The 72,089-nt window shown below is 36.1% G+C and overlaps 1 protein-coding gene across 3 annotated transcripts; it reads right to left on the bottom strand.

Annotated features, from left to right (window-relative positions):
• Window positions 1-3,563: 3,563 nt before the first annotated feature.
• On the bottom strand, window positions 3,564-46,296 carry LOC109109602 (cGMP-inhibited 3',5'-cyclic phosphodiesterase A-like). Of its 3 annotated transcripts, none has more exons than XM_042738130.1 (16): window positions 46,153-46,281; window positions 29,401-29,418; window positions 28,681-28,944; window positions 21,991-22,148; window positions 20,460-20,581; window positions 19,951-20,110; window positions 17,363-17,436; window positions 16,982-17,145; window positions 15,677-15,814; window positions 15,330-15,441; window positions 15,023-15,124; window positions 14,096-14,295; window positions 12,500-12,703; window positions 12,255-12,416; window positions 8,828-9,089; window positions 3,564-7,995 (listed from the first exon to the last, which is right to left on the bottom strand). In XM_042738130.1, exons 1-16 carry the CDS (start codon window positions 46,270-46,272, stop codon window positions 7,595-7,597), a joined length of 2,661 nt encoding a protein of 886 aa, XP_042594064.1. In that variant the 5' UTR covers window positions 46,273-46,281; the 3' UTR covers window positions 3,564-7,594. The 3 variants fall into 3 exon arrangements, with proteins under 3 accessions (XP_042594064.1, XP_042594053.1, XP_042594060.1); XM_042738119.1 differs by having other exon boundaries at window positions 19,951-20,164; XM_042738126.1 differs by lacking the exon at window positions 29,401-29,418 and having other exon boundaries at window positions 19,951-20,164; window positions 46,153-46,296.
• Between the last annotated feature and the right edge of the window lie 25,793 nt (window positions 46,297-72,089).

Here is a 72,089-nt window from a genome sequence, read left to right on the forward strand (position 1 = left end):
ATTAGCATGCTCAGGTGTGTTTGATCAGGGTTGGAGCTAAACTCTGCAGTGCACTGGCCTTCGAGGGTAAGATTTGAATAACCCTGATCTGGAGTCTGGATCCGGAAGTGGATTGAGCAGGTGCTCCACTTATTAGTGAAAGTGCTCTAGTGTTTAATAAACAGAACTGCACGCATCCCGCGGAAGAACATTCTAACCGGAGCTACTTCTCCAAGTTTATGTCTATGGCGATTCACGCAGGTATGTGTTACTCCGCAGCGGCGACGACCCGAACAGGCTACAATAGTCCAAAAATAATCACTTATTAAAAATATACCGTAGTGATTTGGGATAACACAAAAATGCGGTTTGGTAGATGAATTTATGACGTACTCGCTCATTATATACATTTTGCAAATTTTGAACAGAGAAAAAGTTACATAGTGTTGCTTTAAGACTTCTTCCACCGGTCAGAGGATGTGAGAGACGCTCCTGACCAGCTCAGTTCCCACCAGACAATCAGGTTAGGATCAGAGGATGAGAACTGCTTAAAACAGAAGTTAGAGGAATAACACACAACCCAGACCTCTGCACTGTCCTCCCGTCATGCGGGCAAGACGCTTTTTCATCTTGTTATTCTGGACTTCAACTCACAATCAGATATAAAGTTATAAAATAAAGAATTGGCCAGATTTCCTCGCAGATGTCTGTGCCGCCAGTAAAGCTGCAGTACGGAACTTTTGGCCCTCTAGCGGTCGAGCCGTAAAACTGCAAGTTACTCGCGGAGGAACATTATTTTGGGCTTCGGCTCAGTTCTTCAGCGCGGATGAATATGGCTTCATGATCGTTACAATCTAGAATTTTTAATTAGGGCTAATGCCACTAACAAATAGGCCGAATGTACTTTGAGCAGGTAACTTTTGTTTGGACTCATTGAAAATACGTGTTACAAAATAAAAATTACAAAAGTTAAATATCTTACCTGTTGAGCAAACAAAGGCCATCTCTGCGTTCGTTTGAACTCTTTTGAAGTTACCGTCATCTCGAAAGGCAGTCTGATATCGCTTTTTGCTTGTACTATACGCTATTCTCTCAACGTGGTTTCTTTGTTTTAACAGATGGTTGCCCTCTTGAAAGAACATTTGTGTTAGTGTTGCGTATTTCTGATGCCTACAAACTGTCGGAACTACGAGCAAAGAGCTCACGCTATAATAGCCGGACCTCCTTCTTTTTGTTTAGGGGTGTGACGGAAAAATGGTATTTCCCGCGATATTCGACCGACAACTCAAATTATAATCATTCCCTGCTGAAAAAACAGCATATGCTGGTTAGGTATGTTTTGACACTGGGATGCTGGTTTATGCTGGTCATGTGCTAGTTTATGCTGGTCATTTGGTGTTATATGGTGTTAGTGTGTTGGTCCTTTTGGTGTTTTGTGATGTTTGTGTGCTGGTCCTTTTGCTGGTTTATGCTGGTCATGTGCTGGTCCTTTTGCTGGTTTATTCTGGTCCTTTGCTGGTTTATGCTGGTCATGTGCTGGCAAAGGACCAGTATAAACCAGCAAAGGATCAACATAACAGCAAAGGACCAGCATATACCAGAATAGGACCAGCACAAAACATACTTAACCAGCATATGCTGGGTTTTTTTTTTCAGCAGGGTTTATGAATCTATGTAAGGCAAGGTTTTTTTTTTTTTTTACCTACTTGGTCAATAGATAACTGTTATGCTTAATGAAATGTGTAATGAAAAAACCCTTTTTGGACTTATGCATAAAGCAGATGCTTTTATCCAAAACAACTTCTATTGCATTCAAGATCTACATTTATCAGTTCCTGCATCCCCTGGGAATCAAACCCTTGGCTTTGTGAACTTCGAAAGGATACAATTACCACAACAATCGCCCACATTACAGTAGCCTTTCTGTACACATTGCAAACTGTTTAAAGGTTCCAGAGAATAAAGCAGTGACCATTAGGTGAAAACCCTTGATTCCTGAAGACATATGGGTTGAGCTGCATTTAAAGGTTGCCATGTCCTTTCCTTCTGTACAATACAGTGAGATGTGCAAGTATGAATCATGCATACCTCAAGCTTTAGGAAACACATGGATCTCATTGTACATCTAAAAAGCTGATGTTTAGAGGGTTGATTCAGAACATTGTGGCTGTCAGCATAAAAAGAAGTCTATGGTTTTAGACAAATCTGCTAATAATGAGTTCAAAGCAATCCCTCAAGGCCTGTTCATAATCCACTTGTATAAGTGTCCTTTCTCTACGCTCTTTGAGAACACAAGCAAACAATGTGCCAACAGCCATAACAGTTGCTGAACACCAACTAATTCATCGAACTCTGTTCTTCATTGAAATGCTTCAACATCAAGTTGGCAAGCAAGCACCCTAAACATAGATCAACACTTAAGCTAAGCGCTGAACTTTTAGTGAATTAAATGAGCTTGGTGAAGTTGTTGAGTGCATATTTTTTGAAGAGCAGATTTGGGGAAATTGAACATTACATCACCTGTCCAGCAATGGATCCTCTGCAGTGAATGGGTGCCGTCAGAATGCGAGTCCAAACAGCTGATAAAAACATTACAATAATCCACAAGTAACCCACACCACTCCAGTCCATCAGTTAACGTCTTGTGAAGTTTTTTTTAAAGACATTAGGGGCAGTTGTGGCCTAATGGTTAGAGAGTCAGATTTGTAACACAAAAGGTCACAGGTTCAATACCACAACTGAGGTGAGACCCTTGATAAACTTCAATACAGAGCACAAATTCTGAGAATGGGGCTTTTTCACTTTCACTTAAACTTCAAACCATTTCTTCCAGCCAAAATAGGAGTCTTCTATTGATAACATTGCTTTCTGCAGTGAAAAAGTAATCTCATCTGAATCAGGAGAGAAATCTGCACCACTGTTTACAAGTGAAAACAGTCCAAAACAGTTCTAAACAAATATTTGGATGGATTTTGATGCAAGAGACAACAGGGGATCAAGTTTTTCACTGGAGGAAGCATTATTATGGATTATGGACTTGCATTTTGACAAGAAGTAACGTTTGAAGTGAAAATGTCTCGATCGATTATTATTATTTTTTTTTACAAACGCACAGCTTTTCTCTTCACAAGACATTAACTGATGGACTGGAGTGGTGTGGATTATTGTGATGTTTTTATCAGCTGTTTGAACCTCATTCTGACGGCACCCATTCACTGCAGAGATCCATTGGTGAACAAGTGATGGAATGCTAGATTTCTCCAAATCTGTTCTGATGAAGAAACAAACTTGTCTTGGATGGCCTGAGGATGAGTAAATTGTCAGCAAATTTTCATTTTCGAGTGCACTATTCCTTTAATATAAGAGAAGTTTGACCTGGCATAACGTGTGTGGGATCTTACCTTGACTCCGATTGAGACAGGAGCCATTTTCAAGACAAAAACACCTACATAATTGTAAGCATATTTGACATTTTACCCATTGTATTGAGCTTTAGTTGAAAACCTTCAGATTATTTAGTCTTGAATGAGGGGTGAAAATCAATGACGCAAGAAAGAAACAATTAAGAACACAGAGACATTCAATACCACAGGTATTTCACTCGTATTATTAAACTGTATTCACATTACAACATCCACAATGTTCAGCTTGTGACAGGTTCTAATAATCTCAATATATATTTTCTGTATGTTACATTATACCAAGAGGCACTTCCAGTAAGTCTGGCAATAGAGGAGCTACAGTATAGTGTCTAAATTACAAAACAGTAAAAATAAATAATGTTTATCTAAAAGACTTCGGTTGTCGTCTTCATCTTTTTGTCCCTTTTTTTGGCTTTGTTTTTGTTTTGTTTCATTTTTAACCTGTACACAATATCATTTTGTACAAAATGGAACAACAATCAGCGATAAAATGAATATTTCACTTTACGAATACTGGTGATTTACACAGTTCCCCTTTCTATAGGTATTGCTACATGTGTTAAGTGCAAGATACAAGTGAGAAGAAAAATAATTATTTTGTCAGTGAAGTGCAGACTATATAAAAAAACGTACAAGTCTCATTTCTCTTTCTCAGAGAGGTGTAAAGCTTGTTTGGTTCTCGAGGTGAACGAAACGAGTGGACATGGTTATCAGACGTGTACAGCTGAAGATGAAGGAACGAGCGTTGACCAGGAAATGCAAAGGAAAAATATCAAAAGATCGGCCTCTTATGTGACGTGTAACCTTTTTTTTGTCTCTCGTGTCGACATCCGGTGAACCTGACATGCCAGTCAAACCGTCTATACTGACAATCAAAAAGATTTGGAATGAGGAGACTACACTTTACACACAAACTAGCAAGTTATCGTGCATTTCTGAAATACCTGCACAGGATTTTGAGCCTAACTGTACAGACTGTAATTTATTTCACTCCTAAGGGCATCTGCTACGTGTAAAAAAAGATGAAATTAGTGAAAATGCCATTATGAACCCATCCAAACCGGTACTTTACGACGTTAAAAAATTTGTGCTGCCCACTCTGACTTGAGAATCTTGAATCAGAGCTACCGAACGCAGATCAGAGCTGAAAACCCACTGATGGGAGGCACGGTGGAGGACAGAGACGCATGTTGCCATGCCAAAACACGCAATCATGCAGTGCACGCACGCGCGAGCGCATCAAACGTGTAGGATTCGCTGGCTAATTCCACAGTTTTTGTTGAGTCTCTCTGAATACTCTCTCGGTGGAAGCAAATCTGGGCATCTTTGATGATTCTGGGTTTGAAACACTTTGATCAGTATCAATGACCTTTAAACGTCAAAGACTCGCAGTCAGGTAATTCCCAGTCCTCTTCACCACGTCCTCACTGCTCTTATGCTAATCACTAATGACAGAAATTTCTCAAACGGAGTAAAAGTAAGATGAAAGGGGCGGAGCTATATTGCATAATAGATTCTTCCATAATGTCACATATTTCTTAGTGAAATTGGGAAATAATGTATTTTATTCCTCAGGATTTGATTGTAGGTTATGATATTATTTTGGGAAATATACAGTAGTTTTCACTGTATAATTTAACACTTTGATGCATGATGTCCACTACAGTGGACAGATCTTTAAAAGCATTTTTTAAGGCGATAACTCTTATCCATAATTCATTGTGACAATCCTTTTTTTATGTTTTATTATGGCAACATAAATTCAAAATTGCAAACAAAAATGATAGACCACATAGCAATCCCTATCTTTTAATGCAATGCTCAGTAACACTCTCAAATGCATTATTTAAACAAAAAAGAAAAAAAAATAGAGGCTAGGAATTAATATATTTTTGTTTTAAAAAAGTAATAAAAACATTATAGTTTTATTTGTGATGTAATAATTCATGCACCAAAGGGTTAATATCTCTGATTTGGGGTATGATGGCTTATTTAGGGGGATTTTATTATTACGATAAGTTCATTTTATTTTGGGAAATACACAGCGTAGACACCTGTATAATTTAACACTTTGATGCATGATGTCCACTACACTAGTCAGTCATTTTTAAGGTGTTGACTTTTAACCCTTATCCATAATTCATTGTGGCAATTCTTTTTATATTTTCTGCTTTATAGCAACCTAAATTCAAAATGGCAAACAAAAGTAATGCACCACATAACAACTACTATCTCTTATTGGAGTGGACTGTAGTGCTCTCAAAATGCGTTATTAGACTGGGAATTAATATATTTTTGTTTTAAAAAAGGAAATAAAAACATTAAGACTTTTAATTAGTGATTTAATAACTCATGCACCAAAGGGTTAATATTTCTGGCCTGGGATTACAAATCTACGGCCTAATGCACAAATATTATATACCCTCTAAAATTAGGGCCATGTACAAATAAAAAGCACTCATACTGCATCGCCACACATACTCACAAGCATACATGGCCTTTACATGCTCCTGATGGTGTTTCATACTTTGGGGAGAATGGATTTGAAGTCATATTTGGCACACACACACTTGAGCTGTGTGAGATTTACACAGCAACCAAAAGAAAGTGCAACTAGAAATGCTACCAATCTGCTGTACACATAGGGTCGGTATTGCTTAAATAATTCGCCGGACGGACTTCATTGCACCACATTGCCTGATAATATTAAGGCTTACACTGCATTGCGATCGAAGGGGACGTTTCAAAGATGAGCACATGACCGCCGTGTCCTACCTAGGTGTTTTTAATTGGCTCTCCTTCAAAGTGACTGAAGGCATCCGATTAGACATCGGACTCGAGGTGATTAAGCCCGCAGAAGTGTTTCATCTCGCCGCCGCGAGCAATCTGCCTCTTTCGGCACATCAAAGGCGAGCGCGGACAGCCGTGTCGACCGGTGCGCGTATCTCATGTGCGGCACATGCTCTCATGTGAGAGGGTTGGCGTTCGTCGTTTCATTCCTTGGGCTGAGGAGCTCGCAGTCGCTCACACGCCTGCCTGCACGACCGCGGCTGCAGCGTGAGATGAATGTAAAGCGTAACCACAGTCTTGTTCAGAGGGAAAACATGCGACTGTGGGAGCCTGAGGCCTTTCCGTCATCCCAGTTTGCACCTTTGATCAGCCAAACTTGCTACAGCAGTTTTCTTGGCTCTCAAAACTCAATTAAATGCAAGAACAGAAGGGGGAGAATAAGAGTGTCTGTAGTTTCGGACGGTACACCAATGACTAGGGATGACGTGATGTACTATTGCACGTCCTATGCATGTGTATATATATCAAATCACCTGGTAAAACAACGATTGGGCTAAAAGGCCATTGGCGTCTTAAAGAAGTTACAGTTTACAAAACAACTAAAGATACCCTTTGTCCACAATTCAAGATCCAAAAGATTAGAAAGTTGCAAGAAAGTCTGTAAAAACCAATGACTCCTTGTATAGTTATCAGAAAACAGTCTGATCCTGAGAAACGTAAAATCTCAGTTCATGGAATGGCGAGGGAAAACGGTCAGGGAAGAGAAGGACAAGCATTCGGCTCGACGCCTTCAGAAATGAGACAATGGCGCAAGCGTTTGCTATAGTGATGCTCTGGAAAGGAAAAAGAAAGAGCAATGGCGGGACAGACACGCAAACACAAAGTGTATCTCTTCGTAGCATTTTCGCAACCGCATGCAGTTTCTGGAGCGTTTGCTTTCGTCCGCTGCCGATGATGGGATACGCGAACCGGCGAGAGTCACGGTGGATTGGTTTCTCGTTCCCGACTTTCACGCTAAGCTCCTTGGAAATGCTTGTTGAGCCTGCAAAACGTGTCGCCGCAGATCATTGGGACCCCTGTCGTAGTTTTGGGGGTTAAGGTGCAGCTGGAGAGGGCTTCGCCAGAAGGATTTGAAAACTGACCAACGTAAGTCTAGAAAATATAGGAACCCCCCTGGAGAACTCTATGTCCTGGCCAATTTTAGAATCAAACCTCAATAGTTCACCGCCTGCTCATTGTTACTCAAACCCTTCATCCCGAACCACCCCACCCCACCCTGTTTCCTTTAGGCACATGTTCCCCAAGCATCTACAGTGTTGTGTCTAAGTGATGTGCTGGCAACCATTTCTTAGAAGTCTCGCCGATAAAAAGCTTTTAGACAACGTCTAAAACGGGCAAGTCTTTCATTCCGGATCCTCTTTCTCGTCTTCCTCTCGTTTTCCCATTAGCTCCGCATCGTTTTCTACAGTCACCGTGTCTCTCTTCGCAGTCTCGGCCGCTTCCTCTACAGTCTCACCATCTGTTTCCTCTGTTTCATGTGTCTCGTCAGGTACAGGACTCTCCTCCTCCTCAGTTGTCTCCTCCTCCTGGTCGTCTGCAGGCTCCTCCTTGCTCCCTGGCTCCTCCTCCTCCTCATCGATGGCTAGGATTGGCTCAGGGGTGTTTGTGAGGCGTGTGGACTCCTCCCCTTCTGTCTGGCTCTGGGACTCTTCTGCAATGACCTTCTTCCACATCTCATGGTTCTCCAGCAGGTGCTGGGTGATCTGGCAGAACACTTTCCGTCGTTTCTTGGGTGCTGGTTTCTCTACAATAAACCCAGTAAATAAAGAGAGTGTTAATGGGTTCTTCAGACCAAGAACTTTGAACTATGATTTTTGTTTTTGTAGAGAAAGGTTGCATATAAAAGTAAAACAAAAAACAAAAAAACAAATCAGGCATGCAATTTGTCTTCATTTCTTACATGCACATTGATCCACATATATAATTCAATTAAATTCAAGTTTATTTGTATAGCGCTTTTCATGATGCAAAGCATCTTTACAGAAAATTAAAGTTTCTACATTATATTTAGTAATAGCTTATCGGTGCTTATCTCAGGTTGATGTTCAATGAATCCCAAGACATTTTATCCTATTTATTATCTCATAACTTGTTTTTACTGCTTAAATACACAATGATCCACATAAAAAGTAATTTCACATTCATACAATAAAGTAAATAAATGCAAAGAAGTATTTAATTTTTTACATATATGTACACACACACACACACACACACACACACACACACACACACACACACACACACACAAGCAGCGTTAAATGATGACTTTATTATTTTTGTATATTAAATGTTGCTTAAGAAAGTGAAAAATTATATTTAAAAAAATCAGATATACAATGTCGTTACTGCTTAAATCCATACTGATCCATACTGATAAATAATATTTAATATTAAAAAAGATATTAAAAACTAATTGGCTAAACATCTTGTATCTTACAGTATATACGTATTCTAAGTTCAGTTCAGTTTGAATGAGGGACGAATCTAAAATTGAGTCCGTGCTCTTACATTAATGCAATTTGGATCAGATATTGTCCTTGATCTGCAAAGTTTGAGGCAAAACGTGAACTCACGGGAAAGTTCTGAGCTGGTGGAGGCATCTTCCTCTGGTGTGTCTTCCTCCTCCTCCTCTTCATCCGTCTCTTCCTCAGCATTTTCGCCCTCTTTGGGCAGAGGGTCGACCCAGTGGCCAGGCATGAGGGCGGCTGAATCATAAGAGCTGCAGAGAGGCCCGACGATGTGTGTGATGAAGGACTCCTGCAGTTTGGCCAACTGCGGTGCTGTGCGGTCCATGAAGGGGCTGATGGGAAGGCCCAAACTGGACTCTTCATCACCCTGAAACACCAGAATGAAGAGACAATGCATATTAACATATAAAAGAAAGAAAGAATTATGTGTAAAGGCCCGTTCACACCAAGAACAGTAACTATAAAGATAACTATATTAGCATCCAGACTAATGCACAATATTGTTCTGCTTATTATAAACGCATGCTGCAGTTTTTTCGCCTGCTGCTTTAAATGCTCAAGCTCTTTAAAGCAGGATGGTCTCTGATTGGCTGTCAGTGTTCATTACATGGAAGAAATCCGTCTGAAAGTGATTTGATATTTATAACTGATAATGATATCGTTCCTCTTTGTCATTATGGTTATGGTGTGGACTCACCTATTCTGCAAGAATTATAACAATTTTTAAAACTTTATAGTTATCATTATCATTATAGATATTGCCCTTGATTTGAACAGACTTTTAGGCTTCAAGCCCTGGAATGGAACGCCCATTTCTATTATCCAATCAATTCCCAATGACAGTTTCTAATAGTTTCATATTGACTCTAAGTGGAATAATATTTGAAATCCTTTTTTGTTGCTGTAACATGGAAGTCCATTTCCGCCACAGGATAAAAAAATGTCATTGTGACTTTTTATCTTACAATTCTGACTTTTTTCAAACGCAGAATGCAGAACTGAAATATAAATGAAGAGTTGTGAGATATAAATCCAGAATTGTGAGATATAAACTTGCAATTCTGAGAGGAAAAGTCTGAATTATGAGACATAAACTCTCAAAGTCGCAATTGCGAAAAAAAAAAGAGTCAGAATTGTGAGATAAAAGTTGCAATTACTTTTTTACTTTTTATTAAGTGGCAGAAAAAAAATTAAGAATTGCATAATTATTTTCTCAGAACTGCAAGAAACAAAGTCCAAATTGTGAAATGAAAAAAGTTGCAATTACATCTACATTAATGCATTTAGCAGATGCTTTTTATTCAAAGCGACATGCAAAATTATTTCTAATTTACCTTTTTTTAATTATTATTATTTTTTAATCCTGTGGTGTAAACAAGCTTCCAATCTTCTGAAACCAAATTAAATCATCTGAAACTAACATTGTCCTTCATCTGCACTCCTTTCTCCAGTTTTATTTGGATGAAGAGCATCGTGGAAACTGATGTCACCAGACAGCATTCCTCATATTAACAAGCATATGAAAGCAGCATCACATCTAGAATATATCCTGACAAAAGAAATGCATTCAGTGATGTTGCAATTTCAATTCAGAAATGTTCTATATAATGCAGATTAATCTGATCCGATTAATGCCTGATTTGAAGCATTTTTGTTAATATTTTAAAATAAAACTCTATTTATGCAGCAGCTATTTTATACTCATCTATTACATTAAACAAATTACGATATTACCAGGCAGGGAACAGTATGCTCAGTATATTCAAGCACAGCTGAAGAGTCACACACTTGATTGGATTTTTCCAGTTCAGGAGCGAAACACACTTCACAGACATTCGACTGCTATAAAACTAGGTCAACCTTCCCATGGACGGGGGAAATACACCCAACCACGCAAGGTCTGGGCTTTTTAATTATTTATTTCATATTACAGTATCGAAATAAGTAAGTAATCAGAGATTGGAAGGAGATCATATAGTCCACATGAAAACTTATGCTTCGCAGTACCTGGAAATAAACAATGAGAGCTGCATAACAACAGGCAAGGTCTCAAGTTGCCATGGCAACCGCGCGGTGATGTCATCAGAGGGCAGTAATGTATGTGCGCTGTGTTCTGTCAGGTGCTACTCAGAAGTGCTGGAGAAATGAATCATTCAAGAAACGAAACAGGGAGGGGAAAACAAGCTCCTTTGAAGCATTTAATTTCTGGTCCCTTTTTGAAATGCTCTGAATATGGCCAGGGGTGGTCATATGATGCTTTGTAGCTCAGTGACGGGGTCCTGACACAACTGGGTCATCCTCACTCTGTGTTCCTCACAATAATAGACGAGGTGTTTTATTACTCATCGCTGGCATCCAGACAAGCCCTTGACTCTTTGAGAAACGCTAAAACATTTAGCATTTTGACGAGAGCAGATGTCTTTCATATACTGGGAGAAATTACTTTCTTTCTTAGCATTTTTGTATTGCTCTCCATTACAAATATCTGAAAATTCTTAAATCAAGATACATTTCCTTGAGAAGAAAATTTAATTAAGAAAAGTCTTGTTTTCTAAAAATTTTATCAGAGTGAAGTGAAAAAAAAAATCTGTCACAGAATTGTGAGATATAAAACAGAACTGTGAGAATCTTAACTTATCTGAAAAATGAAGAGAGTTAATATTAAAAATAATAATTATAATAATAAAAAACAAATCCATCAGTGTGGTCAGAAAAATAATTTTTTTCTATTGATTTTTTCTCATTTTAAGTATAATCTCACTACATTTTTTTCAGAAAACAACACTTGAAATTTCTTCTGTCATCTAGGTGCTCAAGTAAATCTTTTATATATTAAAAATGTTGAGATATTTGTACTGGAAAACAAAAATACTAGATTTTATTTATTTATTTATTTAAAAAAAGAAGTATTAATAAAGCAGATGCGTTTGTTTTTTATTCATCTAATGTGACATATTTCTGAGTGATAAAGGATTTTAAATGGACAAGATGAGAGTTTGAAAAGGAAAAAGATAACATGAAAAGAATGTTTTGATGAATGATAATGAACATTTTATTCTTTAGAATAATGTGCGCCAACAAAGTAAACAGAGCCAATTGATTTCATGACAACTTTAACTGGCCAAATATCACCTGATTTAATTGTTTATCATCACTGAATGGCTTGTTTTGCTTGTTAATGTTCTCCACTGAAAACATCATTTCCAGCAGACCGGACCGATGTAAAACTTTGCTTACTTTCTGCCCTGCTTTCTCAATACAGCTGTGAATGTGTTCCTTCAGCACCACTTGAGGAGGATGTGGATGGTTGCTAGGCAACAGTGTATCCTTGCCATCCTCTCCATCCACTTGATGTGAATGATACCGAGAAGTTGCGTAGTTAGTGTGAGGTTACGTGTATGCATGATCACAGTCTCTTACTATCAGTGTGAGGCACTTAGTCATCGTAAGAGCTTCCTGTTTGTCTCTGCTGTGACTGAACAGCTCGAAAATGACTTCAGACGTAAACATGCATCAAAGAGTAGACACTGACCTGTTCATAAAACTCATTGACGATGCCTTCCGTCCACTGCAAATGAAGCTCCTTGCTTTTCAACGGACCGTTTATATCCGCTAACTTAATACACATCTGACAGACCAGCAGACGATCATTCTCATTAGTCCAATCGATGCTCGAGCATCCATCATCTCCCACCTACAAACACAAAATACATAAATGAATAAAATGCACAGCATTAATTGCTCTGTATAAGTATATCTAATATCAGAGGTGCTCACTTTGGCGTTGAATTCAGCCAGAAAGTCGAAGTGTTTCTTGAGGTCGGTGGCCAGTATGGCCTCGATGACCAGGAAGCGAAAGCGTTTGAAGTCCATGTTGTCCAGACTGGCCAAAAAATTGTACTCAGGCCGCGACATGAAGAGATTCCAGGCAGACGCTGCGTGATGGTTCTCCAGCACCGAACGGTCATTATAAAGCACAGCTTCAAACACACACAAAAGACTTTTATGGTGATTCGGATGTTTCAAGGCCCCAGAACAATGTGATCATTTACTGATTCTTGAAAACAACTGCTGTGAATAATAATATCATATATATAATATATATATGTATATATATATATGTGTATATATATATATATATATATATATATATATATATATATATATACACACACAAACTCCACTGGTCAAATGTTTGTAATAATGAAGATTTTTTAATGTTTTTTAAAGACCACTCTACTGCTCACAAAGGCTTAATTTATTTGATCAATAATACAGCAAAAACAGTAATATTGTGAAATATTATTACATTTAAAATAGCTGTTTTCTATGTGAATATATTGTAAAATGTAATTTATTCCTGTGATGCAAAGCTCTATTTTCAGCATCATTACTCCAGTCTTCAGTGTCACATGACCCTTCAGGAATCATTCTAATATACTGATTTGCTGCTCAAAAAGCATGATTATTATTATACATTTTTAAAACATTTATGCTACTTAGTTTTTATGCAGAAATCATGATATAATTTCCATTAAAATGTATGGGGTATGTGTATGTTTTTAAAATAGAAATTAAAGCTTTTATTCATCAAATATGCAATAATCAAAAGTGACAGTAAAACATTTATAATATTACAAAATATTCTATTTCAAATAAATGCGGTTCTTTTGAACTTTCTATTCATCAACGAATCCTGAAAAAATGTTTTCTGAAAAATATGAAGCAGCAACAACTGTTTTTAACATTATTAATAATAATAATAAGAACCATTATTAAAAACTGAGCACCAATAATAACTGAGCAGCAAATCAGCATATTAGAATGATTTCTGAAGGATCATGTGACACTGAAGACTGGAGTAAAATTCCACTTTGATCACAGAAATAAATTACATTTTAACAATATATTCACATAGAAAACTGTTAGTTTAAATTGTAATAATATTTCACAATTTTACTGTTGTACTATATATATATATACAGTATATATATATATATATATATATATATATATATATATATATATATATATATATATATATATATATATATATATATATACACACACATACAATATTCCACACATATATGTATAGGTGAATGAATTATTATGTATATGTATATTGATTTGATTAAGTCACATATTTGAAACCCTTATTATTAATTATTATGGAAGGTACTTTAGTCATTAATTCTACCTCTGTATTAGTATAAGTACCTCTATGATTCCTAAGAAAGCACGACGTGTGCTTAATATTACAATACGAGGAAATAAGCGCTCCCTTGTAAACACTTGAAGAAAAACCATGCCTTGCAATGAAAGCTGAACAGCTGTTTCCAGGTGTTGTGTGATGATGGAGTGGTGTGTCACCTGAGGAGCGCTGGTGGCCACCAGGAATGCGTTGGTCCTGCCGGGATGGTCGTAATCATGCATGGCGGCTGCTACGTAGAGCGCCATCAGCTCCAGAGCGGGGATGAGGCCGGACAGACAGCCGTAACCCTCCTCCTCTACAGGATACGTCTTGGACATCAGGTACTTTGAGTGGCTGTGAGCGAGTCCACCGTCAGAGTCTAAAGACAGAGACAGTGATTAACAATCTTTATATGTCTTCAAACATATTCAGCATTTTATTTTGTTTCCATGAAGTTCACTTATAATGTTAGTCAAGGTCTCATGCACCTGTAAGAAATGATTTGAAATTCTAATTAAAAGAGTATGTTTTACATGAAAATACTATTTCAGTTCACATTTAATTTAGCAGCACTTCACAGCTTGTAAAAAAAAAAAAAAATCAAATGAAAATCAATACATACCCACACAAATATATATATATATATAAACTACTAAAAATGTCAAAATAGCTGCAATTAAATTTGAAATAAAAAAATGGAAAATATAAAAAAGCTCAAAATAAAATAAAATATAAAAAGCTTTTACTTCAGCTAGTTGAATAATATATATATATCTAAAAAAAGACAACTGCTAAAACTACTAAAACATTAAAACACTAAAATTGAAATGAAAACATTTCAATGTATTAATTCAAATATTAATAAAAACTATAATAGTATCTCAATGATACTAAAATAGCACTGATGCCTCACAGGACCATGGTGTCACATTTATAAACATAGAAAACATGAGCATATAAATATAAACATGTGAAAGTACACATATTTAGTCTATATAAAAAGAAGTAATCAAACTAAATATGTACTTATGAATTTCAGGCATGTTTTAATTTCCATTGTATGTCCTTATTAACCCGTCCAAACTGTAATGAAGTGTGATTCTTACCCGAGTCACTCAGTGATGCCAGTGTAGGTAAACCAGGCACAGGCTGGGTAGTGAGGTACCAAACCGCATGGAGGACGTCTGTTGCATGAATCCTATTGTGATCTGTGGAGGAAGACGAGGTTTAATACGGTAAACTACCACTAGAGGGGAGAAATACAACACACCACAAAGCAGCAGAACTGATGATTTAGGGCAATTTATTCCTCTAGAGGTGAAGCTGCCTGCGCACAGCATCTGTTGTACATCATCAGTTATTTCATTGTTAACATATTTCTATACACATGTCTCCTGCAGCACAAGGACTCACATGGGATGTCCCTGTATCCGTTCTCCAGAGCGTGGAAATAGTTCATGAACTCCCTCACTGGAATCTTGAACGTCTCAAAGAGTCCCGTATCAACAAACAACCGGTAAGACACCTAAACCAAAAAAAAAAAAAAAAAAAAAGCTTAAATTCCCTCAATCACATCTGAAATTAAACAAAAGGATCCAAACAATAATGCTATGGGTTCTCAAATGGACATTGGATTTTAATATACACAAATAGTTTTAATTATTCGTATTTGTTCATATATTCACTGTGTTTGTCATGTTTGCATTTTTTAATGTCAGTGTGTCTGCACTCCTGATCTCCACTAGATGTCAGTGTCTCACCTGGCTGAGGATGCAGCCACATCTGCCGTTGGTTTTCTCCACCAGACTGAAGATGGGGAAGTTCCAGTTGTTGATCTGACTCATGAGGGGCTCCAGGCCCACCATCACGAGCGGCTCCGGGGCCAAGATGGGCTTATCCTGCAGAGGAAATGATTTCAGATCATGAACTGTGCCATCTTACAACAAAAAACCCACTAGACATAACTGGAATTACTACGAAAATCAAGTGGCACATACTGTATGAAACTACTACAGAGAGTAGTTAAAATGGCATAGAACACAAAAAGAGTCTGTCAACAAACCACAGCGAAAACAAATCAAATACTCAGTGATTAGTTTTGATGACAATTTGATGACGGTTTAGATCTACAGGAACAAACAAACCCTGAGAATTGCACGTAACGCTTGTTTATTTTCTAAGCTATTGCTGGATTTTTGTGCATTATACAATTTCTGCAGACTGCATGCATACTGCATATTTTATGTACTGTACAGTATGTAATTCCTATAACACTGACCAGAAAAAAAGAGATGAAAAATACTATACAAGAAAAAGTAAATATGCACTATACACTAACATTCATTTTTATTTTTTTTAACTAAATTTATTTTTTTAATCATAATGGTCCAATTTCAGTCATTTAATTATCCTGGCCTAAACCTTTACACATATAAAGTACAAAAAAACAAACATAATAATACAAAACATAATATGATATCTAATAATATCTAATATTGTGGTTGATGTAATAAAACATTAGCAAATAAAATATACACAAAGCTGATGAATTTTAATAAACAATAATTTTATACTTTTTTTTAATAATATATGCAATAATATTATATTGCATAATATTATTATATTATTAATATATGCAATAATATTTACTAATTATATAATATAAGGTAAAATATTAAAAAAATATATAATTAAAAAAAGAGAAAATGTGATCTATGCATTGACATTTATTGTTTAATAAAATACAGTATTGAATAATTAACATTTAATCATCCTGGCCCTTTAGACGTAAAAACAAGGCATAAAAAGTATTTATGTATGATGTATTTTTAGTTTCACTGGATCAAAAAAAAAAAAAAAAAAACAAACAAACAAAAAAAAAAACACTAGTGCACGTAAAATACTTATTTATTATGCAATTGATGTATTTTTGTACATTATAGATAACTTTTTTATACTGTGTAATTTTACTGCTTCTAGGCTTGTAACACTGAAAAACATCTTCCTGCCTAAACTAAATTGCAGTGATAAAAAAAATCAATTTGTCCTGCAAAAGCGGTGTTTACCTCTGCTGGGATGAGAGCGGCCAGTGCGAGCGCTGGAGACGGGAACGTCCCGCAGGCTTTCATGTGACCCTCTCCGTCTTCCTCGTTCTGTGCAAAGTCGCTGCTGTCACTGTGGTTGGTCTCATAGGTGCTGTCATAGCCTGACGACATTATCAGCGGCTCGTCTGTAAGGTTATTAAAAAACCTGATTACGCCTCTCGTCATATTTCACGTTTGAGCAGACTGACAGCTCTGAAAGACTCGTAAAGACACCAATTACATATTAATTCACAGATTCAATCCAGGATCGAGCTGTAATATCACAGATCACAACAGCAAAATGGATAATAAGTGAAATGCATCTAAATGCTAATTCAGAAACGCACATGACGGTGGCGATACCTGACTGTTGGGTTCGATCTCCTGCGTCTATGGATCCGTCCACGTGTCTCAGTTTACCGTACGGTCTTCCACAGCTACAACACACACAATAATCCATTCACATCAAATCAATTAATAATACATAAACGGAGTAAATCAAATTCCAAAATCATTTTCATCAATGGATAAAATCAAATCACATTCTCTCTTTCTCTTTCTTTCCTTCTTTCTGTCTTATTCATTCCAAGTTTAATTAAAGGTTTTTGCATTTATTTGCGTTTGTGGTGCAGTTTTTTTCTTTTTTTCTTTTGCAGTTTAACGAAACTACAACATCAATAATAAAAACACCAGTTTACTTTCTTAGTACATTATCCTGGTTTTACTGTGCATGATTTATCAGTTAATGTTATTACAAATAAATTAATAATGAATAAAAAAAACCCCAGCAAATTCCATGAATTTCACGTATATATATATATATATAAGTTATAAGTATATATATATATATAATATATATATATTATATATATATATATATATATATATATATATATATTTATATATATATATATATATATAATATATATATATATATATATATATATAAATATATATATATATAAAATTTTTACTGTTATTTTCTTTTGTGCTGTATTTTAACAACAACAACAACAACTAATAATAATAATACACTTTTTCACTTTTTACACTTTTTCAGTAAATCTGGTCTTATAGTGCATGATTTATTTATTTCATGTTTTATTAAAGGTTTGCTTTGACTTTATTAGTTTTTGGGTTGCAACTACAACTATTAATAATAATAACAATAATAATAAAAACAGCTATTTGCTTTCACCAAATTTCATCATTTTCACAATCAATTAAATTTGAATCACAGGGAACTGAATCAATTCCCGATCTCCTTTTTTCCCCTCACAGAATATCCTGTTTCACTCAGAAATAAGCCACTTTATGAAACAAAAATGCGTTGCGAATGCCATTTCATGTTGACTTCGGAAACATTCCTTTAAGAACAAGAAAAAGAGACTATCTGTCATCGCAGGCACTGGAATCTGTTCATTACGCTTCATGTTTTTATGCTTTATGAGTTAGGAGAGCTAGGAAACGGCTGAAGCGTGCATACTGTATGCATTTCATGATTGCATATTTTAATATTTTGTATTGAAATTAAGAGGCGTCCTCTCCGGGTGACTAACCCCTGATGATGTGTGCTGTACACGTGTGTGTGTGTGTGTGCAGGACCAGCCGTTGTCACTGTTGTTTAGTTGAGCTCTCTGAATTAACGGGCCAGACACAACCTAATCAAGCTGTTCCTCTGTGCCCAGCATTCATTACGGGCCAAGGGGAAGGTGACCTTGTCCCATCGCCAGGACATTAGTGATCACTGTGAGTAAAACCGATAGATAGAGAGAGAGACAGAGAGAGGGAGAGCAGATCTGACTGTCTTCGTCCATCTGTTAATATTTAAACACAATGTTGGGTATTTTTCACAGTTAATGATCAGTGGTTGTTCAGTAACCACATAATGGCCTGAAGCTGCAGTCCGCTCTTGTACAACATCCAGGGCCACAGGATACACTCAGATCTTTGGAAACAGCGCGCGGAGTGATGAATTGGGCTCGAAATGAATATTAACTAGCAAATCCAAACAAGCAAAATTCCTCAAAAAGAAAAAAATCTACACATTTCCCAGTACACTTAAAATGACTTGCGCAACTGCGGTCGATCCTATTGTTTGGGTAACTCTTTAATAAAAGGCTGGGCTTTTTACAACTCATATCGTGTATTCTTTCAGCAATATCACTGAAACACTACCTCTAAAACAACATTTGCTCATATTCAAAGCTAAATGAAGTGAATATAATAACTAGACTTTAGTATAATACCATTTTCAAATTAAATAACAACAAGAGTTGTTGTTAAAAACAGATAGGATATCAAAATTAAGTATGAGAAAGATATTAATATGCAAATATGAAATTATAGTTTTGTGGCTGCTATACCTGCATTTGTTTATTAAATGTTTTGGGTAATGTAATAAAAAATTATGTTTAAAAAACTGCAGCAAGCTTTTTTTTGAACAAACACAGATATGAAAGTAAATATTTCACGTATGAGAATTAACATATACAAATATGAAATTATATATTTAAGATCTGTGGACACATGTTTATTAAATATTTTGAAAATTATAATAATTCATTTGAAAAAAATAGCAATGAGTGTTTTAAACAAACATAGAAATTAAAATTTATATTTCAAGAATGAGAATTAAATTATTTATATATAAAAAAACAAAATCATAGTTTTGAGTTTTGAGGACAGTCTAGCTGAATATTTGTTTATTAAATATTTTGGAAAATATAATAAAATAGAATGTAATACATTACAGCAAGAATGAATATGAAATTAATATTTAAACTATAAGAATGAGATGACGCGACACCTGCATGTTTATTTATTAAATATTTTTGGATAATTTTACAATGCTTTTGGATCCCAAAGCTCTGCTTTAAACATTAAATGAATTTCCCTCAAAAACATCAGTGCACAAATGTGTGAGGCTCAACAGAATGGAGGGGTTTTACCTGCTACAAAGTGGCGGCACCCATTGTGAGGTGCTGGAGCTGGGGGCGCTCTGACTGTGGGTTAAGGCTTTGTGGGGGCTCTGTGGTGGCGGAAGCTCTGCGTCCGGCAGCTCCACTGAAGGGCTTTTGTTGGTGGGGCTGGTGAGCGGAGTGCCCTGGACTGGAGGGGAGTTGCAGGGTGAAGCCAGAGGTGAGATGTTGGAAGAAGGGTAACCTGTCAGAGAGCAGAGGAATCACACTGGCACTGCCAGAGCCCATTTATCTCCTTTCACTCAACACACACACACACACACACACACACACACACACACACACACTCACACGCATGCACACACACTCACACATACGCACACACGCATGCACACACACACACACACACACGCATGCTCACACACATACACACACACACACACACACACACACACACACACACACACACACACACACACACACACACACACACACACACACACACACACACACACACACACACACACAGAATGCTCTACCTCTTCGGCTCTTGCTATAGATGTGGTTGGTGGCGGAGGAGGCAGTGTATGAAGCAGACATGGACCTGCTCTTGGAAAGGCCGAGCATAGCCGAGTTGTTGCATGAATCACTGCTCACCAAACTGCAGGAGAGGAGAAAACACATGATTGATATTTCATGGTTTCACGTGGTAATGTTGATTTATTGCAAAAGAGATGCTGTTTTTGCTGTTAAGACTCCAGTGCAGTGGTATTTTAGTGTGTATAGTGTGTTCTCCTCTTAAAAGGAGAACTTGTAAATGAGAAAGTTCACAATGCACTTTTTCTGGGGTTAAAACAGTCCAAATGGCTTATTTTGGGAGAAGGACTTAAACTTGAATTTTCCTGCCAACTTTTAAAAACTGGGAGCAAACAGGCCTCCTGCTGTGGGAACACTCTACAGATATCCGTTAAGAAGCTGCGCAGGAGACCCGCCACTTTAAAACCAGCCTCAACACGGTCATGCAGGCAACCGTGTGACCCTCTATTTTTCACCGGGGCTTTTATTTCAAAAGAGCCCGAAACTAAACACGACCCCGGCTCTCGGGTCTCCAGGAACCCTCTTTAAACTCTCTGTCTACACAGTGCAGATGGCTATCTGGATATCAGTATTAATGGGCTGAACTTTATCTGGTCTGTATAACTCGAGCTGAAATAAGAGGTAGAAAGGTGGAGAAATGCCCAAAGAAGGACATTATAAAATTTGAATCAAACATTCAGACGGAGTGAGTAAGGCAGCGTGGAGGAGCTCTGGAAAGTTCAAGCGCTTGACAGCGATCCGCAACAGCTGTGCGAAACACTAACGTACGAGACAATGATGACAAACAAAACAAAACGAGGGCAAACGGATAAAAGTGCTTTCAGATAAATCCTGAGAAACTCTGTGTGGACTCATATTTTCACAAAGTATGTATTATTGCTTCAAAACACTTCACGAGTCACATACAGCGGCCCGGGAAGTATTTGGACAAATTGCATTAAATTATAAAATATCACATCAGTTTAGTCTGCACATGCGTACTTCTCAAACAAAACGTTTCATGAATAAGGTGTTTGTTAGGTTTGAAATAATAAACCAACACATGAAATGCTTCAAAATGAATGTTTGTGAAGCGTTTCTCTGCTTAGACTACTATAGATCTTCAGACATCCACTAAGAATCACTGCAGCATTTTAGATACAAACACGTTTTGCAGTCCATTCAGTGATCTGGGCTGGTCACCAAAAGCATGAAGAAATGCTTAAAGCTCGATGCTATCACCACATCAAACCACTGCAGTGAATCAGCTGTTTATGGAGTAATATGTTAGGAGTAAATGCATCCAAATCTGATGAAGACACTCATCTACATCTTGGATGGCCTGAGAGTACAGCAAATTTGAGTACATGAGTACATTTCAACAAATTTTCATTTTGGGTGTGCTATAAGTTGTGTTCATTTGTGAAGTTAGTCTACAGGTAAACACAGATTGCCGTGTTTATTGCATCTGGATAAGAAATAAGTGTTTTTTACCTGCTGGAAGGGCCATCATGAGGTGCTTTGATGCTGGCACTGCGGTCCCATCTGACCGGCCCGGGTTCGAGGGTGGGCAGGCCGGTGGCTGAGGTGGTGGTGGTCCACGGGGAAGAAATCCGTCTCAAAAGCCCCGGATGCAAACTCCGCTTCAAACGCTGTTATTTAAAGAGAACATACATCAAGTTTAGACTAAAACAATGTTGACAGCGCAGCAAAACACTCAGAGTCACAAATTCTCCACTAAGGTCAGTTTTGACGCTTGTCAAAAGTCACATCACCAATTATAATCAATTAACACTGACCCAGATAGAATAAAGCCACATGTGTTTGACAACCCAGAGCCAAATTAACACTTTTTGGCATTGCGGTCGCTAAACAAAGTGCTTGTTTAGATTGAAGTTGGATTGCATTTTACGTAAATGATGTAATTCTTAGCGAGTGTGTGTATTTCAAGAGCGAGTCTGTGCGTTAAGCCAAACATCTGAGGGCGGCAGATGACAGCAGGCCGTCAGGGAATACTGAGACCTTCCCCCAACTGGGAAAAGGGGAACAGAACAGATGGAAGACCCTGGAGAAATGCATAATCGCATTTCTTCTTTACATCACAAGCTGTGATCCAATCAAAAGGCTTGGCTGATACGGCACGTTTGTAGGGTATAAAATAGACTAGGTAACTTAAAGGGACAGAACACTCAAAAAATCAACATCCTGGCATCATTTACTCACCCTCAGACGAAGGAAATGCATACAGGTTTGAAACGTACAAAAAAATGAATAAAAACTATATAGGCATTTAAAAAAAATAACAACACACTAAAACAACTAAAATGTTAACTAAAATTAAAAGTAAATATAAAATATAAATAAATATTAAAAAGTAAAATATGGAAAATTTAAATAAAAATGAATATAATTAAAATATAGAAATAAAACTAATTCAAAATATTAATAAAAACTACATACACATATTTAAAAAAATTACAAAACACACATCACTATAACTTAAACTTTAACTAACATTAAAATTAAAATTATTTAAAAAATATAAAACAATTAAACCCAATTAAAATATTCATAAAACTATAACATTATCTCAATTATACTAAAATAGCACTGGAGTTAAGTAAATGACAACAATTTTAATTTCATTATCCCTTTCAATGCAATGTAAAATAAACTAAAAAAAAAACATTTAGTTTAACTTGATGCACTAAAATAATTAAAACGTACATAAAAACTAATAAAAACTATTAAAAACATAAAAAAGATAAAACACATCGACATATCTAATTAAAATTCGAAATAAATATTAAATTTACTAAATTAAAATCTATATTAATATATTTAAACTATAAAAATAGTATCAGTAATATTAATAATAATAGCATCCCAATTACAATAAAATAACAGTAAATGATGACTACGTTTAATTTTGTGTTATCCCTTTAAATTCAGATTAATGCAATGCAAATTACAGTATAGCGAAAATTAAAGTAACTGTTTTCTCTAGCAGGCCAACTAGAAAAAATAGTTTAGAGAGAATTTTGCTGAGGAAGTTTCAGCCTGTTTGGCATCTGGTTTAATGGCACATTTAATATATTTCAAAGAAACTCCAGAACGGTAACACATCACTTGCGCTGCATTGGTTAATTCTTTTATCTGTATTTGCGTATCAAAGTTAAGTATGTTTGCAATGGTGCACAAAAAGTTTGAGAACAGTCAGAGCAGGGAAGAAACTCTCCTGAGAGCAGCATGAATATTTCAGATGCAGTGCAGGGCTCCGGCCCACGTAGAGAAGCAGAGGGCACATGCACACGCCCCAAACCTAATCTCCCAACCGCCCCGAGTGCATGCCCTAGGCAATCTGGGAGACCAGCACTGTCCTATTATAGACAGATGGGGTGAGCGCCGGGGTCAGAAGTCACAAATCGCATGTGTATTTTTAGCTCAGGAAAATTCTCATGCAACAATCTGTAGCCACAAACATGAAAACATGTGCGCAATACGAGCGCCTGATATTAATTCGGCCGGAGCGGCTGTCAGCTGGAGTTGGGAGGAACATGCTTGAGTGGATGTATCAGGCCTCGTGTCTTGAGAAGGTGCTCGGGACGTGCATCTCCTCTCCTGCCGTGGAGTCTCTCTCCCAGACAGACTGTCAGTGTTGCAGGCGTCTGTGAGCCGAGTCTCGTCCGATCAGGGTTCTGCAGCGTCCGACTGAACCATCTTCTCCAGCCGGTGTGACAGCTTAGAGATTTGTTTCCTATCATAGTCTAAACTAATCTATACAAGGGAATCTCACCAAACCCGTCAACAACAGGTCTGGATATTCAATTAAATAAAAATTAAGCTATTTTAGGATTATTAAGGTGCATTATGCTATAATTTTCTTAAAGATTAAGAATATCTAACCCCCATAATTCTTAACCACAGTATATTGCAGAATTATCACAATTTAAAAACTGTATGGTCTCAATTGGTATGCAGATAACATAATAAGATGTATTATTTAAATGATAAAGCAATCATACATCATGGTAGTATTTTTTTATTGTTTATTGTTATTATTATTATTATTAAAAATAAAATGACGACTTCTGCATTTATGTGCTTAATTATCAACCAACATGTGACATTTACACTTCAAATTGTTTTGTTTTATTTACTGGAATGCAAAACAAAAAATGATACATAAAAAAAAACAAAAAAAAACAATTATACATCATGGCAGTATTTTTGTGTTGCATTTAAACTGGTTTAAATGATTATTAAGCTATTATTATTATTATTAAAATTATTTTTTTTCATTTTATTCATTAAAAAATACTATTACTTATGTGCTTAATTATCAGTCAATATTCTAAATAAATATAATTATTACATCTATTAAAAATAAAATATAAAGTAAAATAAAAATAAATAATTGCTCCTAAAAGAGGCATCATTTTCTTTATGCAAAACATAATTCCTAACTTTTTTGACCTTTAATATTGGGATGTAACACGACCCTTGACAGGTTTCTCATGATTTGCCAAATATCTTCATCCACACTTTTTACATTTACATGCATGTCACAAACCTATATGGTTTAAAATAAATTATCTAATAGCAGTTCATGCTACCAACACACAAAAAAGCAAAGCAATACACACATCACCCACAGAGCCCCACAACCCTTCATTAAAATGGTATGTGCAAATTTTCCAGCAACCACAAACTAGCCTCCTACAGGGAACTCAAATTACACCCTCAACACCAGCTCACAGCATCAGTCTTCTCAATTGTAATCATTTTGTCATTTTGCAGCAAAACACCAGTGATTACATGTAGAAAACAACCCTCAAAAGATGTGAAATTGCAATTTTCTTGAATACATATATATAAAAAAAAGAAAAATGTACTCTTCCATGCTTTACTTTTATGTATTGTAGGTAAAATATTTTATATTGGTGCACATAATGTATTATTTTAACAGCTTGTTATTATTTATTCATTATTATTATTATTATTTTAACTATTTATTTATTTATTTATTTAACAAATTGTAAAAAGCATGCTTTGTCCTTGTGTTTATTTAGCTTTGATCAGATTTATACTTGCACTAAACATTTTCAATTAGTTTATATATATATTAAATTATTTATATATATTAAAAAGGCTGAAAAACATCAACATACACAACTATTTTTAGCTATAATACCTTAGTAAAAACTAACAAAACCTGCAGGGAATAGTCCAGGCCCTGAGAGTGCAGTGAACCGGTGAGTTTCTTTCAGTTTCGCCTCAACTTTCCTTTCCTATTAGTTCTCGAATAGATTAGCATTTTAAACATCTGCTACAAAGGTATGCGCTTGCTCAAAATCATGAAGTAGGAAAATACCAGAGGAATCGGCCTTTAAATCTTAATAGTCCTTTGTAAGGCGGGGAGCTCATGCATGTATAATGCGTTAAAGGTTTCTGATCTACGGTAACTGTGTTGCATGTTTACTGGCTCTAGTAATGGACGTCCGATCAGCAGCGCTGCAGAAATGTAACACCTTAGAAAAAGTGTTTTTCTTTGTCGAGTTAAAATATACAGGAAAAGTGATTTGGGATTTATGTGAAAAAGCCCCGTTTCCTGCCAAGGCCGAAACTAAATGCGCCACTGCCAAACTGGACACCCAGACAGGCCACAACTATTTGACCTTCTAGGAAAATCGTGTCACCATCAGTTGCATTTCATGCCGTTTTTATTCTGCGCGATATTGACACAGCTGCAGCTCTGACAGATAAAACGCTGCTTAAAGAACCAGACTCACTCGTGTTTTTCTTCACACTGCCAAAATATCACATTATATACGCTGTGGAAAAATAAGAAGGCCGGCGCTCTGAATTCTGTTCAATATCAGAGCGTAGTGCGGTGTGACCTACATATGGACCAGGTGTAATGAATGAGCTTTAATAAACATCTCTTAATGTTGTTCGCTGAGCACTGCAGCATGGGAAAAGCACTGGAGAGACGGATAGTGACTTTTGCCTCACCTACTCTTTAAGTGCCGGCATGCATTTTTTACTGCAGTGCTGGTGAAACATTAAAAGGCTTCTGTGAGAATGTGCGTCATTGCCTGCTACATTAGAGACCTGCCATGCTGGCGTGAATGAGGAAGGAGTGTGTGTATGTGTGTGTGTGTGTGTGTGTGTGATGAAAAACACAGAGTATTGGCCATGGCAGTAAACCATTAAATACAATGGAGTCTTTTTCTTTTGTCTCAAAATCTTCACTGGTTCCACCAAGATTACGCGAGCCATTCATGAATTGCTGCAGCAATGCTAAAAAATAATGTAAACACCAAAGCCGGTGAAAAACCATCCATTTTCACAAACGAAAGCCTAATTGACCCGTCGCTAAGCTCTGTCCCTCGCAGGACAAACTTTACAGAACGTCCCATGAATGGCATGATTTTTGTGACTACTTTAAAAATTTCAACGAAAAAATATAAATGGAAAAAGTGGGTGGAGCCACAACAGCTGCAAAGGCCAGATTAGTAAAACATATTTTTAAGGTGGGGCTTAGCAAAGGGCCAATAACCAATCAAATTCCAGCACCTGAAAGGGTGTGGCCTTACCTACAGGATGTCCAGCCTCTCTCCTTTCTCTGGCACCTCCTCTCACATCTCAACATCCAATCAACAACTAACCGGAACCAATTCCCGCCCACAGATTTCTATGTTGTTAATTCATTAAACTCAAATATATTTCACAATACGGAAAAAAAAAATCTTTCGCTTCTTAAAGAATAGAAATGGAAAAAAGTGGCTGATGCCACAACAGCTGCAAAGATTAGATTGGTCAATCCTATTTTTAAGTAGGGCTTAGGAACATCCAATCAATGACTGAAGAATAGAATCAAGTCACACCCATTTCATTTTCTTTCACGATAATTTGTTAAAATCGAATGTATGTCACAATACAGATTTCTTACTATTAAAATAAAAACTAAACAAAATGTATTGAAATAGACTTGTTCGGCATTGCTGGGAATGCTCACAAACACATCATAAACGTTTATGCCTCGGGGGAAAACAAATCATTCGAATTAACGCACGGAGACCTTGTTAGGCGCTTGATCTTTATTTTTTGTGATGATTAACTGAACTGAAGATGTATATGACTGATAAACAGACGGACTACCGGAGGTAGCACTGAGCGGGTAGCACAGATAGGCTACACTACTTACCCTGCAATGATGATCTGTCATGACAGGACGTCCCCCTGCATGGCTTACAGTAACCCTCCTTCGCACCACAATCAAATAAATCTCACTCCCTGATATTTTGTGATGTCATAATCTATTAAAACATTTATTTCATATTATTATACACAATCCCTTACGAAAATTAGCAATGGTATTACTATAGTAAAAGTATAGTAGGCTAACCATGTTTTTTTTTTGGTGTTCTTATTACCAATTGTAGCCTATAACCACAGTTTTACTACAAATACCATGGTTAAACTATGGTTAGTGTAGCAATTTTTTTTTTACCATGGTTTAACTATAGTAACCAATAACCATGTTTTTTGGTATTTTATATAAAAATGTTCATGTTATCTTTTTATTTTACGGCATGTATTTGGCAGCCGCAGCATTTCAAGTCACTTCAGTGGACCTTAATGTTACCTGTTTTGTCAATGTCAAAAATGTTTTTAATATAGCAATAAGAAAGTATGACAGGCTTTTACTCAAGTCTTTATCACTATATTAAAATTAAGCAAAACAAAACGACAAATGTTTACTTTCACAAAACGTCTCGTTCTCATATAGGCTTGTAGTAAGCAGTCTCTTGCTCAATTAGGTAATAAAAATGTCGGGAAACAACACCTATGGCCATTCCGTTGGGTTGTTTGTCCAGTCACAGATATTGTATGGACAGTCTGACCCAATACGGCTCAGTTTTTATACGTATGTTGCGCTGTCGAGCGACAGAAATTATTTTATGTAGGCCATTCTGAGTCAACACCATGCTTTTCCAATGAAACGTTTTCCCCCACGCCGACTCCGCCCACACAGCTATGACGCGACACCGAACAAGTCTATGGAAAAAAGTGGGCAGGACCACAACAGCTACAAAGGTAAGTCGTATTTTTAAGGCGGAGCTTAGCAAAGGGCCATTTACCAATCAAATCCTGCTACCTGAGAGGGTGTGGCTTTACCTTTGAGATGGCCAGCCTCTCTCCTTTCTCCGGCACCTCCTCTGAGTCGGAGCAGGCGTGTCCATCGCTGAAGGCCAGCAGGGGGCTCAGGCGCGGCCGGTGGTGCAGCGGCTGGAAGGTGACCTGGGTGCTGAGCAGGTTGCTGACGGCCCGCAGGGTGCTGCAGGTGTTCGGCGGGAGGGAGGGATCAGCCAGCAGATCTGAGATCAGTCCATGGGCCTCGCCCATCACCGCGATGTCCACCGTCACACTGGTGCCCGAAGACTGGACGAGAGAGATAGGAAGTTGGCGTAAGGGAGAGATAGAGTTAAACACACAGGTAGCGCGAGAGAAAGAGACAAAGGGGGTTGAGAGAAAAAGCAACGTTAGTTCATCTGCACCTCAGCGGTGACGCGATGCAGGGCTGACGTAATGGCACACTGACGCAGAGAGTGACGCTGCACTGCTACACACAGGGGAACGAGAGACACACAGAGAACAAGAGAGGGAGAGATTTCGAGGGCAAGAGATAAGGAGGTCACAAGAAGTACAGGAGAAACCAGAAAGAGGACAGAGTTACAACAAATATCACACTCTGTCTTTCCTCACTAGGCCTCAAAAACGGCCACGGGATACAGTATTCACTCACACGCACGATGGAGAAAGAGAGAGAGAAACATCAAAAGCAGATGAAGGACTGACACATACAGAGAATAACTAATGGAGGAAGGAGAAACTGACTTGCATTAGACCGGATGGCTGCTCGTATTGGGCCGCATGGACGTTCATTGTTCGAGAAAGAGAGAGAGAGAGAGAGAGAGAGAGAGAAAGAGAGAGAGTGAGATCTTAAAAACTCAGAAGATTTCACGACAGGCAGCATCTGCTGGGGCGTATGTTCAGATGCCAAAAGAACATGCTTCATTTCAAATATCCCCAAAAGCTCTCAACAACAAAGTGTGTCATTTATGGAACCCTAAAGTCATCAAACAAAACTGCAAAATTTTTATTTATATTTAAGAGTTTAAGGGTCATTTGTCTTTGCCGAAGTAGATAGACACACACACACACACACACACACACACACACACACACACAAACACACACACACACACACACAAAACCGAACCTCTGCATTTAAGCCAATCAGCCAGGACTACCGGGGGAATGTCACATAATTAATATTCATGAGCAAAGTCGCTACGGTTTGTTCCTATGCCTCTTGTTTGATATGCTATGTACATATACACAAACAATTGCTTGAAACTAAGCTGCAAAAATGGCTCATTCAGAAATATCTATGTATATAATCAAATATATTTTAATCAGTGTATTGCAAGCAAATGCAACTAACAAGATGACAGGATGTACACCAGTATTGGCTTTTCATTTTTTTATTGCTTTTTATTATTTTATTTTAAATTCAGTCTGAATCGGGATCTGCTCTGTCATCATCAGCATCTTCTGTGAAATCTCATAAACCTTGTACAAGACATGCATGAACAAAACTTACAGGAAACAGAGATGCAAGATATTGACAGTGTTTGTTTACATTTTTTCCCTTCATCAAAAACTCCTTGATTCATTCTGCCAGCTCATGTGCCGTTGACAGTCCTTGGTTGGGTTTATACTCGCTCTCTGTTTGTGTATAAAACACACATGTATTAAGTGCTCGGTCTGATCTTACTGTATGGGATTTTCTCGGCCATAGACCCTTGGTGAATAATGCAAAATCTCTCACTTTTATTACATAACAGCAATATTAGATAGAGCTGCTTTAAAACAGATCACGGAGGCTAGATGGGACAAACCTCAGAACACGATAAAATAGGGAAATTGCTGGTGTCACGTCAGAGAAAAAAAAAATACAAATAAGTACTCTGATAGAATGCTGAATGATTTAAATTTTTAAACTCATGTGATAATTTTGGGCTTGTAGCTACAGCAAAATTACACAGTTTATGAGATTCTCTGTAAGAAATTAAGATTTTGTTCTGATTGCGGTCTATCAAGACCAAATTGTTGTGTTTGACACATTACCTGTACAGTAACCATATCTAAAGGCTCGAAACATCTAGTTATTATGCACATCATAACATGATATCAGATTAACATTGCAGTGGAACACAATTATGCTCAAACCCATAATGACTCATACTCATGTTCAAAATGCGATTAAAGCAGTACTGAGATTAATTTGAAGCTTGTGTTAACAGAATTTTGTGATTATGTTATTATGTTTATGCTGCAACCATAATCATGCTAAAATATGTTGCGTATTGAAGTTTTCTGTATACATTTTTATGTCCATGCTGATGAAAATGCACATGTTTGTGCCATAGACAGATGATGCATTATGCAAATGCATGGGTTTGAAAACACTGCATGAACAGAAAACATTTCTTGTAAGCTCAGGAATTATTTTGCAATGAAAACAGTAGAAAACATGCCTATTGAATTTTATATTATAAATAATTAGTTAGTTTTTTGGATGGAATTTTTTTTGTTTAGTTGTATTTATTGATTTGTTTTTTTTATTAAAAAAGTTTTTGGCTTCACAAGACTAACTGATGGACTGGAGTGCTGTGGATTATTGTGGTGTTTTTATCAGTTGTTTGTACTCTCATTTTTTTTGGACAGATTTGATGGTTAAAATGCCTTGGTGGATATGTTTTTGAATGCTACATTTCTCCAAATCTGATGAAAAAACAAACTCATCTACATCATGGATGGCCTGAGGATGAATACATTTTCAGAAAATTTTCCTTTTTGCATGAACTATTCCTTTAAAATGAAAGTAAGCATCACACAGAGATTGGCGTGTGGTATTCAGGTCTCTTCATCACTAATGTAAGTTTATATCACAGCAGTGTTGCTCACACTCCCTCTGATTATATAAGCCTGCAGTGAGGTGTGATAATCAGCCACTGAACTCAGGGCAAAGTAAGAGCACAGCAGGAATGACAAACTCAAACACGAGGAGAGTCGGGGGTGACAAAAAAAAAGTTTTCCAGGACTCCTCTGACATTTGTCATTTTGCCGCTACTACAGAGAGAACATGAGGAGGATGTATGTGCAGCTTCACACTACATATCTCAGATTCAGCCGCTGTCAAAAAAAGTGAGTAAGAGAGGCTTGGATCGAGAGCTTCCGAGAAACTATCGAGTTGTAAAAACTATGTAAACAGAAACTGTCCGCCGTTGTGCATATTTGGAAAAAGAATGACTGCTGGGTTTAACTTTAACTGTCGGAAACGGGCTGGCTCATCGTTTCATTAGCGTGAACAGTCGGCATAGGTCAGGAGTTATGAGCATGGTAAAGTATTAATGAGAGCTGCATGTGGATGAGGAGGAGAGTGCTGTGACCTCTCCCACCTCCCGCAGCGGCAGATCACAACCTCACGACCCACGGCAGGGGGTCTGCAAGTGACCCTTGTGGGAAAATGGAATTGCTTTCTCAGATTCATTTGTTGTTTGTGTAGGTGAACCTTGCAAAAGCATGTCCAGGTCACATTTTACCCCAAAATTAAAAGCTTAATTTGAAAATTTTATGAAAAAAATTATTTATATATATATATATATATATATATATATATATATATATATATATATATATATATATATATATATATATATATATATATATAAAATTAAAATGATAGTTTTTGCAATTATAAAAAGATATATATATCTTATATATATAAACATTTAACAAAAAATTATATTAAATTATTATATGGAATTATAACATTATACACACATTTACAGTATTACTGTCATATATTGTCATTATATCTATGTATCTAACTATCTATAGTGTATATATATATACACACACACACACACATATAAGCATTTAATAAATAAAAATTATATTTATAACATCACACACATACATTATATATTATAACATTCTATATACACACACATAATAAAACTGCATTTATTAAAAATATATAATTATTTTGTGCAATTACAATAAAATTATATAGAAATACATACATTTACTGTATTTACAGCATTACTTAATTGTCATGAAAATGTGTATGTGTGTATAATGCATATGATATATATATATATATATATAGATAGATAGATAGATAGATAGATAGATAGATAGATATGCATTAAACAATACACACACATACAGTATTTAAAGTATTACTGTCACATACACTTAATTATACTAAATTGTCAAGATAATGTGAGCGTGTGTGTGTGCGTGTTTTTATTTATTTATATATATTTTTGTTTATTTATATATATATATATATATATATATATCTATCTATCTATCTATCTATCTATCTATCTATCTATCTATCTATCTATCTATCTATCTATCCATCCATCCATCCATCCATCCATCCATATTAGAGTTTTACAGTCATATTTGTTAGAACAAATATGCTTAAATTGTCATGAAAATGCAATGTGAAAAATAAAATACAAAAAATACAAAAAAAAAAAAAAATCCATTAATTGTGGGGTGAAATGTGACCTGTGTTTATTCTTAACAGATTTTGAGAAATGTCTGGAGACAGAAATCTGTCTTTTCAGCTGTGGAGAGAATGAGAAACACTTCCTCTGCTCTCTGTGTTACTCAGATCTTCCACTAGGGTCACACGTGGACTGCCGGGAAGTTAAAAAGGGAGATTAAATATAGAAGGCACGGAGAGCGAGGTTAAGTGGACTGAGGCAAAATCGCTCGTTGCGTGGGAGTCTTTCAGCTCCTTCCTTTCATTACATTTTTTCTCTCTTGCTCTCTCTCTCTCTCCTCCTGTCTCAGTCCGTTATCAAAACAGCGTCCACTGCATCCAAGATCAAGAGACGTGAGTCACCAACGAGCTTGTCAAACAAGAGGATGTTCTGTGCAAACAATTGGCCGTAAAATCAAACTTGGGCTCTCTTAAACTTTAGCATGTGTGTGTTTGTGTGTTTTATCACGGGCTAAAACATGAGAGGTGTTTATGGGAAAGTTGCTCAAGCACTTTGGCTTGGAGAGTGGCTGACAGATCCCAGAGAGCCCGGCCTTAAAAAACACACATTATCTCGCTCTTCAGCGCAACCTTTACGACATCCTGTGATAGCAAAATCTGCCCATTAACTGACTGAAATGGACTCTCTCAATGGCTAATGTCCTCGGATTAGTTTGATTGTGTGCGCGCAATGTGAGTGTGAGTGTGTGTGTGCATAGGTGACATCAACAACACATCCAGGGAACAAAACGGGGGTTGCTGGTGGAAACGGTATCGATCCGTCCAGGTTGATCAGGGCCATAGTGAACAGCAGTACAGGACAGCCGGGAGGGAAAAGTCCTCTAATAGCATCTCATTGATCGCAGGGCTCATACTAGACACAGATAGATGCTGAGTCATGTTATTCTCTGTGCATATGCATTCAAAACAAGCCGCCCGATGGGATGCAAATGTGCACGAAAGCAAAAGCGAGGGCTTTGATTCACTGCATTTGTAGGCACGTTTCTACACTCGGCTCATCAAAGAAACACACACACACAACAGCATCACACAGAGCTGCTGTGCAGATGCCGAGGTGCAGTGAGGCGTGAAACAGGAAGAACCCTTTATGCCACACAAGCTGAGATGTTTCCCTTAAATGTAATTTATTCCTGTGATCAAAGCTGAATTTTCAGCATCATTATGCTGTGGAGATACTGTGTCTTATCCAGGAATCTAAGTCTACTACCTGTTGGCTTGAACCTTTACCAACTCACTTAAATGTTAAATCCTGTCTACCAAATTTATCTTCATTAATTACTAAAATTATTCAACTCTTCTCTTGATTCTGGCTCTGTACCCTCCTCTCTTAAATCTGCAATTATTTCTCCCATCCTTAAAAAACCAGAGGCTGATCCATCTAATCTAGATAAGATTGGATGACCAATAATTTTCTCCTATTAAATTCAGATAAGACAGAGATATTACTTATTGGACCAGAAAACATTACACAGAATCTCGTAGATTACAATTTGCAATTAGACGGATGTACTGTTACTTCCTCTACTGTCAAAAATCTGGGTGTTATATTAGACAGTAACTTGTCTTTTGAAAATCATATTTCCCATGTTACAAAAACAGCATTCTTCCATCTTAGAAACATTGGCAAGCTACGAAACATGTTACCTGTTCCTGATGCAGAAAAGCTAGTTCATGCATTCATGACCTCTAGACTGGACTATTGTAATGCACTGCTAGGTGGTTGTCCTGCATCCTCAATAAACAAGCCACAGGTAGTCCAAAATGCAGCGGCTAGAGTCCTTACCAGGTCAAGAAAATATGATCATATTACCCCAATTCTACTGTTTCTGCACTGGCTACCTATTAAGTTCCGTATCAGTTACAAAATATTATTACTTACCTATAAGGCCCTTAATGGCTTAGCTCCTGCGTACCTAACTAGTCTTCTACCAAGCTACAACCCATCACGCTCCCTAAGGTCACAAAACCCTGGACTTTTGGTAGTACCTAGGATAGCAAAGTCCACTAAAGGAGGTAGAGCTTTTTCGCATTTGGCTCCCAAACTCTGGAATAGCCTTCCTGATAATGTTCGGGGTTCAGACACACTTCTTCTGTTTTAAATCTGGATTAAAAACACACCTCTTTGGCCAAGCATTCAAATAATGCATCTCATAATTTTGGACTGCAGTTATATCTGATCAGATGTGCATTATTATTCTTTAGCTTGGGTTAATCTAATTAATTTTACTTGGCTGGAACAGCAGCTACGCTAAATTATGTCTCTATTTGTTTTCTCTGCTTTGCCATGGGATTTACATCCCGTGGTAACTAGGATTTACACAAGCTCCAGTCTGGATCCAGAACACCTGAGAAGAGATGATGCCAACCCCTCAGAGGACCTCAGATGATGCTAACCCAGAGACAACATACAGAACTACCACATTTTGCTATAAGTTTGATTGCGTAATTGCTGTTAATAGTGTTAATCGTCTGTTTGTTTACGTCTTTTTTTGATTTTTCTGAACATTTCTGCCATATGCACATGAACTGACAGTCATCACTGATAAGCTACTACTAAATATTGTAGAAACTTAATTTTCTGTAAAGTTGCTTTGTAATGATTTGTATCGTAAAAAGCGCTATACAAATAAACTTGAATTGAATTGAATTGTACTGTCTGATTTCTAATTTGCCATTCATCTCTAAAATCCTGGAAAAGTGTGTTGCAACACAGGTCCATGAACATCTCTCTGATAATACTGTTTGAACATTTTCAATCTGGCTTCCGTCCCCACCACAGTACAGAGACTGGTCTTGTTAAAATCAGCTGACTCTGGTTTTGTAACCATACTTGTCCTTCTTGACCAGAGTGCAGCCTTTGATACCATCTCGAATAAGATACTCCTTGAAAGGTTTGTATTTATTGGGATCATTGGCACACCCCGTCCTGGTTTATGTCATATCTCTCTGGTCGCACTCAGTTCGTCCAACTTAAATCACTTATAATCGAGATCATCTACAGTTACTACTGGTGTTCCTCAGGGTTCTGTTTTGGGACCGCTTCTATTCATTAATTACTTACACTTGCTTGGTCACATGTTCAGGAAATATGGTATTCACTTTCACTGCTATACCGATGACACCCAGCTCTACCTGTCTTCTAAACCCCCTGACACTTTTCATCCACCTTCTTTATCCAGCAGTTTAGCTGAAATCAAAGACTTAATAGCAATAAAACTGAGGTCTTACATGTAGGCACAAGATCTATTCTTACCAAATCTGTTTTTCTGTGAATATTGATAAATATGCCATTTGTCCTTCTCCACAGGTTAAGAGTCTGGGTGTTATTCTGGATCACGCACTTTCGTTTGAAGCCCATATTAATAATATTACGTGTACTGCATACTTTCATCTGGGTAATATTAATTGTCTCCTTCCCTCACAATGAACAAAACTGCAACTCTCATCCATGCACTGGCTACTTCACCTTTTGATTATTGCAACGCTCTTCTTACTGGTATTCCTTCTAAACTTGTCCATAAACTTCAGCTGATTCAGGATTCTGGGGCTTGTGTTTTTACTAGAACTCCTTCTACTGTGCACATCTCACCAGCTCTCTGGCGACTACACTGGCTTCCAGTGAAGTACCACATTGATTTCAAAATTCGGCCTCTCACATTCAAGGCACTTCACAATCTCACTCCTCCGTACTTTACTGATCGTCTTCATATTTATACCCCTCCACGCACTCTGAGATCTCAACAAACTCACTCTCCCTGGTGTCACCACATAGAAGCTTAACTACCATGGGAGCTAGAACTTTTAGCCACGTGGCCCCTCGCCTATGGAACTCTCTCCCTCTCGAAATTCGTAATATCGACAGTCTGCATGTTTTCCTTTTTACCAAGGCTTTTTATGACCTATACTGTATTATACTGTTATGATGCATTTGTGTTTTTAAGTTGTTGTGATGCTAATGGGATTTGTTTATTGTTATTCATCTGTTTATTCTTTTAGACTATTGTTTGTTTGCTTGTATGGCGACCTTGAGTGTTATGAAAGGTGCCGTTAAATAAAATGCATTGTTATTATTATTTTTACTCCAGTCTTCAGTGTCATATGATCCTTCAGAAATCATTCTAATATGAAAATCATTCTAATATGATTTCTAAGATACCACTCATATATATGTCCATTGAAACCATAACACTTTTTTTCTAAAAACAAAACAAACAAAAAAACTTTTGTAACATTATAAATTTCTGTAGTGTCAATTTTGGACAATTTAATCCATATCTGCTATATAAACCTACTAATTTCTTACATTAATTTCTTACTAAAATCTTACATTAAACTTTTGAAGAGTAGTGTACATAAATAATAATAATAATAATAATAATAATAATAATAATAATAATAATAAACTTTATTTTATAAAGTGCCTTTAAAAGCAGCTTCTTAAAGCACTGAACACAATATAATCAATACAATAAAAAACAATACAAACTTAACAAGCAAATGCAAGTTTAAAAAAATATGTCTTAAGTTGAACCTTAAAAACATCATAATTCTGAGCGTCCCTTAGTTCAAGAGGCATAGAATTCCAAAGGACAGTAAGATAGAAAGAGAAAGCCTTATCACCCATAGATCTTAGACGTGTTTGAGGAACAACCAACAAGTTTGACTGAGAGGAACGCAATCTAGGACTAGGAGTGCATTGATGTAACAGTTCTGTAAGGTAATGTGGTGCTATTCCATGTAATGCTTTAAAAGTAGGCATCATGATTTTGAAATCCACTCCAAACCTGCCTGGGAGCCAGTACAAAGATTCTAACACTGCAGTAATATGACTGCCAATCCTAGTCCCAGTTAAAATCCTGGAGGCTGAATTTTGTACATATTGCAACTTATTAAGTGTAGATTTAGAAGCTCCAGCTAAAAGAGCATTACAATAATCTAACTGCTAGATGACAAAGGAATTTATTAGCATTTCCGCGACTGTAAAATTTAACATTGGACGCAATCTTGCGATATTTCTGAGGTGGTCTGAACACAGGTTTTAACAGTGCTGTGGACAAAAGAATCTAAAGACAGGTTGACATCAAAAATAACTCCAAGGTTCTTCACTCGACTCTGGATTTCCAAAACAGAGCCGTCAAGAGTCAGGGACAGACAACCAGCTTTAGAAATCTGATAACAGGAACCAATGAGCATAACTTCAGTTTTACCACTGTTCAAGCATAAGAAATTATTATCCAACCATATTTTAATCTCAGTAATGCAGTCAGACAAATAAGCAACGTCAAGGTGCTCATAAAGTTTTGATTGTATATAAGTCTGTGTGTCGTCATCATACAAATGGTAATGAAGGCCGAACGATCTCAAAAGGTGGTCTAAAGGTGACAAATAAATCTTAAAAAGTAAAGGACCTAAAACCGACCCCTGAGGGATGCCAGTTGAGACAGAACTATCTCAGACCTATAACCACCCATATAGAAATAAATACAAACACAATATAGGACACATGCACAAAAACACACAAAACAAGCCTTGTGCAATTTGAATGCTCAAGCAAGCCAGTATTGATATCAGTCTTGGCTGGTGGAATGTGTAGTGGCTAGTTTTCCACTTTGGTGGCTGGACAAAAAATACAAAATAAATAAATAAAAGGCTTGAAGCTTACAGGCCAACAAATTCCAGTGTCCACATTGTTGATTGTTCCAAACTTGAAGTAACATTCATTACAATTAAAAATAAAAATACAAAATGAAAAAGCAAAATCTCAATAAAGTAACGGATTGCAAAGTCAAAGTAGATTAGAGCTGGAGTCAGACAGAGAGGTTAAAGACGGTCACTTCCTGTTTCAACCACACCTTCCCCTCAAGTGAAGTCACAGGTCTTTTATCTCAGAGTCCTCGCATCTTCACCTTGGCCACTAGATGGGGTCAACTTAGATAACACATAGAAATAACAAAAAAATGCAACAAATTATCTTTGCATGAATCCTAAAGTATTATACTCCTACAGAAATTTTATTCTGTCATTGCATGAGAATGAGTTTTCAGCATGCGAAGCGACTCAAAACAAGCGTGACAAACTTTTGTAACACTTCAATGCTGCTCTGATTGTGTATCACTGTCGTTTTGCGCCCCATGACAGTGCTTTTAATGGCCAATGTGTCACAAAGGCATCATAAAAATTACAGCAGGACTAAATTGTGAATGAAGCGAGCTGCCTGAGGTCCTCACAACACAAGAATGTTAATGGCTATTTGCGGAATAAGCAGAGTTTTAAAGGTTTCTTCACTTCATAATACTGAAGTGGCGATAGGAGTCTGTAATTAGTTTATGTCATATCGCTTTGACACTTGAGCAAGAGCCAAGTGTTTTTAAACCTCTATCTAGACTACAAACCCTGTCAATATTGTGCGCTGTTGAAAAAAACAAGGTGGTTTTTATAGGCGGATTACTTCAGATTTTGTGGCGTCCCACAAATTCAGTGACGTCTGACTGCGGTGATGCTGGATGCAGACATCTTTATTCCTGACTCAAACGTTACTGAAGCTAATGATCTGAATCCAATGAGCTTCCAACTTCAAATCTAAATATTATCCTTGCTCTTGTTCCATTTTTTCTCCATGCAAAAGTTAAAAACATAATTTTTGTCATCATAACACACACTGGCTGTTGCGTGAGGTGAGTTGACTGGTGATCGCTACATGGATGAATCCGTAAGTGGACTAGTGATTTACAGCACCTCTGAGCTTCTCTGATGTACCACAAATCTCCTTCTCCACAAAAACACACGGCGTGATTCACAGGAAATACTGTATGACAGAGAAATCCTTCCACTTAATGCCTTGGTAAACCAAGAGCTACTGTGGATCCCTTTGCTTCAAGGATTTTGTGTGAGTGACATCTGAGCAGGATTATTATCATTAACTAAAACAATAAAAAAAATACTGAAAAATAAATAAATAAAAAAGCTGAAGTTAAATAACTTAAAACTAAAACTCAATAAAAACTATAGACATTTAAAAAAAAATGACAAAAACACAACAAAATAATAAAACTTTAAAATTAAAATTAAAAATAAAAATAAAAAAATTAAATAAAATAAAATATAAAAAAATGTAAATTTATTTAAACTAGTTGCCAAGGTTATATTACTAACTAAAACTTACTAAAAAACTATATATATATAGTTTTTTTTATGAATGAATATGAATGAAAAAAAAAAAATATTATAAATATAAAAATATAATATATATAGAATTTTAAAATATAATTTTTTTTTTAATATTGTTTTTAATTATAATACTACATCAATAATACTAAAATAACACTGCATCTGTTATGTTTTTTTGTTTAATATTATGAATGAATTTATTTATTGTTTATATAATTTTTTTTTTTTTTTTGTTAATATTATAACAGTTTTAATTTTTGTTTTATTTTTTTTCAAATTAAAACAATTAAATGAAATATTACATTTTCAGTTTTGTAAAGAAACACATGTGTAGGCACAATGTATACTTGCATTTCAAGCATCTACACAAAACCCAACAGGCTTTTAAGATCCAGAAAAAATGTGCATCCAGACTTTTCACATATAGTATACAGATGAATATTAGCAATAATAAAAATAATATGGTGTATCTCCCACCTGGTGGCCATGATATGGGCAGAGCGGCCCGGCCGTGGCACGCCTCTTCCTCATGATGCCAGTGTTGGGCAAACTCACAGATCAGTCCGTCTGGCTGCTGTACTGTCTTTAGTGGACAGTGAATGTGTATGTTTGTGTATGTGCGCATGTGTGTGAAGTCCACAGCTCACACACGAGTCTCAGCTGCACTGCTGCTGTCAGATACTGCAGGTGCTCCACACACCACAGGAAGCATTTATATTGAAAATAGCCTGTTGCTAAGTGACAGCAGGGCAAAGAGCATTACCTCAGGGCCCACACAATAAATAGTTGTTTGGGCTAAATTGGTCAACAAAAATGCCTTTCCACTCCTTCACAATTTTTTATGAAGCAGAGGCACTTGATAGTTTCTCTGAAGGGACGTTCAAGCTGACAGTGCATTTGCAGCAGCAAAGTAACCTTTGGTTACTTAAACTTTTGGTTATTGGTCATATAGTTTCAATGAGAGTTAGGGATTTCCAGGAACATGACTGACAGTGACAACATGATGATGAACAGGTCCAGCACCGGATGTGATAAAGCTGAGAAAATTTGTTTGTGCAAATGAGCAGTGACACAATGTGTCACTAAGAAGTCACTAAAAAGCCACAAAACCAATCAGAAACCTGTATCAATCATATTTCTCCCAATATAAAACAATAATTATAATGCATAAAAAAATATATTATAGTATTTATACATTATGGTACCATTTTAAAATAAATTTTAATAGAATTTTGTGGTTGAAATATATAACATACTGCAATATATTTTATTAAAATATAACAAAATATAATATCTTATTTCTTTTCACCAGAAATGAAAAAAATTATATATATAACATTTACATTTAAGCATTTATACATTATCATACCATTTTATTGGAATTTTATAATATAATATATTATGCCAATATATAATTTCATATTTCTTTTCACCGCAAAATATGAATATATTTATATTCAATATTTAATTTTATATACTGCTATTAATTATATTTATGTATTACTATAATGCACAAAAATGATAAAATTACAAAATGTATATAAAGTATTTATACAATATGGTACCACTTTGCACTCTCAAATTCATCCAGATTTTAATTAAAATAACTGCAGTAATTATTTATTGTACAGTAATAGGAATCTAATAAAAAATAGCTAAATTTGCTAAATCACTCATTTTAATTTAATTAAAATTATAATGTTTACATGCAATACAGTAATATGACTTTTGTGGTTTAAATGTATTATATTATATTTCCTTTTTTTATTTGGGAAAAATATAATGTGAACATGTTCTTTTGTTCGAAAAGTATACGTAAAAGAGCAGTGACGTAACGTGGCGGCTGCTAATGAGAGTGAAGGCAACTGCACACAAACACCAACAATAAAGCCACATGGGAGAAGCAGTGCACCCTGGGAAAGGTACGAGGAAGAGACGGGTCTCCTGAGGTCCACACACTCACTCTCTCTCCACGTCAAGGGTCACAGGTTCAACCGTCAGCCGTGTTTGCACTACTCCACACCTTTATCAGGCACTGGATCCTGGAGATGGCTGCTTTCCACAGATCAATGAGAGGAAAGCAGGCAGAAATCAAGCACACGATTGGCTGCACTTTGAAAGCTTGTGGGTGAACGAGAACTTTGAAGTGCTAATCGGTGTTTCATGTGGCAAATACGAGACAGAGACAAGAGAAAACCAAGTCCCTTAATTGACTAATGATAAAACAACTGGCTAATTAGAAAAGAGCAAGCTCTGTAAGCTCTCAAACACACACACACACAAACACACACACATCTGAGCATCATGTGTGTCTGAATATGGCTGTGAAGCAGAAAGAGCAGCATCGATCTTCAGCGGGAGGATATCCTTCTGATAAGAAGGCTTAGACACTGAACACACACACACACGCCTCCTACTATTCATTTTCCTGAAATCCAGACACTTCTAGTTATGCAAGCTTGATCACTGTGTACCACATACTGCACTGGCAGAATTGTCACATAAGATGCTACAGACCACATTAATCGTAAACCATCTACTTCTATAGTCAGTTTTCACCAGAACGTTTTACTTTTACTGTCAGAGCGGAAAACAGTTTGAAGAAAATCGTATTAAGTTTGTTAAAGTTAGTCGATTTCATGTTTTCAGGAGCCCCATAAAACATCTAATAATATAAATAAAATATTAATTACATAGAATATAATAATTGAATATATGTGTTGATATGTATCATAAATTATTATAATATAAAAAATAAGATTGTTTTCTGAATGTGTGTGTGTATATATAGACACATTCATATACGTGAATATAATCTAAATTATTAAATTATTATTAAAAATCATTCTTTCATAAGTCTACTGTATACAATAAAATAATATAATATTATTTATCTAAATATCTAAATAGTTTTATTTAATTTTTTTTATAATTATTAAATAATTTTTTGAATGATTTTTTATTTGTTAATTTTTATGTTTTTTTTTTTTTTGTTTTAGTTATTTTGGTTAAAAGAGTAAAAAAAAAATTAAGCTGAAATACATTTAAAAAATATATTTTATTTTATATCAGTTAACGCTTATTTTATTATTAGTTAAAGTTAACGTTTATTTCAAATAAGATTTTTTGCATTCCCATTGGAGAATGCATAAATGGAGTAGTGCATTAGCGGAACCTACGTTTAAAGCTCGGTATCTTCACCATTTGTTACTGCTGCATGTACAACAGGACCAAACACTGCGTTTGCATACATAAACACACATACAAGACGCTCACTAAGAATATCGATTCCATTCACACAAGTGTTCTTTCCTCCTGTGCATTGTTTCACTATCAGTTCATGGCCTTGCACTTCTCCCAAGGCCCAGTGCATTATGGGAAGGGCCCTCACTGGCCCAGCATGCTCTGACAGCTCTATTGTGATACACACTGACTGACAGCTGATTTCTAAGGTCATGTTCAGCCTCATGTAAGGCCTGACGTGTATGCATGTAAGCACCTAATAGTCTTAACTGCTGTCTGGCAGTCTAGCTTTACCTCAGTGGACGGACGGCCGCTAATGCTACGGATGGAAGCACCATCCTTCTGATGGGCCGCGATGCCACGCCGCAGAGAGACTCGACGGAAAGAAAAGGACTCAAGAGCTTCCTCTCTGTCGCAGGCAAAGGCAGAAATAGGTGGAGGTTAAACTGCTGGGAATGAATGAAGCACCGAGGGACAAACGCACAGGCATGGAGAACAGAAACACGTCAGTACAGACGTCACGCTACTCCCTGCTCTCACCCAGCCGTGAAGAGAACTAGATAAAAGTGAAAACATATTTGCATACTGTATGTGTGCGCGCACATACACACACACATGCTGGGGAACTCAAGAATAAAAAACAGACAAAATAATCATTCCTTCTGTCATTCTGGGTCATCATGCCATCATAACCCACGGAGTAATAAATTATCCATTATATATAAAATTGATAATATTTTATGATAAGATCCCATTAGTTGACAAATAAGATTAACTAACAATGACAATACATTAGTTAGTTCATTGTTAACTCAGGTCTATTGAACAATGTTAACAGAATCAACTTTTAATTTTAATAATACATTAGTAAATGCTGAAATGCTGAAATATTCTTTTAACTGAATTTTCTTGTTTCCAATATAATTTTTAACCCGGGTACATTATTATTATATCATTTTCTTAAAAATATTCTTTTAACTGATAATCATTTCATTTATCTTGTTTCCAATATAATTTTTAATCCGGGTACATTATTATTATTATTATCATTATTATAGAACATAGTAATAATATTACATTAAAAAGTACACACAAGTAGTTAACTCCAAAGATGGGATCTTTAAAAAAAATTTTATAAAAAAAAAATACATTTCACAAGAGACCAAACAGAGATTTATAGTACTTCACCATAGATGCACCTTTTTTATATATATATATATATATATATATATATATATATATATATATGGCTTTTATAATTAGCACATGTGTACACATCCAAATTAATCATTCCTTCTGTCATTCTGGGTCTTATGTCATCAAATGTATCTAATATATTAAATAAAATATTATGCATTTTTATATATATATATATATATATATATATATATATATATATATATATATATATATATATATATATATATATATATATATATATAGTAAAAAATATTTTAGGTTTTTCCAGTTTCTTTCATCTAGGTACAGTAGTTATTTTTTTACATTTTGTATTATTTTATTTTTATTTTTTATTAAAGAAAAGTAAAGTCACTAAAGTCCTAGATAGAATTTAAAAATAAAAAATAAAACATTCACAACATGCCAAACACAGATTCATAATACTTTAGAATAGACAGACATTTTATCCTGGCAGTTCTTTACCAACATCATCCTCCAGAAAGTGACATCTTTTTGGTGGGAAAACATATTTTAGCATGAAAGAATGTTTCTGATGCACAACCTTAAATTCCACAAGCATATTAATTTTTTGAAGTTGTAGAGTTCTAAGGAGATGATTTCACTAGGATGTTTAATAGACCTCATATCCCAGTTACAAGCACAGGGTCACTCACAGGTCACCAACTCACAGACTCATTTACATTGTATTCATAATGATTAATAAGAGATCTAGCAACAAAACAAACAACCCACAGGCCCCACTTTCACCCCAAAATCAAAAGAATAGATTAGAAATTATATTTTGCATAAAGAACACTTCTGCACGATTAAGACTTGCTAGCGTGAGACATTATTTTCTTGATAGTAAAGCAAAAACTAACTGCAATGCTACAGTAGCAAATATACTAGAGTGAAAATGATTTCACCACCAATTTTTTTGTGTATTTTTTTTTCAATGATTCTTCATCAACAATTATTATTATTATTATTTTTAATAAACTTGAATAAGCATAACTAAAAGGCAGTTTGACAAATATTATCATGATGAATAAACAACTTATGCATTATCATATTACAGTAAGAAACTTTTTTAAATTTTGGTAGTAAAATGCATAATTGTTTATAAAATAATGTCACAAGGCACCTTAATAGCTCTAAAATAGGCTTAATTTTCTTTAAGTAAAAAACAATTTTCTATTTTTTTTCTTCTGGAAATTTTGGGAGAAATATGCTTAATTGTTTTGAAAATAAAGTCACAAGGCAAATATAACCTAAAACAGGCTTTATTTTCTTTTATTATTATTATTAATAATAATAATTATATATGTGATGAAATATGACCCAGATGTGTTCTTTCAGATTCACTCTCAGACATCCATCAGCTCTTTTTCAATCATCCAGACACTGACCTGAGATCCTCGGGCACTTCTTTTGTGGTCCCATTCCTGCTGTGGGAGCATCTGTGGACAGACAGACGGGATGTTAGAGTCACACACACATGACGCTGCAGCACATATTCCATTCACCATTCAGCATCTAGTGAGGTTACGCGCACTACCTCGCTCACTAAAAATACAGCACAGAGAGAGAGAGAGAGAGAGAGAGAGAGAGAGAGAGAGAGAGAGAGAGAGAGAGAGAGAGAGGAAGTATCAGGGCTCCAGGGATTCCTCTCTCTCTCGCTCTCTCTCTCTCACACACACTTTCCATTTTGTTCAGTGACACACGCTCATAATTCAATTTCACAGTCAGGCTGCCTTTACTCGCCGCTCTTCACCACTTAACAGCTTCTCAAAGGTTGTAAACTTTGCACACTCTAATTAACAGACAGTAGGAGGTTCCCGCAGGCGGCAAAAAACAGGCCTCGTTGGCTCGAGAGTCGCACGTAAAAACATGTCGGATGCAACTGAATAGCACCCTGTCTGAGAAACACCAGAGGACGAGATGCTGGGGAGTGCGGGACGCCCTTTCAACCCCACTGAAATAGCCTTAGGACTCGAGCCTGGGAAACTGGACTTTTATAAATAAAATGCAGAATATTTTTCTTTGGTTTGAAGGGAGAGGAAGCCAAACAAATGGCATTCTGGCTGGGTTTATTGTATACAGCGGGACAGGCTGTAAATCAAGGTACTTGCTTCCACATCGGCCACTCTCAGACCTGTCAGCTCGCTGGTACACGATGTGACCTGGCACCGCATGGAAACGCCACGGACATGACAGGAGCATTTACAGCTGGAGAATATCTTAATAACTTTAAATATATTCTCCCAAGTTGAGGGAAACAGTCAAAAGACAAAAGCAATAGTTCACATTTGATACATATGTAATCTGCACTATATATATATAAAAATGTGAGATTTCTGGTAAAAAAGTAAAATAAAAATGCAACTGTGCTTGCCAAAACGTTACCATGAAAAGTATGGTACTGACATTTTAGGTTTTCGGATTAAACTTTACATCTAACAAAATTTGCATCTAAAAAACTTTTATTTTAAATAATTATAAACATATATAAATTGTTATTTTTGTAATCCATGTTGGATTTAATATTTAATATTTTTATTTATTTATTTTGGAGTTATTTTAGATCAATGGACATTTTTGATCATATATATAAAAAATCCAAAGTCCAATGTACAATGACAACAATAATAACATTTACAATAATAATGTTATTATTATTATTATTATTATTTATATTTAATGTTATTAAAATAATTTTATAATGATATTCAATTTATTATAAAATATACTGAACTGTATTGAGCGAATTGAACTTTACAGTAAATTTACACTAAAAATCTTTTTATATATTTTATATATTTGTTTTAGATCTATTTATGGATATTTTAATCAAATATAACAAAATAAAAAATAGTATTTAATAAAAAATATATTTTAGAGTTTCATAATAATAATAATAATAATAATATTAATAATTTTGATTTAATAGATTAAATATCATAATGATATTATAATATATTATTATAAAAATATATTGAACTATATTATTCTATTGAAGTACTAAAATCTGTTTTGTACCTTTATATCACAGACAACCATCAAAAAAAACAACAACAATAAAGTCATGTCATTATTCAAAGTAGGATTTCACAAGTGGAGGAAAATACTAATATTAAAGATGCACATTATACGTAAAAAAACAATACATGACACTAAAATAATGCAATAAACATAAATTAAACAAGATACCCTAATGTAAATAAGTGATTAGAAAAAAACTAAGTAACTAAAAGATGACTTGCTCTTCTCAATCTTGAAATATGTTTTTCTTTGCACATCTGAAGTAAGTACCATGGTACATGAATATGGTATCATGATACAAGCACTGTACTTTTCTGAAAGTTTTCTTTCTGTCTTTCACACAGCAGCACGATATTTTGACAGGCTGGAAATGGTTCTGTCGTTAACTCTGTGTCAATCAGAGGAATCTCGGCCGGGTTACATAATGTTACGTAAAGGCTCTCTGGCCGAGGGTCAAGCCGTGTCCTCGACTGCAGCTTCAGGAAACCAATGACTGTCATTCATGACATTGCCATCATGCATTCATTCATTAGTTCATTTGCTTTTCAGGCTCTAAAGAGGCCTACAACACAGTGCTGTTTCTATTCATACATAAGGATGATTCACCAACCATTTGTTCTTTTAGACTGGTTTCGCAATAAAACTACAAGGTTATATTTTGAAGCAATACATGAACAATTATCCGTGCAACAAACACATTCAAAATTTCAGTTAGAGTGATATTATTAAACAGGAACTTTATATTAAAAGCAAAAACAAATTGGTTCATTAAACAAATCATTTGAACAAACCGATAATATAAAAATAATCAGATTTCACTAGGGGATGGAGTATAGCTTAAAGGAATAGTTGACTCAAACTTGAAAATTTGCTGAAAATGTACTCACCCTTAGGTCATACAAGATGTAGATGAGTTTGTTTCTTCATTGAAAGATTTGAAGTTTGAAGTTAAATGCATCTTAATGATCGATTTCTTCAAAAACACACAGCATTTGGCTTCTCAAGACATTAACTGATGGACCGGAGTGCTGTGGGTTACTTGTGGATTATTGTGATGTTTTTATCAGCTGTTTGGACTCTCATTCTGACGGCACCCATTCACTGCAGAGGATCCATTGGTGAGCAAGTGATGCAGTGTTACATTTCTCCAAATCTTTTACGATGAAGAAAAACTCATCGTCTACATCTTGGATGGCCTGAGGGTGAATATTTTCAGCAAATTTTCATTTTTAGATTAACTATTTCTTTTTTAAGTGGTTTTTTTGTGAGTTTTTTTTAAAAAACAAATATATATTATATATATACACATGCTTTCTGTTTTTGTTTTGTGAATTTTTATATAGTCGGAATATAAAAAAAAGTGTAGTTTTTTAATAGGCAAGTGATTTTAGTTAAGATCAAGCTTAAGGACAGGTGTATCTGCAGTCACAACAAAACACCTTCAGCAGGCAATAACTTCCGCTAGGACAAGACACACTTTCAGACGGCTTCCCGAGAGAAACACTTCTTTGAAAAGTCAACACGGCACAGGCAAAGCCTCGAGGTTTTCCGAAAACCTGCCAGCCTTTCTGGTCTGGGGTTTATTTCACCGAAACGGCAGTGTGGCATTTAGCTGCTATATTAATAACAGAGCCTGACATAGATCCACCCTCATCTACCGCTGTTAAAATCATTAAACTATTCATAAAACACAGGAGGATGGGCAGAGGAGAGATTTTCCAAGGTATTTCAAAGGCTTTCCTGCTCGCCGCAGCCAACGCCGTCACTCACTCAAATCTGCCTTTATTTACAGATAACTGAACCATTACTTTACTTGCCCTCCATTTAAAATATTTGCAAACACAAAACAGCACTGAAAATTGGATTTAACAGCATCTTCACAAATATTTATCTTCCCCGCTACAAAAGCGACGCTCACTAGAGAGGATTTCTCAAGGGACCGACACTAACGGACCGTGTTAATGAGATTTCTCTTTATTCAGACGTCATTGTAGCGAGGACAGAAAATAATCTGCCATTAATAACCGAGCTCTCCATTTTCTAAGTGAAAAGGGTGAATGGAGGAGAACTAGTCGTGACAGAGAGGCGCAGCTCTCAGAGGACTAAGTGACAGATGAAGCAATCCTCATAATAAGGTGCATGATGCAGCAGCGCTTTAATATTGCATGAACGAGCTCCAGCCGGCAGTCCTGCTAGCAGAAAAGAAAGACTCACTCTTCCCGCTTTCTATTTCTCCATCTCTCCAGTTGTGTTCAGAACGACATACTACCCCTCCACTGCTATTTCTGCATGCTGTGCACAGTGTGTGAATTTTTTCTATGAATGGAGTACCTGGCATGTAGTATGCACTAACTCTAAACTATCTTTTTAATGGCAAAATAAGTTTTTTTTAAATTCTACATTGGATTAAATAATCCATAAGTACAGATACCCCCCCCACCCCCCACAAAAAAATATATAACATTATTTATCATATATAATTTAATTATTTCTTCTTCTGATTACATGTCATTTAAAAGACTCTGAAGTATCTTTTTATTGATATTTTTAATGATCAGTTTATATTATTATGTAATATTTAAAACACCTAATATAATAATAATAATAATAATAATAATAATAATAATTATTATTATTATTATTGTTTTTTATTTTACATAGGGATATAAATGCAGAATTGGAGTCCTATATCTTGTTAAATAAATCAAGAGACACTAATGTATCTTTTTATTTTTTCTACATTGGATTAAAAAAAAACATACACTATAAAATATTGTATTATAATTATTATTATATTGTATTATATTATTTTGGGACTTCAAAGTATATTTTTATTGGCAGTTTTACAATTCTACATTTGTTAAAAATAACCATAAATAGATCTAAATACAACCCAAAATAAACAAACACAAAATAAAATAATTTATATGTTTATAACTATATATATATATATATATATATATATATATATATATATATATATATATATATATTTCCTGTTCTGAAAAAAAAAGCATAGGTCTTTTGACACATTTTCACATTCTCGGTTTATAAAACAGCAAGGGGTATGCAGCATAGTATGCTGTAAGCATTACACTAGTCTTCCATTCAGGATGTTTTTTGGAAATCTGTGTCAGGATCACGTGACCTCCCTCAGCCGAAATCAGGACTTGAGATGCATCTCTCAGCCATTACGCTGCTAATGTGCTTTTAATAATGTAGAGACTGTGGGTGAGCTGGAAATCCCACAGGACTGATGCAGCCCAGAGCTAGAGTACCACTCGCTTTTTTCACAATGATTCATTCATATCCCGCGCGTTCACGAGTTACTCCACACACACACACACACACACACACACACACACACACACACACACACACACACACACACACCTGTTGTCTACCGCATCATTTAAATGAGCCGTTCAATTGTTGAGAGGATAAAAAGTCGCAAATATGTCTTTATTTGTGCATCTGCACGCTATGAAATGTCTGTGCACAAAGATCGTAAAGGGAAATGTCTTGTCTCTGCGATGAAAAATGAATAATAGCCTCCATCCAATCCAGGCTGTCAGCAGTCGCTCCGCATTTCAGCTCTGGCTGGATTCAGCACAAATTACGCTCACTTTTAAATAAGGCTGGATTTTCAGTGAACTATGCTTCTCTTTTGGCACTTTTTTGTCTCTTGTTGTGCTTGCTTAGTTGATTTTGTTTGCTGATGCTGTTTTTTGTGTCCTGCAGGTGGCGCAGTAAATCAATCCTAATGGTGCCAGAGGAATTACTGTGAGATAAACACTGCTGAGCTGCCAAAACACTTTAGAAAGGAAAACAGAGAAACAGATATATACATGTAGACCACTCCCATATAGATGCATCTTAATATAGTACAAATCTTAATAATTAAACATCTGCATGCAGACTATTTTGGAAAGATCTCAGTTTAGTTATTGTTATTGTTAGTGTTCATACTACTTATATTCATATCACAGACTGTATTACTGCCATAATCTGACATTTTTTAGGGAATAAAGCAGGATATTCAACAAGAAAATATGCAAGGAATGTGAATTAAGAAATTAAATTGGGTCATTTTTAAACATTTGTTATCAGAAAATAAATAAATAAATAAATAAAAATTGCATTTTATCAAGAAAAGCAATATATACATGAAAATCGCTCTCACAAAGATGCATCTGAATATATTCTACATAATAATAATTAAATATTTGCATTGACAATATTTTGGTAAGATCTCAGTTTATTTAATGTTACTTTTAATAGTTATAATATGCACATCATAAACTTGTAAAAGTTAACACAAAACCTGTTTTACATATTTTAGACTAAAGCAGGATATTCAACAAGAAAGTATGTAAAGGACATGCATTAAGGATGGGTTTGAAGGACATGCATTTTTAGACAGATATGATAGATTTGTTGCCATATTATTTGCTATAAGAATTGTTCATCATTAAAAGAAATGCATTTTAGTAAGGAAAGCAATATGCATCTGAATAAATTCCAAATCACAATAATTAAATGTTTGCATTGACAATATTTTGGAAAGATCTCAGTTTAGTTAATGTTAGAGTTAATACTAATAATACGGATATCACAAAGAAAGTGAACACAAAACTTGTTTTACTGCCTTAATCTGGCATATTTTAGAGAATAAAGCAAATATGTAAGGACCGTGCAGTAAAACAGTCAATCCGGGGTTTAGGATATAATGTTGGATAATAAACATGAATGAGAGAAGTTGCATTCAGACATTACCAGAATTGTTAGGTAATGATAAATCTTTAAGATCTTAAATTCCAATTAGTAAAAAGTGAACATAAATTGTTTTACTGCCACAATCCAACACATCGTAGAGAATAACGCAGGATATTCAACAAGAAAATATGTAAGGAACATGCATTAAAAAATTAATTGGGCCATTTTTTAGACAGACAGACATTTTTATCATTTAATTTGCTAAAATAATGAAAACTGCATTTTAAAAAGAAAAGCAATATATAGATATAGACTACACTATAGAATCCACAAGAAACATGCATTAAAGTAAGTCAAGCCGTTTTTTTGTATTTTTTTATTTTATGTTCACTTTCATGAACATGAAATAAAAATTAATAAAGCTGCAATTGAGGCATTCCAGTCAGCCTTAACTGATTAACATTTATGCATTTGGCAGACGCTTTTATCCAAAGCGACTTACAATGCAGTTCAATTGATAAGTAATGAAGTATTTTATAGCAATCTTTCAGATCACAGCATGAAATTGAGCAACACAATGATCAATGACACTGGCATTAGTCACAACAATCATTTTCTGCTCTGTTAAAAAACAGCCTAAATATTTGCTTAAAGATGACAGCAGCTAAACAAAGTCCTATGGATGCGGTCAGTGCGATAATGACTTTTCAGTGTCTGTTCTAGGTCACTGGGCCTGACTGGCGGTGGACATCCCTGTGCGCCTGTGAAAACATATCTCTGTCAGCTACGGTCCGCTCTGTCTGCTGCTCCGCGCACCAGGGATTCAGTCCACACAACCGGCCTAAAGACAAAAACAAGAGAGCTGGACAGGAAATGCTTGGCCTCCCCTGAGACCTTGACCTCTGACCCGACTCAGATCCAGTCCCAGAGGTTCGGCGGAGGGGTGTTGGGTAAAAGACCCTGGAGAAGGAGTTTTAGGTTTCCAGGAAAAGAAAGACAAAAGCATTGGCCAGACAAACCTTTATACTGCCAGAACGTTTGAGGCCAGAGCTAAAATCGAGAGAAAGTACGATAGATAGAACAATAGAGCGACAGGCAGAAGGATAGCGTGATAGACAGAACAATAGAATGATAGATGTACAGTATGGATGGAACGAACAATAGAAAGAATGATAGATGAATGGATGGATAGAAAGAAAGATAGACAGACTGAACGAACGATTGAATATTGGTTGATTGGATGGAATGAACAATAGATAGACAGATTAGATATAGATAGATAGATAGATAGATAGATAGATAGATAGATAGATAGATAGAAAGATAGATAGATAGATAGATAGATATATAGATAGATAGATAGATTAAATGACAAAACGATAGAATATTAATTTTCAGTACTACATAAAAAAATCTCTTATTTTTTAATATTTCATTCATATTATATTTCTACAGAATTAAAAAAATCTCACGTTCACGCTGAACCTCCCTCATCATTAAGTCCACATGCTAATCATAGTGAGGATGTCTGGCTAAAACACGTTACAGCAATAAATCACCTACTGTATTTGCTATTTGACTCAGCTCAGCCACAACTCCAGCCAAACTTCTCTGTCACACTTGCGTCACTCTCCAGGAAGGCCAGATTTACAATTTGTATCAATACGCATCAGGAATTAGCCAACTGCTTAGCAAAGATGAAAACTTTTTTTTTTTAAAGAAAGAAAGGCTGACTTCACTTCAGCACAATGTCTTTCAATGTTGACCGTGGACTCGCACAGCTAACCTACATTGTAAAAGTCGACACATTCCAAGCCGTTTGCAGTTTGCGTGCAACTTTGCACAAACCCCCTGGCTGTGCTGCACAACTTTTAATGACGCCAAGAGTTTGACTGCTTAAAGGTATCCTTCAGTGCCACAAGGGCCGCTGTTTAAACCCGCTGAACGGCTCCACACTGTAACCCTCTGTGCTCCAGTCAAAGCGGCCAGAGGAACAAATTGCTCCCCAGGACTCCATTTTCTGTTTTTTAGCTGTACGGAACCACAACAGCGTTAACACCATATCATTACATGTTACACAGCATGAGCAATGGAATGGCCTGAGCTAACGGGACCGCATGCACTGAGCCATAAAACCTCAGAAAAGACACAAGCGGCAGTGACGTTTGGCAGCGCGGGGCCATTTGCAGAACAAAGAGCCATTCGGTTCAAACTACACCATGCGGTAGTACGACACGCAGCACTGACAGAGCAATGATTAAGTTTACTCGCCGCTTCCTTATATATTCTCGGGGCTGTGAGACTGTCAAGTAAAGGCTATTAGAGGCCACTTTGCAGTGACCAGATGAAGGATTTCATCTCTCTGAGGTGTAATTGACTGTATTTAGGATGATGGGATTGTGAGCAGTAGCTCGGATCTGCTTATGGTGGCTGCTGGTTGTCAAGCTGATATGACCCACGTTTTGGAAATGTCAGGTTTGTAATGGATGAAATGGCGATTGGCGATTGGCGATTGGCGATTCTAGACAGGGATGGCTTGAAAATGAGCTTGATGAAACCTTCTGCATGCTCAGTTTTGACTGACGGACACTCGGAGATGCATCAACACCTCTTGACGGATCTATGTGTGTGTGACAGAGAAAAAGACAGACAAAATGTGTGTCGACATCATTATTAGCCCTGGTTAGCGAGCTAATAGAGGAGAACAGACACTGTAAATTGCTATCCTTCATTTTGTTCACGTCACTGCTTTGTTAAATGTCTGATAAAGAATGTAAAATAAAAGTAAATAAATATAAATATGAATATCAATACACTGAACAAAATTATAAACGCAACACTTTTGTTTTTGCCCCCATTTTTCATGAGCTGAACTCAAAGATCTAAAACTTTTTCTATGTACACAAAAGGATAATTTCTCTCAAATATTGTTCACAAATCTGTCTAAATCTGTGTTAGTGAGCACTTCTCCTTTGCCGAGATAATCCATCCACTTCACAGTTGTGGCATATCAAGATGCTGATTAGACAGCGTGATTATTGCACAGGTGTGCCTTAGGGTGGCCACAATAAAAGGCCACTTTAAAATGTGCAGTTTTATCACACAGCACAATGCTACAGATGTCACACGTTTTGAGGGAGCGTGCAATTGGCATGCTGACTGCAGGAATGTCCACCAGAGCTGTTGTCCATGAATTGAATGTTCATTCTCTACCATAATCGTCTCCAAAAGGCATTTCAGAGAATTTGGCAGTACATCCAACCGGCTTCACAACCGCAGACCATGTGTAACCACACCCCAGCCAAGGACCACAACATCCAGCATCTTCACCTCCAAGATCGTCTGAGACCAGCCACAAGGACAGCTGCTGCAACAATCGGTTTGCATAACCAAAGAAGGTTTTCTACACAAACTGTCAGAAACCGTCTCAGGGAAACTCATCTGCATGCTTGGGGTCCTCATCGGGGTCTCGACCTGACTCCAGTTCGTCGTCGTAACTGACTTGAGTGGGTAAATGCTCACATTCGATGGCACTTTGGAGAGGTGTTATCTTCATGGATGAATCCTAATTTTCACTGTACAGGGCAGATGGCAGACAGCGTGTATGGCGTCGTGTGGGTGAGTGGTTTGCTGATGTCAATGTTGTGGACTGAGTGGCCCATGGTGGCGGTGGGGTTATGGTATGGGCAGGCGTATGTTATGGACAATGAACACAGGTGCATTTTATTGATGGCATTCTGAATGCACAGAGATACCGTGATGAGATCCTAGGGCCATTGTTGTGCCATTCATCCACGACCATCACCACAACATCACCATGTTGCAGCATGATAATGCAAGGCCCCATGTTGCAAGGATCTGTACACAATTCCTGGAAGCTGAAAACATCCCAGTTCTTGCATGGCCAGCATACTCACCGGACATGTCACCCACTGAGCATGTTTGGGATGTTCTGGATCAAGGTATACGACAGCATGTTCCAGTTCCTGCCAATATCCAGCAACTTCACACAGCCATTGAAGAGGAGAGGACCAACATTCCACAGGCCACAATCAAGAACCTGATCAACTCTATGCGAAGGAGATGCGGTGTACTGCATGAGGCAAATGGTGGTCACTCCCCCCCCTCCCCAATACAGTAAAACTGCACATTTTAGAGTGGCTTTTTATTGTGGCCAGCCTAAGGCACACCTGTGCAATAATCATGCTGTCTAATCAGCATCTTGATATGCCACACCTGTGAGGTAGATGGATTATCTGAGCAAAGGATAAGTGCTCACTAACACAGATTTAGACAGATTTGTGAACAATATTTGAAAGAAATAGGGCTTTTGTGTACATCGAAAAAGTTTTAGATCTTTGAGTTCAGCTCATGAAAAATGGGGGCAAAAACAAAAGTGTTGCGATTATAATTTTGTTCAGTATATATATATATACATATATATATATATATATATATATATATATATACATACACATATCAGAATCAGAATCAGAAAGAGCTTTATTGCCAAGTATGCTTGCGCATACAAGGAATTTGTTTTAGTGAGATAAGCTTCCAGTACACAGGGACAACAACAACACACAGGCAAAAAAAAAAAAAAAAAAGAAAGGAAATATAATTAGACAAATATTGCAAACAAATCGAATGAATAAAATTGTATGAACAGTTGTGCTATAGATGATAAAAAGGAATAGAATAGAGTGAGATGCAGGGATGTACTAGGATGGAGGTGGTGACAAATAAAAATAAGGATATTGCACATTTTTTATTGCATAAGTGGGGAACATTTTACTGTTCATGAGGTAGATTGCCTGGGGGAAGAAACTGTTCTTGTGCCTGGCTGTCCTGGTATTTGTGGCTCTGAAGCGCCGGCCAGATGGCAAAAGTTCAAAAAGGGGATAACTTGGATATGAGGGATCCACTTGGATGTGAGGTACACAGTATATGTGAGATATACATACATGCATACATATACACACATAGAATACTGTATATAATCAATCAATTAATAAGTCAACAAATGGGGAAACAGAAAATAATAAACTACCAACAAGACAGAAGATCTCTCTCCCACCCCAAACCCTCAGATCTCAATTGGGTGAACTATTTCTTTAATCTATTTCAAAGAGCGTCCATTAAAACAAGCCTTCTGAAAAGAGACATGCTGTTGAGTTTACTGTTAAACTTGTGTAGGTGAGGACAAGTAAACAGCCCTATTTATTGACACACGTTCAGGTTGGTTCACTTACACACACACACACACACACACACACACACACAGACACACACACACACACACACACACACACACACACACACAGTCATAAAGAATCCTGTTCAAGATGGTGTTGGTTCCAACAAACTCATGCTGGACCACCCAGCACTGTATATGCTAACCGCTGTGAGTTACAGCACATAAATATGGCATCCAACCTCAGTGACAAACTGGCCGGCGGCTCTTCAAGAGGTGACAGTCGGCGCCTTGATTCTCACCATCTCCGACTGCTTCATCTAAACAAACTCTGCTCTCTGTTAAAACTTCAACATCACATGCAACCTTCACGTTTCGCCTGTGGGCACAGGTTAAAAACAGGGCAGCGAAAAGCAAGTGACGAAGCTGTTCTTTGTTCGTATGACAGTCCCTGAGAACATTGTGTCACTCAAAGTGCTTCTGGCCAATTAAAAGCCTCCTCTCTCAGCGCTGCCTGCTGCTCTCCAGGTCGCTTTGGGGTAGTGAGTGAGAGTGACGTAGGCCTGAGATCTCATGCTGTGTGCACGTTGCTTCTGGCAGGGCCTTGTATGGAATAAAAGCACTGGAAAGGAGACTGCCAGTCGCACAATGGCCTGGGAAGAAGAGCCAGCAAACGAGAGTGCGGCACGGGCACAGCGCTGAAGGTCTTGACCTCATTAGCATAACTAGAGATGAGGCTCATCGAAGCATCTGTCGAGTCCCCCATGCACCTTCATCAGACGTATTGCATTTACACAGCAGCATTTAGACTGTCAACAGGTCTCTAGTGCTTTGCAACAAACAATTCCTCAAGTCAAATTACTTTTTTTGGTATAGTGCTTTACAGAGATTTATCCTGTTATGTTTATAATGCCTTAGTACTTTACAATAGAGCAGGACTTAGGCATGGGTTATATGAAGATGTATAACAACAATAGGAGTGATCCTGCAGATTTTTAGATCTAGCTGTATTGTATTTAGTGTTGTTTAACACGCATATCAGTGCCTGAGTGACTCAAACACACGTCTAAGCATTCTAGAGATTTAAATGTTGGTCAGTTTGATCTATTAAGAGATTCAAAAATCAGTTGGTTTTGTTCTATAAAGAGATTTAGATTTTTTTGGGTTTTTTTTTTTTTAGTGATTTATTTATGTGTCAGTTTTGTTCTATTACGAAATGTAAATATCGGTCAATATTGTTATACCAAGAGATTTAAATATCGGTTGGATTTGTTTCTAGTAAGAGTTTTAAATATTTGCCCATTTTGTTCTATTGGTAGACTTAAATAATGGTTGGTTTTGTTCTAGTAAGAGATTTAAATATCATCTGGTTTTGTTTTGTATAAGTTCTTTAAATATCGGTTGGTGATAATTAAATATCAGTTGATATTGTTCTATTAAGAAATTTAAATATTGGTATGTTTTTTTCTATCAAGATATTTAAATATTGGACGGTTTTGTTCTGTTAAGGGTATTTCAATATCGGCCAGTTTTGTTCTATAAAGAGATTTAAATATCGGTTGGTTTGTTCTATTAAGACAGATGTCTCAAGTTAAGAGCCTGATGCTCGGGCACACTGTTGAAGAGTAATTAAGGGATTTAGCCAATGGTTGGTTTTGTTTTAAGTGAGAATTGACAATTCTGGCTGGAGCGTCTACTGCACCTAAAGAAGTTCTCTGTGCTCTTCTTGGAGAGAGAGAGTGTACACATTTCTCCTCCGATGCATTATCTGGTCTTGTGCGCATGTGCACCTATTCATTTGACTGGAGGGTAAATATTTGTCTTGGCAGGGTCAGCGGGGGCCTGGCCTGAGTAAGTGGCACTGAGGGAATTCTTCGTGTTCCTGTGGGGAGAGACAGGCACTGGCAGCTCCTCGCAAAGCCCAGCTGAGCTCGCTGCCAGTGGTCTGCACACCCTCTTAAAAATAAAGGTGCTTCACAATGCCATAGAAGAACCTTTTTGTCTAAATGATTCCATAAAGAAACTTAAACATCTGAAGAAACTTTTCTGTTTTACAAAAGGTTCTTTGTGGTGAAATAAGGTTCTTTGGATTATTAAAAGGTAAGAAAAAGATGGTTCTTAAAGAACCTTTGACTGAATGTTTCTTTGTGGAACCAAAAATGGTTCTTTCTATGGCATCAAAAACTTTTGAAGCACCTTTATTTTGTGCATGGAGCCAGCACGCTGTTTTTCCCTTCATGCATCTCTCAAATAAAAAGCAGACACACGGCGAGCTGCAGCTCTAAATGTCAAGTGTGATACAGAGGCACTTACGTCAATATTAGATAAGATTACAGTGGGCTCTGCTGGGGCATTGAAGGCAGAACCTCAAGTGCACCAGGAAAATGCATTAGTGCACGACAAACAGAGTGAAAGAAGAGCATATTGCTTATTTTGTATGCACTGAATGGATGAACATTGCCCTGCACTAACTGAAAGAAATTTAGGGGACCTATTACCACAACTATATATAAATTTATGTTTGGCCGCAATAAAAAAAAAAAAAAAAAAAACGTTTTTATTAAACGTTTTAGGTATCAAACATTATTAAGACAAGTTCATTTGACTTAATGTTGATCATTATATCAACTTAATATTATGTGTAATTTTAACTGAATTTTAACTTTTTTAAAGTAGAAATAGCTTAATTAAATTGTTTTGATAATTTTGTGGGATTTTGGGAAAATTCTGATACACAAAGTTGAAAAAAAATTAAATATTTAAATATCGGTGGGTTTTTGCTCTATTGTGAGATTTATGTTGTGGTACAGTTTTGTTCTGGTGCTAGTGGTTAATTTTAACTGAAGTGGTTCCTGGGCCATGACTCAGTTATGTTGAAATTAGTTAGAACAACATTTCTAATCAACTAATCAACTTGAAAATGTTTGTTTATGCTACAAACTATTAATCCAGTGTAGTTTGTTGTTTAAACATAATTTCATTAGAATTTGTCATAACTCAAAAAGATTTATGCTAACTGTTGTTTAAATTTCTTCTCGTGCCAAAACATTTGTTTTTAAAATAAAGGTTATTTATTGGCATTGATGGTTCCATGAAGAATCAATGGAACCTTTCCATTGCACAAAAGGTTCTTTATATTGGAAAAATGTTTTTCTCTTTTTAAGAATAATGGTTCTTTTAAGATTTATTCTCTGAAAGGTTTTTTTTTTGAATTTAAGTTGTTCTTCTATGGCACTGATGCAAAAACCCCCATCTGAAAGCTTTATTTTGTGAAGTGTAGTATGCAGATGCTAACCTTTACTGTTTGTTAATCCCACTCAGATTTGATTTCCCTCCCTTGGAAATATGCTTAACTCTTCCTGGTGCGTTTCTGCCTCTCATCTTAGCACAAATCTCCACACCTGTCTGGCCTCCAAGGAATCCCCCTCATCCCGGACGAACCCCCTATACTAAGCAGGTTAGACTTACTGCCCATGCGAGCGAAGACTCACGCTGCTCATCAATGGCGTAAATCCCATCAGAGATGCTCATCAATGCTAATTAGGCCCAAATGGGCTGGGCAGGAGGTCTGTCGATCTGCAACGCACTCGCTCCCCAATTGCTTATTGATTCGATTTGTCACGACGGCCCCCGCAGACCAGTGGCAATTCAAAGGGACAGGTGAGGAGGATCATAGGGAAGTTCATTAGAAGATTGGTTCATTACTACACTGCCAGCTAATACAGATGTCTCTTAGCTCATTAGCGGGGGATCTGCCTTGTAAACTGGCCACTACTGATTATTCATGAGGCTAAATGCAGAACTTTCTGAATGTAAAGTATGCACAAGGGTTGGACAAAATTTATATAGTTGTACAAAACACATGAAGTTGATCTGGAATTTGAATTAAAATGGCAGGAAGAGGAATTTACTGAATTGTAAAAAAAAAAAAAAAAAAAAAAAAAAAAAAAAAAAACTAGGAAATGTTCTTCCATCCTGGTCCACAAAAGTTGACAACAAACAAACAAACGAATAAATAAAATCTTAATTATAATAATATATACTACAATTTTAAATTTAAGAATTTAATTTTAATTTAATTATATATTACATAATTTATCATTTAATTATATATATTTTTACATCTATATCATTAAGTATAATTAAATAGATAATTGATTACATTAAATAATTTCAAACATATCTTTCCATCTACATTCTAATTTTTGTTTATTACCTCGACCTAATTCAGTTCCAGTTCTAAAACATGCAAGCACAAGCATGCATGCAAATCTATAATGTGGGTCAGCACTAGTATCATAAACATATATATTTTTTTGTTTTCAAGATTTGCTACCCCACAGAAAGAGGCGCTCACTATAAAGCAGTCAGGACAGATTGAGAAGCACATGTTCAGCGCTAGTTAGTGTAAAAGCAAGTTGAAACATACCCTCTAAAATGAAAACAGAAAACTGGGCCACATTTGCACTGTAAAGTATGAAGCCACCCCGAAGCACACAAATCTGGGCCCCTGGTCAAGACTGATTTTACTCCATATGGGAAATTTGCACTTTTTATTACAAATTGAGCATTACTCTAATAAGAACCAGACAAGACACAGACTACACCTCCCCGAAATGCCAACCCAGAGCCAAGCACATCTGAAAGGGTCTTTCTGCTCGGAAAAGTCACTGTAGGGCAGCCAAGTCTGCATTTTTCACAGCGTTTGCCTCGATTTACCTTGATTTAACCATTTACAGTATCAGTGAATCACAATCAGAAGCATTTATAGAAGATTACATGAGCCTCGACCCAGAATAATTGCTCACTGTCGTTACGGATCTCTCTCGTGGGACTGAGAGATGCACCAAAATAGACCAGAAATGATGCACAAATTAAACTCGGATGCGTCGGAACTGTGATCAAGGTGGAAATTTGACATCTCATCTGTCTTTTGAGGCCTTTCAGAGCTTGCTAGTAAGGTGATGTGTTGTTTTTTCCACTCGTTTTAGCACGGGTGACATCAGAGCGGGGCAGCGAGGGGCTCTGGACAGCCTGTGATTGGGTTAGTCGACTCTAATGGCCGAGTCTGTAGAGGGACTGCATTAACCTCACACACAGCCACACTACTGATTACATTCATAATACTAATGAGAACGTGTCTGGTGTCCCAAATCAGAGTAATAGAGCCTAACAGAAACCCGAGAGAGAGACGTGTGCAGAAACACACACTCACACAAACCTGCTGTTCTCCATCCGTAACACGATCCAGCTGGTACAACTGAGAACAATATCTCTGAAAATCTCTGCAAAAAATGAAGTGGTTTTGTTTTATTTTTCAGTAAAATGTGTAAACAGTCTTAAGTCATGATACATTTACTTGAGAAGCAAAATGACATGAAAAATTCATTAAAATTAAGGGACTTTATGTCTAAAACAATAACAAACATCTGCCAATGGAGTCAGAAAAACTTGTTTTCATTTGAATTAAGTTAATTTTTCTTACTTCATTGCCATTTTTTCATGTTCAAAGTATATACTGTTTTTAGAAAGCAAGATTTAATAATAATAATATTAATAATACTAATAACAAAAATAAATAGCATTTTGCTAATAAAAATAATAGTATGATAAATACTATAAAAGTGAAAATTATTTTAATATGTGATACTTCTACTAATAAAAATAATAGTAAACAGATTTTTGCTAGTAATAATATTAATAATAATAATAATATATTAAATATCAAACCATTTGTATAAAATAACATGACAAATACTATGAAAAATGTTATGTACTACTACTAATACTACTATTATTAATATTAAATATATTAAATATTAAACCATTTTTATTAAATAATAATAATATAAAATATTAAATATAAGATAAATAAGTTAATATATGCACTACTACTAATATTATTATTATTAAGTGGGTTTTATGACCTCCTCTTAATTGACACTTCATGCAATATTTGTAATTTTGCTTTTCAAGTAAATGTATCTTGATTTAAGAATGATTCTATATTTGTGTTGTACATAGTGAGCAAGAATTTTTTTTTTTACAGTGTATACTGTACATGCTGCACTTGGTTTGTTGAAGCACAATGGGGATGTTTTATATTGTTTGGTTTTAGTTTAACATTAAAAACCTCCCAGCTAAGACATTTTAAAAGATTTAGTATTCCAGAAAGTTAAACAGTAATAAATCATAAAGATACCGGGTTGAATTCTTCTCAGAAAATCAATAATATACTTCAAAGGATGACAATGCTCACAAATGACAGCAAGAACAACCTGTTTTCTAAGACTTTTTTTTCAAAAATGACAAATACATAAACTCTCTTCTCTGAGAATCTCGGAGCGTTCAAGACATAAGCTTCATTGTCCGTCGAAGGTTCAGAGCCATCGTTGCATTTTAAGCTGGTGTTTAATGAGTCAGAGAAAGCATGGAGCTCAGTGGAGCCGTGCATGATTGAACAGACAGCGTTATTCACATCATCCACACGCCAGTGTCCATCTGCTGGAGTCTGTGTTGCTGAATACGGGAAATATCCTCATATACGTCAACGATGTTTATACAACTGCTGCTGGTTATGGACTAACACTTTGGAACAAAACACTTGTATACAGCTAACCGCACAGTATAGAAAACGAACAGGTATGCCTACAATATAATAGAAGTATGCTGTTTAGCGTCCTAATATTTGCATGTCACAATGTGTCAAAAAATGAAATTGATATTAAAATGAGCATGCTTTTGGTCATATCAAAGGTGAAGGCCAACAGCATTGCATTGTGGGATACAGTATGCAATGAAGTGTGCTTTACAGACATTATAGTATAGTAATAATAATAATACTGTATTTAATGTAATACATATTTTAATATATGCACTTCTACTAAAAAACATCAATTTGACTAATAATAATAATAATAAATATTAAACAACTGAATAATAATAAAACAAATAATAATATAATTAATATATAACACTGTACTTAATTAAATACATGTATGTACTACTTCTATTAATAATAATAAAAAGCATTTTGCTAATAATAATAATAATAATAGATGTATAAAATGTTAAACCATTGACATTTATATGATAATACTAAGACAAATTAATTAAATATTAAACCATTTCTATTAAATAATACTTTGAAAAATACTATAAATATTATAAACATTTTAATATGTACTACTACTAATAATTCTTATTACTATTAATATTATTGTTATAAGTATTCCTATATTTTTTTTTTATTAATCAACTTTTATGACCTCATATTATTTGAGACACTGCATGCAATATTTGTATTTTTAAACCACATGACCATTTTAAAGGCAAAATGATGACTCAAAACAAGACTGCAAACCGCTGTCTTTCAAACATATGTAGTATGGCATAACCTTAAACTGTATCCTTAGACCAGATCCAGATCCTAATCCCAGAGAAGCAGCTAATGGGGGAATGAAATAAAAGAGTAGTGCTTGAGTCAGCATCATTCAGAGTGTACAGGGACCTTGAAAGTACAGGAGCGCATCTTTGTGTGCGGAGTTCTGTTGTAACCATGGCGACGAGAGCGGCAGGTGACATGTGTGAGGGAGAGACTCGTCTACAAACAGCAAGAGCACTATAATCAACATCCTCTCAGGTGTCTGACTCAGCATGAACTGAGATGGGAGGACTGAGGAGACAACTTCAGAAACAAATCAAAACTACAAGCACAAGTCACGGGCCGGTAAGAATCCACCTAGCAACCATCCATCATCACCCTAGCGACTGCATAGCAACCAGCTAAAACACTCTGAGTTTTGCAGTAGTAAGCATTGAGTTTTGCACATTGAGTTTTGCAGTAGTAAGCATCACTTCAACTAGTTGATATCGAGATAACTTTTATATTAAAAGATTTTAATAATGCACATACAGTGGGAACGCTTTTACCCGTATGATTATAAAACAGCTGATGTCCAGCATTTACTTTCCTACCAAAGTCATCAGGGGACGCACAACAGGGAAGAGTTCATTTCAGAAGAATTAAGTTCCTAATTATTGTTCAGCAGGAGACTATCGTTAAACACAAATGGATGTTTACCCTGATTAGTAACTCCATTTTTGACTTTTTTAAAATAAAATAAATAAAATAAATAGCACATCAAAAGTTTAGAAGACAGTGATGTCATAAATAATACTAATAACTAATTTTGAAAGTCACATTAAAACTTGATTGGATCCACAGCAAAATTTGATTTTTAATATATGGGTGTAAACAGACTGAGCGCATTTACATCAACAAAAATATAATCTAAATAATAATAACAGAAACTATAATAAACCAATTTAATCACATTCTGACTATATATGCACATCACGAAAACACGATAAAGCTAAACAAAACAACATAAACTAATAAAAAGGGCTTACTGATTCAAAAAAAAAACAACAACAACAAAAAAACACCTACTATCCTCCATCCCCAGACTTAACATCTTTGTTATTTCTTCCTAAACCTCAGTCTAAATTCTATTCATTTTTTTCCCTCATATTTGTCCTTTTCCCGGAGCACAATTCCATGTGAGCAAGAATCCCTCTGTGAGGGTCCGTTCTCTGTCCTGATACCAAACAAACATGCATGCCAGTGCTTGCTTTTCCTTTTCACACTAAAGATCTCAAACAAAACGGAAGCGTTAAGTGCCTGACGAAAATGCACCAATTTTCTGGCTCATATCTGCCATGAGACAAGAGATAATTGGGGAAACTGGGACAGGGTGGATCTTTCAATCACTTTCTCATGCTTTTAGATCTCAAAAACCTTTGAACGAGATTAGAAGTAGACTGTTCCTGAACGCAGTTGCGACTCAGTAATTTAATTTTAAATCTCAGCCAAAAATAAAAAATGTCACCCTTAAAAAATTGTCAACCCTCATGTTGTTCAATATCTGCAGACTCTATTCTAGGGAACAGAAAAGAAGAAGCTCTTTTCCATTTGATTCTGAAAGAATAGCAATACAGACTGTGGCCCTAAAAAATGACCATCATAAAACTTGTGTGATTATATTGCAATGCAAAACTTGTGTGTCAGACAGATGGAAATATAAGCTAGAATTCACCAAAAAACTTTCCATCCGCCAGCATCCACTCAAATATGGTGCTGTTGGATGCAACATGTCAGGTTTTATAGTTTTGCATCTCATGTGACCATCTTGAATGCAGCAAATCTGAATATGTGAAAGTGCAGGGTGAAGATTGTTAGTGAATAATGAATTACATTTTAGTCTGTTCATTGCACAAATCTTAACTGGAAAAAAAAAAAAAAAAATTGGCGTAAAAAAAATTTCACTCAGAAATCGATAGTAAATTTCGCAATTAAAAAAAAAGCAAAACTCGTTGAATTAAACTGGAAATTTTGAAGTAGAAAAACAAATAAAGCAAAGGTTATTTGAGTACGTTTCACAAGACTTGTGAAATGTACTCCAATAACCTTTGCTTTCTTTACAACTTTGTTACAACTTTGTGTAACTTTAAGACTATGAATATAGTATACACTACTTTTATGACATATTTTTTGGAGATTGTCAATAATGTTAATAGAACATTCCTTCAAAGTGATCTGGTCTTTAATAATGTTCTAAAAATGTTAGAACAAAAATGGTTTAGATTCATGGAAGTTTTTTTTATCCGTAACTATTTTTTTACAAAACAATCCAAAAACAAAGGACAAAAATCCAACTAAAACATTTCAGAAAAATAACCTTGAGTGATGCATCAAAAATGTTTTTGTGCTAACATTTTGAGAACTTTATTAAATTCTGTTGTATATAAAGTTCAACTTATGTTCTAAGATAAAAATGTTCTCAGAATGTTTTGCTGATGTTCCAGTTAAGTTATAAAAAAATTTTTTTTCTGAATATTCTCTTAATGCTCAAAACGTCCAGTTTTTCAAATTTTAAAAGCTGTTTTTCTTAATTATGCAAACAGAGAAAATATTAAGGGAATGTTCTATTTTATCATGTTGCAAACATTATTGGAATGTTACTTTTGGATGTTCTCTGAATGTTCTGAAACTAGAAAGTAGTAATGTTTAAAAACCATTAGATGAACATCCATCTACAAAAAAAAAAAACATCCATGACAGATGTATTAATGTTTTTGTGCAACATTCTGAGAACATTATTAAATCTTACTGTATATAATGTAAAAACGAATGTGCTATTGACAAAAACATGTTCTAAGAATGTTTTGCTAAAGTTTTAGATGGATGGTTGTCTAAAATTGCAGTAATGTTCCAATAATGCTTGCAAAATGATAAAATGTAACATGGCCTTAAAAGGGTCCTATTAAGGCTTTTTATGAAAAGTTGATTTTTTATGTTTTTTTTTTTGGATGTACTAGAAAAGGACTCTGTGCTGTATTGTTCCAATATTGTTTTTTCCCCCACATATTTAACATTAATGCAGCAACTCTCTTCCCAGTCTGTCTCGAATGCTTTGTTCCTGTTTCAGTGAAACTGAATCTCTTTGACATGGTGACAACACGCTTCTAAAGCAGCTCTTCTTTGTCTTTTGTAGCGCTGCTCAATTAGACCCCGCCCACTTTTTTGGTGCATTCTGTGGGCGGGGATTATTTAATGAGTGACACTGTGACGTCACAGTATCTGGAAGAAGAGCGCCGTAGCCTAATGAGCCGTTTGTTCCAGATGTTGAAAAGTGATTTCTGATAAAGAAACTATCTTCCTTTGGAGTGAACTTTGATCTTTGTCACATTTTTTATGCTGATTTATTTATTTTTTATTACCAGATTTTTTCTTATGCTCAAACAGCAACATCAGAAACTATCTGAAGTTGAAAAGTGTAAAAGCTTAATAGGACCCCTTTAATACTTTCTTTAACATTTGCATAAGCAAGAAAAAAATCTGAATGTTCAGAGAACATTCCGAAATAGAGTTTTCATAAGTTAACGGGAATGTTAGCAAAACATTCTTAAATCATATTTTTGTTAGATGGGATCTGATCAGCATGATGAGCTGAAGTCAAAACAGCGGGGTATTTGAACGTCATTCCTGCGGGCTCCTGTATTCCCGCTCTCTCTCTTCTCAGCCAGTTTGTTAAGTGGTGCGTTTCTCCCCGCACTAATGGCACGCTGCTGTTAAGTTACACACACGGCTCTTGCTTCCATTAACGTCAGAGTGAATCACGTTGTGAACGTCAGAGCTCGTGTACACGGCGTGTATTAGCAGAAGCGTTCTGCTCTGTGAATGATGTGAGGGTGCGCACCTTGACACAGAAACTGAATTTCACGGAACGATATTGATTATTTAAGATGCATGTGACGAGTCTAAGTGATGTACTTGCTTGCTGTGAGATATGAATGATTTATAATTCATGGAGTTCCCACCAGTTTTCACTATCTATAATCCACAAGATTTAAATTTCAAATAAATGCTGTTCTTTTGAACATCAACATTGATAATAATCAGAAATGTTTCTTAAGCAGCAAATCAGTATATTAGAATGATTTCTGAAGAATCACGTGACACTGAAGACTGGAGCAATGATGCTGAAAATTCAGCTTTGATCACAGAAATAAATTGCATTTTAAAATACAATAAAATAGAAAGCAGTTTTTTTTAATTGTAACAACATTTCAGAATTTTACTGATTTTACTATATTTGTTTTATCAAATAAAGTCAGCCTCGGAAAAATATATCTACTGAATATTACTTTCTTGATGGACACAAACAAACAAAATCAAATTACTTGTAAAAAGAGAAGAAAGAAGGAAAAACAGCTTCATATTATGTAATACATGAGACAAAACACTAAAAACCGTAAAACTAATATTATTTGAGAGTGAGACAGAATGCAGGCATTATGTAAATATGTAACATTGTGCTGTAGCTAAATCACAGAAACAATGGCAGGACTACAAACAAACTGTTGGAGAGATGAACTCCCTTTGACTTGCTTTGTAACTGCAGATGGTTTACATGCAAACAGACTAAAGGAAAGGCACAATAGATGCCCTTCAAGCTGATCTCCAGATGACTTTGCAGGGAGTATCTCATCGACTCATGACGCAAACGCAGAGACGCGGTTATGATGAGAGCCAGCTGTGGCTCTTACAGTTTCCCCAGCATACAGCGACTAGATATGCTGGCATTCATATTGTACTCTACATGACTGGATCTCACTTTAGTGCGACTATAAGGTTAATGCCAATGCTTTCAATGGGTCAGTGCTGTCAGTTCCCGACCACAGTGTTGGATCGCCATGACCGAGTTACACTTACATTACAGTATGTTTTTAACATGTATTTAGAGTCTGACGGAGCAGAACAGTTTGGCCCGTTCATATCGAAGGCAGCAAACAAATGAGTTAAACCCAACGGATGCTAGAAAGCAGGCGGCGTTCCAGAACTCGAGGCGGGCAGAACCACAGACCGCGGGTGGGACGGACCCGATGGAGGTTAATGGAGGTTGTTTGTTGTTTTGGGCCTGAGCTGCTACGAGCAGCATGCTTCCCTGTCCGTTACAGTACACAACCCCGACTGCAGCTTCTGTGCGGCTCTCATGGGAAAAACAAACCCACGTTACTGCAGCGTGATCCACGTGAGGCTTGTTCTGAGCGACTGGCGCTCTTGTAGCCATCACTCTGACAATGTACACACATCTGTACTCCGCATGTGCTTTCAGGGGAGGAAAAAAATGGCTCACGATATGAGAATTCAGCCTAAGACAATCATATAAATCCATATGAATCAGAGAATACCATGTACTGAAACTGACTGAAAACTAAAGAAGATCACAGAATATGTTTCAACAAAAAAAATGCACTGGTAAAAAAAAATAAATGAAAGCATTTGTAGAGTAACGATGGAGATCTCTCGTGATTCTTTCACAACAAAACATGTCCATGCGAACGCCATGAGTCAGGGCTTACCATTCACACACGCCGGGACGAGGGGATTTGAAAGACGAAATCCTACTTTAACCTACTTCCCACAAATCACGTTTCAGAACAACAGAATGAAGGAATAAAAATATTAAATATGCCAAAAGTGCAGCATGCACACTGTCTGTGAAATAATATCAGAATCGGCACTTTTTCTTAAAACCATGTATTATGTTCAATAAAGGTTAATAATGCAGAAAGCACACTAAAGAAGCAAAACCATAACTTTGACTGAACTGAAAACTGCAAATGTTTTGGTAATGTTTCTGTCATTTTTTCAGTAAAGCTGTGGTTTTATCTCACATTTAGTGTTTGTTTCTTCATCATATTTATAGAAATGTAGCATTCCATCACTTGTTCACCAATGGATGCTCTGCAGTGAATGGGTGCCGTCAGAATGAGAGTCCAAACAGCTGATAAAAACATCACAATAATCCACACCACTCCAGTCCATCAGTTAACATCTTGTGAAGCAAAAAGCTGTGTTTGTATGAAACAAATCCATCAAGACATTTTTAACTTCAAACCATTGCTTCCGGCCTAAATACGAGTCCATAATCCCTAATAATACTTCCTCAAGTGTAAAAGTCCATCTCCTGTTGTCTTTCACATAAAAATCCAGCAACATATTTGTTTAGAAGTGTTTTGGACTGTAAACGCAGTTTGATCTGTGCAGATTTCTCTCCTGATTCAGATCAGACAACTATTTCACTGGAGATTTTATTTAAAAAGGTCTTAATGATGGATTTGTTTCTTACAAACACACAGCTTTTGGCTTCAAAAGACGTTAACTGATGGACTGGAGTGATGTGGATTATTGAGAGGTTTTTATCAGCTGTTTGGACTCTCATTCTGACGGCACCCATTCACTGCAGAGCATCCATTTTTGAGACAGTGATGGAATGCTACATTTCTTCAAATCTGTCACAGGCTTCTATAAATATTTAGTTTATGTGTAGAGTTATGTTTTAACTAAGTATAATGATAACAAAAAATATTTAGTAGTGCATAAATTTTTATCTATTGCTAGTCTAAGTTGTAACAGCTGTTGCAACCGACTGGGGCGTTTTTACGATTTTGGGTTACTGTGGCCTATACACATCGCCCGTGAGTTTTTGTTGATTTTTCAATACATGTTATTACCATTCATTGTCTTTTTTCGCATTGAAATGCATCACAAAATGGAAACAACAAACATGCCACAAAAAAGTTAATTTCCTAGAACAAAGGGGAATTGTTTCTAAGTAAAATACGCACCCAGTGCCTTCTTTACCACAACAACCTAATCCTATAAGAGACTTTGTGGTGGATGAGAGAGAGAGAGAGAGAGAGAGAGAGAGAGAGAGAGAGTGCTTAATGCTGAATGGACAGTCCTGAGAGTGAATGGGGATATCATGCCCAGCGGCCCATTCTGACATTAACACAGGCCCTTATGTACCCTGAGAGCCCAGCTAA

This window comes from Cyprinus carpio, chromosome A4 (assembly GCF_018340385.1).
Source record: "Cyprinus carpio isolate SPL01 chromosome A4, ASM1834038v1, whole genome shotgun sequence".
In the NCBI taxonomy this organism is placed as follows: domain Eukaryota; kingdom Metazoa; phylum Chordata; class Actinopteri; order Cypriniformes; family Cyprinidae; genus Cyprinus; species Cyprinus carpio.

Coding starts and splice junctions, on each gene's coding strand:
- LOC109109602 (XM_042738119.1), bottom strand. CDS start 46,272: ATGGTGAATGGAATATGTGCTGCAGCGTCATGTGTGTGTGACTCTAAC. Junction 17,146..17,362: donor AGATCGAACCCAACAGTCAG/GTATCGCCACCG, acceptor ATAACCTTACAG/ACGAGCCGCTGATAATGTCG. Junction 15,815..16,981: donor CCGCTCTCATCCCAGCAGAG/GTAAACACCGCT, acceptor TTTCCTCTGCAG/GATAAGCCCATCTTGGCCCC.